Raw genomic sequence first — 71,882 nt, 5'->3', positions numbered from 1 at the left:
ATGAACACAGCCACAATTGAGTCATGCAGCCCAAGACTATCAGGTGTGTATGGGATCGCACTGTAGACCGTTAATTGAACCATTAAGTCCTAGAAAGATAACCTCCCAGTGATCGAGAAGTTGCAAAGTGTGAATAGTTGGGGCCGGCGTTTTGAGGATTGTTAAACGTAACTATGTAGTTTATTTATTTATTTATTTAGAATACCTTACAGGCCCCTTTACAGGGCATTGAGTAAGGGGGTTAAAAGGTGAGGTGTTACAGCTCATACAGAATTTTTTCACTCGTTACACAACAGTAGAACAACTGGCGGCCACAAGGTTTGCAACATAAGTTAAAGTCGGAAGACGATAAGAAAGAAAAAGAAAAGTCGACGCGGGTTCTAGTCTGCAAAAATAGCGAGTAACAGACAACACGTATAAAAGTGGGGAGGGAGGTGCTGTAAGTGTTGATAAAACAAAAATCACAGACCCTTCCATTAGTTTCTGCAGAAACAAATGGAAGGTCGCCGTAATAGAAACAATGGCACTAGTTGTGTAAAAGAGATGGTCGTGGTGTAGTAAGATCCTAGGATGAGTTTCGCAGAGTCCATCTGGTACGTGCATAATGTTGTATCGTTGCTCTTGTTTGCGGTGAAGTATTAATATACGGCACCAAAAGTTTGCAATGAACAGCCGTGAGTTGTTCTCCACTCCTTTCTCCGTGGTTGGTTGCACTCGCGGATGCACCATTTTTATGGATAACCTATTTCCAGTTATACTGCGCATCAAAATATTGCTGGATTAAGGTATTCTTGTACGGGCTACAATTATATACGTGAAACTGTCACATCTCTATTAACGTGTTGTGAAAGATCCGCTCTGCTTCGGTTTTTCGGACATCATATTTTGTGGGCATGTTGATTAACCACTACGCAAATCACATCATTGGTGTGACATCTTTTTTTCTTTAAAAGCGCAAGTGGGTCACACAGGCTGTTTTCGACGAATGTATCATGTCGTCACCGATAATGTCTCCAACTTAAATCCGGGTAACTTCGCGGTGGAGTTAAAACACCCGGCATGCGACTGTCACCTGGGCCTAGCTTCATCTTTGATGATAATGGTGCTCCGAAAAGGGCGCCTGTCACATCTTCTTTAAAAAAATCGCCTCAGCGGTGCGGCAAACTTATTGCTGTTACTTTTTTAATGGGACATCACGGGCTCACCATGAAGAGCAGTAAAGGCGCGCGGGTATCAGTTACAACACAAAAGTTGGCGACAGCAATAACGTCACTTGTTTCCAAATTTTATTTTTGGAACGCAGTGAATGCGCAACTATTTAAATGCTGATAATTAACTGTGAATCTCAAGGGAACAAATACATATTTTATTTGTTTCAAAATAACTGCGCCTCTTGCGACCGAGACACCATGCACGCTGATTGATGAACCAAGCGATGGTCTGCCTTCTGGAAAGTGTACGTGTCAGCAACAGGAAGTCAACACTGTACTAAGATTATCGGCTTTGGACACGGGAGGTAGAGTGAACCACTCTACGGGAGGAGTGTTACGTGGTCGTGTGTGATCCTCGGCGTAGTACATTTATTACAGCTTTGCTTTGTTTCTGCGCAACGATTTGCGCTGTTAAAAAAATTGCCTCCATTCCACGCTGTGAAGGTGGTTGGAAAGCGAGGCTGTGAACGACCCCACAACAATTCCACATGCGACTTTACTTGAATTCACACACGGTATTGGCGGTGAGATGTTTGAGTGGCGCCCACTGGCTCTGACGTCGCCTTAGGGACTCGCGCCGCTGTTGTCTGCTACACTCCGCTTGTGAGGGGCAGCAGTGCCTGTGCTAGAAATCGCACGCTTCGTTGCTGTAGTGCGTTAAAAAGCGTATTTCTAGTGACTCAGTTATTTTTTCAGCTTCTGACGCGTCTGAATAATTTGAAGCTGTATCCCCCACAAGTTTGCAACGCACGAGGAGATATAAAACAACTTTAGAGCATCGGTAAGAAGATCGTGTGTAACTCGTCCTTTCTTGCTTATTCGCGAGGATCAGCGATCAGCGCTTCTCGATAAGTATTCAAAATGCGTAGGCTTTCCTGCAGTATTTTTTAGATGCTCTTATGAAGACTCAACAGTCTAATGCTACGTACCAAGCAGCGGTCCCTACACGCGCATCGCACAGCAGGAAATAAAGCGGATTTTTTCTATTTCTTTCGTTGTTATCAGATGAATGTTTGTTGCTTTTTTTCTGCCCAACGCATGAATTTTTCTGTGCCGTCACAAACGTCTTATTACTAGATTTTGGGATGTTTGGGAGGCTCGCAAAGATCGTGTGGATATTTCCTTCATGTTGTATGGCATACATTCCCTTCTTCACAAATTGGCTTTCATTACTGCTGCGTGCAAGAAGGTGCATATCCGCAGCGTGCTTTGTTTATTCACATGCAAATACAATGAGAAGGTTTGTGCTACGCCACCGCGATCGCGCCCTAAACAACGTTGTCCACAGTACTCGAAGGTGGCTTTTGTGCTCCGAATCTCTATCGTAATCATATCGTTATCATAACGAACTGACTCTCAACCCGAACGATGATGACATTAATACGGTGTTGAAGGCATGATATACTCATTAACTAACGCAATAAATAGTATACCTGCGCAAATTACAAGAATCGAAACCGAGGAATAATTCCAAGTAGCAATTTATTGCTTTCCAACCCTTCCAGGCGCAAAGAACAAATCATATTCTACTCGGGATGGTGTTCTATGAATTGAAGAAAATTACTTTTACTCTCTTGTCCTGGACTGAGGACCCGACCCACTAACCAGCTCGATTTATTGTTAAATTAAGTTTTCTCCTCCTGCTCCTACTCTCCTCCACTTAAGTGCAGTTTTCCTATAACGCATATCCGAGTATCTGGAAGATATGGCTGTGGAAAATGTACCGTAATATCCCTCCATGTCTGAACAAACATAGTGTTACTGTATATTTAACGTATACGTGACTCGTTTTGCTCAATAAACCTCCATACTGGTTAGATGCCTGGTATAAAATAAGCACGTGCCTGTATACACAGTGGGTTATTTGGAACTCAACTTACAGTTTTTGCAGCCCATAGTGCATGTCGGCAAACTTTCATGCCTTGATAAAGTAAAGTGATGTGACGCAACACGTTCGAGCGTTCGGCAAGGTTGCAAAAACTTTTACCTTGCATATGATTACCGGGAATCGTAATGCCTTCTGCCAAATCCAACAGCCCTGAAGGCCTAGAATTTGTTTTGGTCTTCCATTTTCGCTGTTATCGGTTATTAGCAGCTGACTGTTCCCTTTGTTCGAAAGATAGCTTAATTGAGAAGCTGACGCCTAGCTCCGACTCTTCGCGCTCCGCCCAGGACCGGCTTCGCAAGGAATGGGGCAACGCCGGCAATGTTTCTTCCTTAGCGGTATCCAATACTATACTTTCAGTGACACCATCAGCTAGTGTATGCGATTTTAAGCCTATTATTATGATAAAAAGTTACGCATACGCCAATTCTGGTGCGGACAAGCATCAGACGTTGACCGAGCGCAAAGAAACAGCAGTGAGAGCGAGCCTGAGTGAAGCAGACGACAAATGCGAGAATCCCTAAGCCGACGTCACGGAGGCGCGCTTCGCAGCGCCGCCTGTGTTCGCGCTCACCGCCAATAGATAGAGTGAAACCAGACATTCTGCTAGCCGATCCCTGGCGCGGGGGCGCCGTCCGGAACGCAGCAGCGTCGGCCACGGCCGGGCTCGAACGGCGGGCGCCGCCACTGTAGCCCGGCCGTGCGTCGGAAGAAAGAAAACGGAGAGGAGCGTGTTTCGAAGGGTGAGTTAGCAGAACCTAGCCATCCTGATGTGCTAGCTCGGGGCTACACCACCTACACAAGCGCTGACACGGATACAATCCGGCATGTAAGCTTAGTGGCTCCCATTTATACAGATTTAAACTAAATAGTTTCGTAACTTCCAGAATTGCGAGAAAGCTTACTCAAGTTTTGTAATCGCTATCAGAACAAGTTGATCCATATTCGTCTTTTGTAATACCTTTTAAAGCACAACCAAATTGGTATTCGCTGTCCCATTCGTGACAAGCAGTGCGCAAAAGGTAGCGTTTCCCTAGCGGCCAGATGTCTGTAAGTGGTCTCTACATTTGTTTTCCCGCCCTGCAAGCCAATCCTTAACGTATCTTTGCGGTACGACCACTTCATTCCGTCGGGTCCGGGTTACCCAGGAGGTGCTGTCAAACAAGGCGTGGGAAGTAATTAAGCGCGCAGTGGACGCGTAGCTGCTCCAAAACAGGCCCAACACCGTCGCTAAAGCCGACGACAAAGTCGAGAGAGGGATCCCGCCGACGCGCCCACCGGGGTGAGCACAGGGAACGCTGGGTAATAGCGCCCTATCGCCGCGCCATCTACACTGTGCTCCGTGAGTGAAAAGCGCCCTCCGCCTCCCAGGCCGTGTTGGGAGTTTCTTGTCACACACGCCACGAAAGAACCGTTGGCTGGTAGAGGTAGAAAGCTTTGCTTTACAACCGCAGATGATTACCGTACTGCCTAATACGAAATTTGTGCACAGCGCGTACTGCAGTCTTCTTGGTCATGGCGCATAGCTTTTGCGTCTCATGAAGTGATCGCGTGATCAGCGAACGCACGGCGGCCCGCGCTACTCTGCCGTACACGCCACGCCATGCCGCTTTGCCGACGGCCGCCAGCGGCGTAGCGCCGCGCCCAACGTTACTAACGTTGGCCGCGCCTCCGGCAAGCGCCACCCCAACTCATCATGGGGCGGCAACGTGGCGTCGGCGCTGGCCGTGGTGTGGTGCAGGCACCTCCAGCGACCGCTTCTAACCGCTAGTTAAAATGCAGCACGCGGCGCTAACAAAGTTGCTCATGCAGGAAAGGAGCTTTTAATTTGTGCAAGAAGTGAGTAAAAAACATCATTCGCGTCACTTGTGAAAGCGCTTATCAAATACCTACCGCGGTGGTAAGCCTGAACTGCTCTGGCGGTGCCAGGCTGCTGCCCCGAGCGCTTCGAAGCTCCCGCCTTGAGGAGCGCGTCTCCCCATTGGCGGAAGTCGTCAGGCGCGAGACGTCACCACACGTCGTCACAACCTCCATCGCTCATTGGCCTTTGCGTCTAGGGTCCATTTGCTCTGCGGCAACGAACAGGTTTCCAGCATGTCGTTTAAAAACAGTGCGGAAGACGGGACTAAGGAAGGAACAGACGGCACAAGCGCTGTCGACGTCGGCTGCCGACCGCCAGCGGCTGCCGACGTCAGCAAGCGGCACGCGGCAGGGCACGGCGGCGCTGGTGTGCACGTACTTCTTTTTCGCAGCGCGTCCCCGCCGTCGAGAAAGTTGTCGTAAACGGGGAGCACGCGAAGCACATCCACTGGTTGATTCAGTCGTTTTTCAGCACTCACTCCTGGTCTCTGCAGTGCGGGGAGGAAGTAGTCACTCGTGGGGTCTCTCGACGGCAGCGATGGTAAACCTGTGCGTCCGCAGCGCGAACTGCGTCTCAGGAAGCGGATGCACATCGTCGTCGAGCGCACGATGGCACGCGCTGCTATGGCGTCGTCTCGCAGCGCGTCGCCAGGCCATGCGTCGCCGCCGCAGAACGTCTCGTGTGGGCTCACCATACTTTCCTCCCCCACACACGTTCGCCACGCTTTCGTCTGTCGCTTTCTTTCTGCCCTCGTTCGCTCGGTTACGACGCCGACAGTAGCGGCCGCCAAAGTGATGCGCACTACAGTCGAACACGGATATATAGAACTCCAAGGGGATCGCGAAAGAATTCGATATATCGATAATTAGATATATAAAATACGCTTATCTGAAGATTATCTGACAACCCCGCACATCACTGAGAGTTTTCAGAAGTCGTGGAAAACGGTAGTTTACCGTTTTGACCCTCAAAGCACGGAAAATCCGAACCGCAGGACGATGACCACCGCACTTTATTTATCATTGAAATGTCTTTGAGCTTCGCTTGTTTTTTCTTCTGCGTCGTAAAGTTCGGCAAATTGTCTTCAAGATTGCAAACACGCACAAATGAGAAAATCAACGCTGTGCACTGTGCCACAACAGAGGCGAATAACGCTGGCGTAACCTCAGCTGCAGTAGGCGGTTGGGAACGTTGTCAGGCACTGAGTGCCGTTATCTTCAGTATCCGAACCGAACACCTACCCCACCTCGACGCGTGCAACGAAGTCGCTTTGCACCCGACACGTTCCGGAATAGCCGGGGCGGGTTGTGCTGCATTCGCCTTTACGTCAACGTTGATGCGTGCACCGCCCTCAAAACTACTGCGAGGAATTCCGAACGCCTTTTCAACCAACATCTTTTCAGCAGCCTGCACCTGACGAATTCCCGCCTTCGTTTCTCCGAAATGAATGCCTTGGACAAAACAAACATACAACGCCGCATCGGTCCCCTGCACGAGCCACCAAACAGCTCAATCACAGAAAAAAAGTGCCTCCGGTCAATTTCTTTCGCTCCTTTATGTCCTTTCGCCCCAACCACTACCCGCGTTCTAGCTATCATGGAGCTGCCCCTTGTGCTAGCGTGAAAACAGCTGTTGAAGGCCATCGAAGCGACATAATGCCGCGGACGCCGCCTCTGTCTCACCAAGCCAGGCAGCTCCTGCGATGAGTCAACATTATCATTAACTCCACCCCATCAGAGGAAGCAAACTTTCAGGGGCACCTTCGACGCGGAATTCGATATATCGAATTTGCCCGTGATCAGGAGTTCGATACACGCGCACAACAGCCCTATACTTTTGCATGGAATTTTAAAGGGGATGTTTGCACTGTTCGATATAGACAATAATTCGATATATCCGTGTTCAACTGTATAAACTTTTTTTTTGGTTTATAGATACAGAATAAGTCAGCGACCTTCCACGTTGGGACGAAGGATGACTAATCAAGGATTATAAAACACGTTTGTTTCTAATTTCGCATTCAGCAGACTACTTCTTGCAGCCAATTATCCGAATGAAAGTTGGAAGGACTCCAGCTTTATTATTATCGTACGCACATGGGCCCGTCCGTTTCCCTTAAACAACGCAGGCGCGCGTTTCCGTCTGCGTAACCCAGCATCCCACGCCGCTGAATCAGGAAGGAGGGCAGGCAGATGGCATTGGGCAGTTACACGTCATGGCCCGTTTAAATCCCTCACCAGCTCAAGGGCCTTGTGATCGGTGGGCTCACGAAGACTGGTCGCACGTGCACGCCCCTCTCCACTCTCGCTCCCCCTCTAACCCGTGCTCGCATAACCGGCCACCAACGGTGTTCGCGTTCGTATATGTGAAACAAAATGACGGTGATGTTGCTGCCAAAGCCCTTCAACTTGGAAGGAAAAACACCGGCCAAAATGTCGAGCCAGGAGCCCTTCAAGAAAGAAGACACAAAACCGACGTGGCACTCCTATGCTTTCGCCTTTTTATTGACGGAGTACCACACCGGCAGAATGTACGGACCCATAGCCATATACAGCTGTTCTGATCTCTCCCCGCTGAAAAATTATAAATAACGGTTTTCAATGACATTAGCACTGTCTCAGTGTCAATGCAGCATGGCGAATAACGCGGAGTCAAGAAATATAAATATTTCGGAGTGAGGTTAAATGAAGGCCAAAACTACTTCGCAGCTCGCTGGGAACAATATAAAAAAAAGAAAGTGAAACGCCGCTATAATGAAGCAAAGTGATCTAAGGGTTATAACAAGTGCAAAGTAGTCAGAGGAATTCGAAAAACAGCAATGGTTCCGGGGCTCATATTTGCGAATGCAGCACCCTGCTTAAAATCAGACGCTTTATCGTGCCTTGAAGTAGACCAGCGGACAGCAGGATGTTTGGCCTTACCAGCGCAAGGTAAAACAACCAACGAAGCAGTACCGGGGAGATGTTTGCTTGGCCTCAGCTGAAATTTGAGAAGCAAAGAATAAAATATGTTTTGAGGGGAGGTGTAAAGCAGTGGATTCACGTAGGTGGACAGCTGAAGCTTTTAGTATCTGCATATGATACTCGTGGACACGCAATGGCTAAAGAAGACTAGAAGGCTGACAATGAAGTATGGAAAAAACAGTGGAGAATCAAACACATGAAAGCTAACCAAAAAACTGACGAAACTTGCACTCAGTCACGCAAGGCTTGAACCACAGCCAAGCTGGAGGAATTATTTCTACATGAGCACTGAAGGACAGATCACCACACATTATTACCAGTTTGAAATTGTTTATTAACATGCTCCGTCGTCACATTGGGCTGTGCCAGTACTACTCACCGTTATATGCATCGATATTGACAAGCATGACATGCGCGGTAGCGCTTGACGACAGCTGGGGCGCAGCGCGCCGGCGCGTACGTGTGCACGACGTGTGCGCGGCGTTCCTGGAGTCGCGTCGAGGTCCTGTGGAGCAGGACCCAGCTAAAGAACTTGGCCAGCTTAGGAACACAGTCACACAGAAGCAAAAGTACAGCAAGATGTAAACCGACTTCCGTCGTGCAGCCAAGAAACCAAACATAGCAGTTGGAGACATGGTTCGTGTCGAGAAACCGACAGTCTCTTTTCAAGGAGACCTCACGTTCAGTCGCCCTCGAAGAGTGGTGGAACAACGAGGGCCAGCCTCCATCTGTCTAGATGATGGACGAACATGGAACTCGTCCAAGCTGACCATGGTTCCTGCACAGGCCGCCCAGCCTCCCCCAGTCATTCAAACGCCGGGTGTTCACGCTGAGTCAGCACAGCCTTCAAGCCCGTCACCTGTGCATTGTGAGAGTGGGCAATCGGCCGTGCCACCCGGTACCCCCCTCAGTGCAGTGCTATAGTGTTCTGTGCAGCCGTTGTGTAGCATCGCAAAAGACACCCCAACAGGATGTCTCTTCTCCACTCTCTCCAGAGCCGCCTCCTCGTCGGGAGCCACCAGCGAGGACAAGAAAACCACCTAGAATATTTATGGATTATGTTTAGAGTGAACCCAGTGCCATGTACGCGTGTACTTGTTGTAATTGAGCGTATATTTTAAGTGCATACTTTGCATTTTTAGTGTATGAATTGATGTGCAAATATTTCAAGCCAATTGTATGTAGAGGAAATGCCTCTCCACTAACACGTACTAACATTACTAATCAATTAAAAAAAGAAGAGAGAAAAAATGTTGTATATTCCTATTGGTTCCGTGACACCATCAGAGATGGCGCTGTGATCTATTAACCTATCATGTCGTGTATATTTAAGTGCGCTGTCCAATAAACATTGGCAGCGTGCCAGTTTGTTCCTTCCGAGATAGCGGCCCACCGCGCCGCAACACCACACTCCGGTCACTGGGCTCCCTATTTATTTACCGGGCAGGGAACTTTGGGGCCTCTCAAGCTATCAGGGTAAAGCTTGAGAAGAAAGAACCGCTGTCCCCTGCTTATTTCAATCCCGTATGATTTTTTCACAATGATCCAAACCCCTTGATCGGCCCCCTAAAACGGGCCGCACCGAAGTTTTCTATTCACCTCTCCCGACCATCGCTTTCCCGAAGCTACTCAATCACCCCCAGTTTTTGGTTGTAGAATCAGCTTATGCAGCAGACCCTGTTATTTCGCTGTCTGCATAGTTTTCATTTTCCCAGGGGGGCTCGGCCCCCTTGACTTGAGCCCGTGATGTTGATGATGATAAAATGTACCCATCATGCATTTATGTGCATACATACATGCATACATGCTTCTAGTGCGCTTGTTCTCCTGTGGTAAGAATTAATTCGCAGGAATAAATGGAAAGTATGAAAGTAAGCCGTCTACGTCTGAGGCAGTAAGCTTTTAGCCCCAATAAAATTGTAAGTGAAAAGGTAGAGGCAACTTTAAGGAAGTGTCAACTGGTTATGGCACTAGTAATGGCATTTGGTGGAGTAGAGGGGGGAAGGGATCAGCATCGCCGGGGTGTTGGCCGAGGTGGCCGGGCAGCGCCCCCTCCGGGAAACACCGGAGGGTGCTCGGGCCACCGGGGCCCCCCGGCGCCGTAGTCTTCGCCTATGGCTGTTTGTATTTCTCGTTTCAAAATGTCTAGAAGCTTTGTAGGAAAGTCATACAATGCAAAGAAACTCAGGACTGGCGATGTCCTAGTAGAGGTCAAAGTCCAGCAGCAGGCCACTAAACTCCTCGCTCAAACATGCATGGTTGATCTAGAGATCAGGGTCACACCCCACCGGAGGCTTAACAGCTACCAGGGTATGGTGTCGACGCTTGATACCGCGGCGTTGTTTTAGGTGCCAGCGGTCCGGACATGGCACCAACTGTCATGGTAGAACAACATGTGCCAATTATGCGCCCACAGTGATCATCAAATCGAAAACTGTACTTCAACAAACTTCAGCTGCCCTTACAGCCAGGAACCTCACCCCGAATATTTACGAACCTGCGAAAAGTTCAGAAAACATAACCTTCCCAGAGGCGCGAAAGATGTTCGCCTCTTTCCCCCTGGGGAGGTGCGCCGACCAGTGTTGCGTAGTTACCACGGAATTGGAATGACTCCGGATTCATTCCAGCTTTTTGACATGCCAGAATGGAATGAAAATGGATTGAGGGCAACGCTCCGAGGAATGGAATGGGTATGAAAGCTGCCATTTCAAATAATGACAGCACACAGCTAGGCCGTCCAGAGGAGGCGTGTTGAGGCAAAAAAAAAAAAAAAAAGACAGCATTGCTAGCATAATTGGATGCGCTGAAGCCGATTTTGTTGCGGTTGCGGTGGGGTTTTAGTCGAATGCTTTCATACCCACCAGCGATGATGATGATGATGATTTAGAGCGAATTCTTTTTGTATCGGGGTCGTCGGTTGTCACCAACCGACTTGCCTGTGCTATTCTACTTATTTGCCCTACGCTTAATTAACCGAATGGGTTCGTCATCCCCCCCCCCCCCCCCCCCCAGTTTTAAACTCCCATCGCTTAACGGTCCCTTAGTTGCTGCTGTTGCACACGTGTTTACCGACCCCCCCCCTCCCCCCCTCCGGCTTCTGTTCTCAATTCCGATTCGGTATATTACTCTTCCTACTTCCAACTCTCTTCCCTGCTTTTCTTCCACCACCACTTGAGCCGCCTCTTCGTCACCTCTGTGGCCCTAAAGTTGAGGCTCCCTCTCACATCAAATCCCAAATCTTCCGTCAGCGTCGCTTCCCCATCGTCCCGTCGCGGTCGTATCTCTGTGCAGTCTATGACAATATGCTCTACGGTTTCCCGATCCCTGCAGCAGCATTCATTCAGTTGCCTGTAGTTATCCGTGTATGCCCGTGTTCTCAGACACCCCGCCCGTGCTTCAAAGAACAATGCACAGCTGCCTCTCGTATTGCCATAGAAAGCTCCCTTCCGTATTTCTATAGATAGTTTGTCTGATCTATAAGTCTCCGGGGTTTTTTTAACTTCCATTCTCTGTACCCAATTAATCGTCTCTGCTGCTTTAACCTACTAGCCTTGGCGAGCGCCGGCCTGGACGAACAGCTTCGTCTGGCTCACAGGGCTGTCGGTGATGCCCGCACTCAAGGCATCTTGGACTGAGGATTCCTCCTTCAAGCTTGACCACAATCCCCCCCTGTTGATTTAAATAAACGCTTATTCTCTCTCTCTCTCCCCAACCGAATTTCCGTACCGCTTGGTCTGCAGTCTGGTACATTGAGTCTGGTCCACTGACGATTGGAAGCTAGCGCCACTGCGCGGTAGTTGAGTCAAGCAGAAAAAGTGGAACAGGCATTAAAAGGTAAGAAAGGCACTGACTTAACCTACCTCAAATTTTCGCTGAGTTTGTTGTTACAACAGTTAAAAAAAGTAAAGACAAAAATATTTGGAGATATAGGGTAGATATAGCAAGTTTTGAAAAAAAAAAATTAAAGTTGTTTGGACACTTTTGGAGTCACGTGATGCCAAGTAAGCCTTCTAAAAATAAAACCGGTAAAAAGGCGCGGAGCCGCCAATGCGTGACGGACGAAAACATGTGCTCCTACCCTGCTCCAAGGCGGCTTAACGCTGCAAAAGTTCTACAATTTTCACTGTGACAGCCGTGGTGACTGGCCTTTGCGTGTTCTGCAAGTTCCTGCTGCTCCGTGGGATGCCGGCAAACGCGCACCTCCGCATGCGGATACCGGATGGCCGGAACTAGCCGGAACAAACAAAGCACTAGGAACTGCGTGCTGCTCCCCTACCGTGGGAGTACAGTGCTTGCAAAGACTCAAGTGCATCTGCCAGGGGACTATCGGTCTTTGCTAGCCACGTAATAGTGTAGGGCAGGTACGCGCAAGCAGCTACGACGCTGGACGGCACGATCACGTTCGGAGTTGGACGCCAAGCGTGAGTAGCGCTTATCATGATAAATTCGCAAATTTGAAATATAGTGGCAGATATCTCAAGTATGTGAAATAGCTGGGTGAAAGTGGTTGCGTGCGACTTCTGTGGAACGCCGTCTCGGGGCGGAGGGAGCTTTGGCCTCCTCGGCTGCCGGGCCATTGATTGATTGTAGAGTTTAACGCGCCGACGCAACGCAGGCGATGAGGCGCGCCGTAGTAGAGGGCTCTGGATTAATTTTGACCACCTGGGGATCTTTAATGTGCGCCGAAATCTCGGATACACGGGCGTTTTTGCTTTTCGCCTCCATTAGAAAAGCAGCCACTGCGGCTGGGAATCGAACCCACGACGTACGCGGGGCAAATAACACAGTCGTGCACTGGTTCACTGACCAATCATTCACAGTGGGACCTAGGTTGTCAGGCAATCGAGATAAAATACATTGACCATCTCGTCTCGCGTCGTGTGTCGTGTCGCTTCAGTCTTCGTTTCTTTTTTTTTTGCGCAAGGGAAGTACAGCATGGATTACCAACTCGCTGAAACCTACAGCGTACTGAGATAAAGAACTTTCTGATTTAGGAAATTGATGGACGCATGCTCGCACGACATTCCGCCTTCTGTGTTATGTAAGCCTCATGTATAAAAGACAACAGTGCTGTGTGTCGCTTTGAGTTGTTTAGTAGCGATGTTTTGAATTCCCGTGATCATGTACAGTGCTCGGCCATTGAAACGCGATACTCTGAGCGTGTGGCTGCTGGTGCTTGTTGCGCCACAGGTGGGCCGATGCATTGTGGTATACAATGAGGCTGAGAGCGTTCGTGACGCTTGGTGACTGCATCCGGTAGACAGCCCTTCAGTGTGTGATTCTTGGCAGCGACATAGGGGCGCTGCATGCCGTGGCTTCAAAACTCTGCGCTTCCGTGCCATGCCGCACCATAATAACACATCGCGATAAATGCGCATGCAAATTCTTCGTAACGTGTGCGGGGCCAGCTCCCACAGTTTCACGCGGCGCGGCATGGCATGCAAGCGCAGAGTTTTGAAGCCATGGCATGCAGCCCCCCTATGTTGCCTCCAAGAACCACACACGGAAGAGCTGTCTACCGGATGCAGTCACCAAGCGTCACGAATGCTCTCAGGCTCACCATATAATACCACAATACGTTGGCCCACCTGTGGCGCAAAGGCGCCGGCAGCCTCGCGTTCTGATTATCGTGTTGCAATCGCCGAGCACTCGGTGTACCAACTAGCCCGAACCACTACCTTAACTCAGTTTGCAATCACCCTTCCCTGCAACACTGTTCGTGTTTGCAGGTCGTGGGGATGTTGTAGAGGGGAATTTTATTAGCGCGTCAAATGTGACTATGGTCGAGGTGTCTTCCAAAACGCGCATGCTGCCTCGGTTGCAGGCTCACGAGCCCGCAGATTCAGTAATAATACGCCTTCGAAGCCAGGTTTTGCTTATGCAAATTGCAGACGTTGGGAATTTGGGGTCACAAGTGGGAATTGTTTGTTCCGCATCAAAGCTTGCACGACGTGGCGAGTTGGTAGGGGATAAAAAGTTTCTATAGTGCGAGGCAGGACACCCTAGTTTGTAGTAGTTAAGTTGAACACGTTTGTGTTCCTTTTGTTGTTGGTTTCTCTGGTATGCGCGGACTTCGAGTGATAGCACTTCAGCACAGATAGTGGCAACAATTCCGAGCGATTTTGGTGGGGCGGCAGTATTGTCGCCCACACACCTGCTTACCGCACCCATTGAGTTATGTTTTTCGCGTCACTCACCAAAATTGCTCCACACAAAGAGTTTTTGTTCGGTATGCCAAGCCTGCAAGCATTTTGCTCATCAGTGCCAGCGTTTGCTGGTGTTATTGGCTTTTAAAGGATTAGCAGAAGAAAAATTGTGAGTAATAATTGTTCATTTGCTTCGTCTAGTTCCTGATGCTGGAGTCCTGCATAAAAGCCAAGTGATGTCACCTTCTGCAGCCCTGGAGGCCTTCAAAGTGACACGTAAGGAGTGCGTTCAAGATGGGTAAGAATGAATAACCAACCTTCCTTGTGAAATGTGGCAGCATTCTCAAACACACAGAAACAGTGATGTGTGCTCTATTGGGTCATCCTACTCCAAAAAGGCATTTTGGTGGTTTCTATCACGTAGCTGCGCATACCTGCCAAGACTGTTGTGAATGTGTTTTTTCTCTTTCTTGCATGTTTTCCTTTCAAGGGTCTGGCCGTCCTGCAGTGGTAAGAGTGTGACGCTATATGTAGATGCTGTGCCTGTTGATTGAAGAGCGCAGAATGTCACTGATCCTAGTTTCAGATTGCCGCTGATTCTACATTGACTGGTGCTCGGTACAAATTTACACACAAAATCAGCTCTTGAAATTCATATTTTCATATCCTACTCTCCTAAACTTTACACTCTCCTAAACTTTACAGCTGTGTGCGGAGGGGCTGGCCACTTAGGGAAGAAACACAGAAAACGAGGAAAAACTTTATTTAACCCAAACAAAAACAAAAAAAATTAACCGAAAAGTGTCTTGTGCTGAAGATGGCAGTCACTGGCCGTTTTGTTTTTTCTCATTGCATTTTGTACATGGGGTGTGGTCTTAACCGAATCATTTTATGTGGCTTGTCTTTAGCATTGCAGTCACAGTAGGCTCCTGCCCGGCCCTATGCATATTGTGGCAGTGACGTGCTCCGCATTTATTTCTCGAGGCAAGGCGACTGTAAATCTGCTTTCCACTCTGACATCGTGAAAGTACTGATGTGCAGGCATCGGTAACGACTGCTGTTAAAGTAAGAAAAAAATTACTAAGAAGTGGGCGTGGCAGAATTGAGGCTGCGGAAACAAAGACGACAGAAATGACACCCCATGCTGTGCGTTAACGGACAACACTTTTGGTTTGCTTCATCCGGAAGTGTAAGCCAATGCTTACACTTTCTTTTTTGCATGTCTGCCGCATGTCTCAATTCACTAATAATGGGCAGGAGCTTGGAGTGGCTACTCCAAAGGAAAAGAGATCAAAGGAAAAGAGATCAAAGGCAAAATGGAAACTGAAGACGTTCCAACAAAACAAAGGCAAAAAAAAGTTTGTGCTTCACCTTAGCTCCTTTGATCATGGGCCACCAACATGTAAAATGACGAAGTTCTTCCCGGTTTGAATATTGCAGTTTAATTGTGCTTTGGACCTGGGTAAAAGCAGGGCAAAAGCAGGTTGTCAAGTAGCTATAGAAATGGTAGATGGGAGGGCGCTTTCTGGTTTTAAAATTTTGTTAGACTTCATACCGGCAAATTGGATGAGGTGCCATCGTTTCCTTACTGAAGCTTGTGTCGAATGACTTTACAAGCAGTTGTTAAGGCAGTCCTCTGTCCAGTGTCTTATGCTCAGTGCACTGTAGGTTGTCGAACAATTCAAAACGCAAAAAACAAAAAAAGAAATTAGTCGCAGTTGGCCACAACTTCTGAGGTTTGCATGAAGTGTTGTGTTCTGTGGCTATTGGTAGCATTCATTCAGATGAGCCGGATGGGTGGTTAGGCGTGTCTACACAACAGCCTCAAGCAACCACTGGTTCTAGGCAGCTGTGGTGAACATGGACAGAGTGAAGGTGTGGCCATCAGCTACATGGTACTTGTGGCTGGCACAACTCATAATCACTTGGCAGAGTGGAGGTCTTCGAAAAAATGAAGCCACATTTGCAGGCAAACAACTGAAACTTGGGCTTTGTTGCCCTGCTGTGATGGTAATAAAAGCGGCTGTCCAATTTCCATCGGAATAGTGGGCCCGAACCTCTCTAGGCACTGAGAATTGGCTGCTCTGGACGCTTGGAAACGGCTCTTGTACGCGCCCCTTCCCTCTATTGGCATGGGCAGTCAGGCCCTGCCCTCACAGCACACCCTGACTAGTTTGTCACTCCTGTTGTGGCATGCTGTTAGTGGGCCTGGTGCACGGAGCAACAACAATTTAGGAGGGGAAACGAGGCTTCGTAACACGGCCACTCGTCATACGTTCAGCTAGCGGCATCTGCCGCGGGTTAAGAAACTGCGGGGCGGCCGCTTTTGGCATTGCACTGCCCAGTTACGCAAAGAAGTGCGGCCGCTATCATTTTGTCCATCAGGGGCCGCTACCCTCTTCTTCACTGTTGCAGCTACGAAGCTTCGCAGTCAGCCTTGGTCTTCGTTGTGACATTATCTGGTTGCTCGCCCGCGTTTATCGCGATGGGCCGTTTCGCCTCCTATTCACCCCGAGCGCGAACACAGTCGGCCCCTGGCGGCGGTGGGACGAACCGCTCCTAGTGTGGATGGCGCTCTCGCGTCGTCTGCTTTTTCACGTTGCGTGCGGCGCAAGACGCGTGCTGAACACGACAAAACAACCAATATGTGTGCTCGTTTGGCAGTAAGCAATGACATAGTTGCCTCTGCTTGCGCATTTCCTCTAGAAATGCAACAATCAGCGGCCGTTGCGGGTTAATGCGCTGGTTTAATTCCACGAAACATCTTCGCACTGGTCACCGCTTGAGTGTGAAACGTGTTATGAACATTGCTTCCATACATTGCACTTTTCTTATTGTTGAGTGCAGTCGTCTGCCGTTTCGGGAACATCGAAGGGGGCTTTTTGAAGGTGGCGGGGTGATTATTTAAAGGATAAAAGTTTAGTGCGCCGCGAAACGGGTAAGAAGCGACAAGACCTGTGCATACGCGTGCGAATTCCACACCCTTGTAAAATTGCGCTGTGTCCTTGTAGAAAGAAGGAACAAACAAAAACATTTACACTGCACACGACCCGTGCGCCATCGCCCATACATTACCGGACACGTATTTTACACCCACAAGCACCTGTGTCATCGTGTCCTTCCCGTACCTTTTCTAAAATAAATACCATTTTTGGACAGTCGTGGTTCATACTGAGGAGGAAGAATAAACGTTTTTTCAACTGTATCGGGTTGCTAATTTTACGTATTATTTAAAATACGTTTCTATGGATGCGCAAGAGTATTTAGGGGGGATTTTTCGGTAAAATTATGCAGTTGTGAGTTTGCGTCTTTCATGTGGCATTTCGTGTGTCATTTTCATATGTATCATTTTCAAATCCGACATGAACACCTTGTCCAGAAACGTGTCTCTCTCAGCATAACCAAATGCCTAATATGGTAATGTCTTAACCTCTTAAGGTGGACCTAAGTTTAAAGAAAGAGGAGAAAACGCGTAATACAATGCACGTTGTTGCCCCCAAGTGTGAGGGGTGTGTGCCATGACTCGCTGTTTTTTTTTTTTAATTTTTTCCCACAATGCTTGCTTTCAATACAATTTTGAAAAAGGCGAGCCACATCCTTTGCAATCCCGGACCAAAGGGGGGTTAATCAGTTTTTAAAATACGTACTGCTTTTTCACCGCTACAGAACACGACGCCTAGTGTAGTTTCGATTGTAAGTAATACTGATAACCATAGTTTGGCTTTTCGCGTTACATGCGTTCTCTTCTCGCTGCTCTTGCAACGTTGGCTGGACGCCCCCCCTTCCCGAAAAAAAACTAAATGCACAGAATTTCATTTTTTAACCAATCCTCAAGAATTAAATGCCAAGACAAATGCGAGATTCAGTTTACAAAACAAAGTAGTTACCGGGAACCCGTTGCGCTGATTCGCTACGAGAAATAAAAAGGAAATGTTTTAGCACATCTGCAACAGCACAACTTCATTTATTGCCATCTTTAGGGTTCTCAAGCGACCTTATACGCAAGAACGCAAACACATCTCGCTGTTGCAGGCACCTGTTAGATTTTAAAAGGAACGCAAATGGTCAACAGAGCAGCCGTAACAGAAAATTTGTGCTCACTGTGAGGTTCTAGAAGCTTGGTTTGCACACTGTAAACTTGCTTGTCGCTTTGCGAAAACCTAGCTGAACATGAGATGTTGATTGTACTGCGTGCGCTGACAATTCAATTTGCAAGTTCACTTGCAACGAAAGCCGTAAATAAGTGATCCGAAACCGTTATTCATCAAACCTTCCTTCAGAGTCGTTAAAATTTCATTTAAAAGACCCGTATCTCTGCGCTGATCAAAATTCAGTAATTTTATGTTGCCTTTTGAACACACAAAAATATCGTAAGCTCTTAGAAAGAATTTCGGGGCACTTAAGTAGTATTACCATTTCAGGGCGCCCCACAAATGCAAGAATGCGTCATGCTACCAAGTGAAAGCGATTGAGATTGCCGTTGTAAACTGAATTTCAGAGATCGAGGCTTCCTGATTTGTTTCTATTTATGCATTTATTGAAGGTTCAAAGCCATGCTCGGGAAAGATCGAGCTTGCTACGAGCCACAGCGTACAAGTTCATTGTCTTGTTTGCACCTTTCGTGCGCACATGCGGCGGGAAAAAGACACGAAGCGCGCCCACAGTGTGCATTCTTACGGGCCGCTCAGTGGAGCATCCACACTAGCAGCGCGGCGCTGTCGCCCCCTACATGTCGAGCTCGCGGCGAATATATTCTTGCTTCGTGGCGTGGTGTCATTGTCAACAGTTCAGCTGCCAAGCCCTCATCATGTTGTGTGCAGGGTTCGCACATGTCCTTGAAAACCTTGAAAACCCTTGAATTTAGAAGTGCCTATTTCAAGGCCTTGAATTTTTAAATTGTCTTTGAAAACCCTCGATTTTCCTGGAGTGAATCAATGGCCCTGTCTTTTCACGAGAATTTAAAGTGTTTTGTCGTGGATTTGAGGTGTTAACAAATCTAAAGAAACATTGCAACAATCAAATTTCAGTGTATTGCGTGAAACTGCAACAAGTTTTGTGAATTTTCATTGCGAGGCAACATTGCGAGCAGGCACTTCTCAATCCAATCCATGTCAGGATACAATCCAGTGAAAGCCGGCTTGTGTTCTCTAACTTGCATCTTCCATCTAGTCTGTGGACGCTCGCTCATTGCATGTTTGCTGTGCCTCATATGCTCCATCTGCGTTTGCTTTTACGTGCAAATGGCAGACGTGCACATAGTTTGTCCTGCCTTGCAGCAACACTCGCCGATTTAATTTCATCTGATACCATTGCTGACAAAGCAAGAGATGCAGGCAGGATTAACGAAGTTTTGAAATAAGACAGCCTGAGCAAAACAGCAAGAAAAAAAACACCAATCATGAAATAAAAAAAGGTGGGGGAGCATTCATGAACCCGTTACCACCTATCTAAATGTGCACTAATGTGCTTAGGTATTGTGCAATAAAAAACTTTTGCATTGTGTTGAAAAAGTTATAAATAATCTCAGATAAAACATTAGATTGAGACCTTGAAAATGTGTTTTCTGGTCCTTGAAAGTCCTTGAAAACCCTTGAATTTTTGCTTTTGAAGCCTGTACGAACCCTGTGTCCTTATGTATAAACAAGCTCAGTTCAGGCTTTTTATGTCAAAAACCATAAAATTGATTTGAGATATGACGTACCTGTTAACTGCCTGTGAACAGGAGGCTATTCACATGGTTATGTCAGCCTATAAATTTTGTGGCAGTACCCTTTTAATGTTACTGGTATTCCTTCAAATCAAAATAATTTAATAATAAGTGATGCCTAAATACGACATTGGGCCTAAGTGCATCGCGTCTTGCAGAGGTAGGACTTTTAAGTGTGTAAAGCAAACTGGCTGCACAGGTTGCGCATGAAAGTAACAGGGATGTGTATACTTGCATACTGAGTTATAGCTCACTGTAGAGCTTATTATCTCGTAACATGCCTAGGGTTGCGTAAGCCTTTTTTGAATTATCTTTTATCCTGAACTGCACCTGTGTTTCTACCAGTGGATGTACCCAATCAAAATAAAAATAATTTTAGGAATATAAGTACTGCACAAACCTTTTTATTTCACCCCTTTTGTTATTTTGCTGGGTGTTTTGTTCACCCACCAGAGTTATGGTGAGGAAACAATTAGTTTCCAAGCTATCTCATTTTCAGGAAAAAAACAATGAGAGGAGGGGAGAGAGTGAACCGAGCTTATTGAGGTTCATTAAATTTGCACCGAACGCTTTTGCATGTCCTTCATGTGACATTCTGTTCCCCTCGTTGTAGTATGCTAGCATTGACAGCATGGAGTGAACCATCACTTTGTTTTTCCATGTTCCAGGATACATGTGTGGGGAGCCAGACAGTTGCCTACCTGCCACCCTGTGCTGCTGGTCTCTGGTTGGAGTGACTCGGGGGAGGTCTCCAGACTGGGCATCACGGGGAACACATCGAGTCGCACTGTCAGGCAAGGATTCTGCCCTGTTTGGGCGGTCGAGCGGTTTTTAACTGATCGCGTCGTCGAAGTGCGCGAGGAAAAAGTCAAGTTTGAGTACATAGGTTCGAAGGTGAAGGTGGTGCGGATTTTCCAGTACCCACTGGAAGAGCCAGACGAGGAGTTGAGGAAGGTACTGAGCGAGTACGGCCAGGTTCATGGGATGCAGAGAGAAACCATTCTGGGCTTCGCCGACTTCGTCTCTGGGACTCGGCGCATCCGGATGGACATGGTCCGGCCTGTCCCGAACCTCATCAAGGTTCTGGACAGGTACGTGGCCCGCTTCGTGTACGAAGGGGTCGTACATCAGTGAGTCCGCTGCGGTGGCACACGCCACTATGCAGTTGCATGTACCACCCCCAAGTGCTCGCGGTGCGAGCTGTACGGGCATGACATGTGCGAGGTACCATGCGCGCTGTGCCAAGGGGATCTTGTGCGATCGCAAGGTCCTTCGCGGCCGCGGTGGCGGGGCGGACACCCGCCAGCGTGACCGAGAACGCGCACCAGGAGAGTGTAGGGCGCGACGCCAGCGAGCCCGCCGCCGCGAGCGACGAGGCAAGCAACAGCGCAGAGGGCGCAGACAACGAGGCAGCTAGTAGCATAGAGGGTGCTCGCATTGAGGCGCAGAAAGGTGAAGAACTCGCCGCGCCAGCCGCTGATGCTCCCGAGCAGATGACGCCGGCCGAGCAGGTGCCCGCGGAGGCTCCAGCAGCCGCCGTGCTGGCGGCAGCGCCATCTCTTGCCACCGTGGATCCCGCCGCGGTGGAATGTGAGTCAGTGGCGCCGCGCGCCAGCATCCCAAAACAAAAAAGGTAAGGGCGCAGAGCAAAGGGCAAGCTTTTTGAAGAAAAAGCGCAGGGCTCAAAGAGGGGGTTGCGTAAGGCTTCCGATAGCGAGGTAGAGTCCGGGACCGCGAGCCCTGTCTGCCGCAAGCGCATAGTGGCCCCGGGCGCGGAACAAAACGAAACTGAGGACGCGGAATTTAGTAGCTTTAGCAGCTCAGACGAGGAAAGTTAAATGGAGGCTGAAGAGAAAGCGAAGTAAAGAAACCCGCGTGCATCTCCTGCCGAACCATGTTTTTAAACCGTCAGTCTGTATTTTTTCTCACTGCCGTTGTTTGGGCACTATTCAACTGTTAAGAGACTCCCCCAAACACATCGAACATGGGCTACTCCCTCACAATAGCAACTTTTAACTGCCGCAGAGTGACTCTGGGGAGGTCTCCAGACGGCATCACGGGGAGCACATCAAGTCGCACTGTCAGGCAAGGGCTCTGCTCTGTTTGGGAATGAATGAAAGCTTTCTTACTATATATCTTTTGCCGGTATAGGTCCCCTCTGTTCAGTGAACCTCTAGGTTGCTTATCGTGGCTTCCTAGGCGGCGTCGTGTAGACTAGGTTGAGTCCTTGTCGGGGGCTTGTTGACGTCCCTTGCAGTGGCGTTCCAGGTTTTACTTGATGAAAGCGGTGAGGGCGGTTTGGTCTTCACGTGACGAGAGTCCCACAATGGTTTCTTCGCCTGGTCCCTTGTTGCAGTTGCCGAATAGGTGATGCTGGTCCAGCACTCGCAGTCATTTCGAGCACTGTGCCGTCTTTTTGTCCCGCCTGCTTTCGAAAGGTGCGCGCCTTTGCTGTGGTCCTGTGGGTTCGGCGTGGCACTGGACGCTTTCGTGCTGGCTGGCGCGGCCTTCTTTCCCGATGACATCGTCGTCCTCATTGCTTCCCTCCTCCTCATTCTTCCTCTCCGCCGTGTTCGAGGCCCCTGAGGGGGGAGCCCCGTTTTCTTCGCGTCTCTCGTGACTGACGAGCCCCTCCCCTGCCTCTGTCGGCGTCTCCCCCGAAGCTGTCCCGTGAGCCCCGCCAACGCACAGTGGCGGAAGAGGAAGGGCACTTTGTGTCGGCGGGACCTGGTCGATTTCCGATGTGGCATCGGCGGTCGTAGGCGAGAGGAATTTCGTTGTCCGGCTCAACTCAATTGCTGGAGGGGAGGTGAGGGGGGCGGGCTCTTTGTTCGACTCGTTAGGGGGTAGTGATGATGGGAAGGGCGAGGCTTCTGCGTCGTCTGCGTCCATGTATTCCTCCAACTGGGGCCGCACGGACGCTCGCCGCTTTGTTCTGGCAGCGTAGGAGAGTGTGTGTGCAGTTTGCATGATCGTGGCCGAAGGAATGACACGAATGGCACCAGGGTGTCTGGCAGCTCCGGCGGTAGTGCCCCGTGTGATAGCATCGGAGGCGCAATGCTGGCCTACCCGCTACCTCTATTAGTATCGCGCATCCCTGCATGGTGGCCTGGTGTGGGATGTTCTCCAGTGACGTGGGGCCGGACGGGATCATGTGGTATACCCTGCTTGTTCCGGTCATGTGTGCAAGGCTGGGTTTTCTCCAACCGTCACGCACCACACGTTGAACACGGCCAAAACGTTCCAACTGCCGCACAATCAGTTCATCGGGAACCCTTGGTGGAAGCCAATGCACTTTTACCGCAACTTCACGTTGGCTCGGGTTGATGACCAGGTACCGTTTCCCCTTTACAACTATCTCGGTTCGTGTTGCCAAGGCTTCCATCTCGTTCTCGGAGCTGAAGGTGGTCATCCAGACGTGGTTGTATTGGAAGGGGCCGAGACATTCGACTGCCCTTAAGTCCGTGATATTCTCAAGGGCAGATGCGAAGTCATCGACCCCGTAAGGTCGCGCCGAAGGATCTCCGTGCAGGAACAACGCGTTCTCGCTGACCTTGCCGGTGGGGAGTGTGGGCAGACGGGTTCGGTTGGCCGACGGGCCGCACGGGCTTGACGTTGCGGGCGGGTCGCGGGAAAACCGGTCTGACGCGGCTGCGCCGGTCGCCTGTGGGGAGCTGTCGCTCGACATGACCTTCCCCGACGAAAGCTGGTGCGAGACTCTCTAGGAGGTGCACGTAATTGCAGCGGTTGCTGCGAGTTGTTGCGTCCCGACGGCTGTGTCCCATCTGGCACAACTAGGGGAATGGTGGCTATGCAGTGTGCGTAGTGCCCAATTCATACCTGGCTGTCATGGTGCTATGCCACCCTATGCTTGTATTGCAGGTGTAACATTTACAGTGTTATGTGTGCACATGATTGTGCTTTCAACTTTCCAGGTCATGGTGTTTGAGTACTGTTCATGTAAATTGTGTCTGCGAGCTCGTCATGTTAGGCAATGTTGTTCATCTCGTAAAAGAACTTTTTGATAGTATGTTCCGTAGGTGAATTAGGCTTCTGCTTTTATACCACTACATATTTACGAGTGTCTTTCCCCATCAGCTGTTTGCCAGGTAGAACGATGCCCCGAGCCTCCGCTTCGCGGCTGGAGAGTTATCTGGATGCACGCGGCCAACCTGAGTTGAAATAAACCTTTGATGCCCAAAACTATTATTTTTCTTAAACGTGTGAGACGTTTTTTATGATCTAAAAGGACTTCGGTTATCACACATATGGAGTCAGAAAAAAATTCGGTTCATTAGGATGAACACTAGGACACACTGGGCACTGGCTGCACATATATCACTTGAACGAGAGAGCTACCTCGATCACCATGATTTACGGTTCAAGTGACGACAATAACGTACAGTTTGTATTGCTATCATTTGTAATAACAACAATATTGCACAATTCGGTTACCTGTCACTAGCCCATTGAGCCACCCGGGCTCGATGCGAGTTGACACGCGTAAACAATATTTTTTTAGCACATGGAAGTACGTGCTGCTCTCTCTCCTTTAATTTTTGAAGGTCCAGGATCCTTGTTTGTCTGTAGATGGTGTTACATGTCGAAAAAACTACGAAGTGCAAAAGAAAAAAAGTAGTGTTTGAGTGGTTGCTCCTGAGCAACACTGGGCCTCAAAGGGTTAACCTCAGCCCTTTACCACATAATGCGTACGCAGCTCAGGTCGTTTTTGTCATCGGGCTCAGACCACCGCACAACTTGGCATTGAGAACATAAATTGATCACCAGTTCTACCGCCCCAGATGTCACGGGTTCCGCCACCAATGTGTAGAGGGCCTTGGTTTTGACGATGGCATTACCTGGCAAATGGCTTCTCTACACCCCAGCCATGAGGTGGCACAAGGCAGCCACTTTTCTGATGGAGGCGAAAAGCAAAAACGCCTGTTTGTACGAGATTTCGGCGCACGTGAAAGATGCCCCGGCGGTCAAATTTATTCCGGAGCCCTCCACTACGGTGCGCCTCATCACCTGCATTGCGTTGGCGTGTTAAACCCTACAATCAATCAATCAATCAAGGTTTCATCTTGCCTAGAGGATTCTCAATCTGCTTTCCAGGTCTGAAATTTTGTTATGAGAAGAATAAACCTCGTCATTTGGGCCGCCTCATCCATCAGGCCTGACTTAATCCACTGGTGTGTGGTGATCGGAAACTCGTGTGTTGCGGAGGGTACCGCACTTGCCACACATTGTACACTCGAGGCATTGGCAGTGTTGAAGGTGGCCCCCTACCCACTCGCTGATCTATAGACCGAAGGATGTTCCAGTTGAGTGAAATTGTACAATTGGCCAAGTAGTCTTGAGCCGTGCAGGCATGGTGGTTGGGATGCACTTGCTGAACTAGCCAGTGCCCAAGACATAATCCAGTCTCCTTATTGCCCCCTCTGCATCTGCCTCCCACATTGTCATCTTGGAGCACAGCAAAATGGGTGTCCAGGTCCCCTCCAATTGTTTCGGCGAGTCGCTGTTTCCTCGTATTAAAATAATTTTCCGGTGACCAAAATGCTCAACGAACGTCTTTATGCGAGTTCTTCATAAACGGAAAGGCACTCGAATAGCTGGGGATAAACACTTGGAAGTTATTCCTTTTTAGACATCTTGTGAGCAGCTTGCTCTAGATCACCCATTGCAGCTCTGGCAAGGAAACGTACATAACGCATCACACGAGGCACACAGGGTAACAAAGAAAAGCAAGCGCATATCTGCGAAGTTGATGGTCTTCGGCTTGGGCTCTGATGGTGATGGTGATGTGGCTGTGCCCTTTGTAGCGGGTCGCCGCTGCGTGAGATCGCGCGGCGTAGCCTAAGAAAAAAAAAACGAAAGGAAGAAAAAAGAGGAACGAAACTGTTCCTAACACACAAGAATTGACGAGCCTACACTACTCAGTCCTCAATGTCGCAACACGCTCCGTACTGCTCCGTGCTGCCACCCTTGTTCCAGCCGTCTCTCCGTCGCAACGCCGCATGTCGCCACCAGGCCTCAAGGCGTCATGCATTATCCACCCACGCAGCCCCCCCAGCCTCTTCAAAACCGAGAGCTGCTGACAGGGTTTGGCTCTCGGGGGCAGGTGTAACCGCAGGGCATTCGAGGACGACGTGGCTGGTGGTCTCTTCTGCAGCTCCACAGGGGGTGCAAGTTGTGTCAAGCGTGGCAGTAAACTTCGCCCACCACACATGTGTCCGCAGCACGCCGAGACGGGCCTCTGCCAGCCCAGGAGGTTATCAAAAAACTTCTCCCGGCCGATGGTCGTCTTGGTGGCGCTATACAGGTCCAGAGAGGGCTTCGCCTTTGCACCTTTGAGCCACTCCCTCGTCTCCACCTTTGTTACCTAAGCCCGGATCCTGTCCGCCCTCGTGCTCACGAGCTGTGCGGCAGCTGACGCGATAGACTCGGGCGATACCTCATAACGGCGCCGCATATTCGCCGTTCGTCGGGTCCACCATGTCGAGATCTCGGAATAGATGGTGTGGACCAGGGTCTGGTGGGCCAGGTTAGTGTCGGGCAACCGGAGAAGTCTGCCTTCGTAGCTCAATTTTGCCACTGCTTCCTGCGCCGTAAATGACGACCAACCCAGGTCCCCCTGGGTCCCCTCCACCGGAGTTTTCTTGTGGATGCCCTAAGCCATCCTTCCTGCATCTCTCTGTCTCCTCTCTAAGAATTCACGCGTTCCAGCAGAGAGGCACAGCGTGGCATTAGCGTAGGTCAGCCCTGGCACTGCCACCATCTTCCACAATGCACGTAGCACCTCGTAGCGGTTGAAAGCCCAAAGTGCATGCCGGCCCAGAAACCCTTTGTTTCTGGCAGCTTTGGTTTTGATGTGCCGCTCGTGTGTCGCCAAGTACCGTATTTACTCGAATCTAACGCACCCTCGATTGTAACGTGCACCCGTTTTTCGCGGTCCGAAAAAAAAAAGAAGCTACGTCCTTGATTGTAAATCGCACTATATTTTTATGATTTCATACAAAATGCAGCTTTTTCCTAGTTGGAACAAACAAGCTTTATTCTAAATGTGCCACTAAATGAACGGTGCTGGTTATCGCCAGCAACAGTCACCACAACGATGGTCCGGGGCAGCACCCATTGGGGGGCACATTATCACTCGTCGTCGCTGTGGGACGACTCCTTGTCGCTCTCGACGACCCAAAGCATGTCATCTTCTGTTCCATCCATTGCATTTGAAATGCCGCACTTCTTGAACGCCTTACTCACCATGGTAGGCGGGATCGTGCACCACGCATCTTTCGCCCATCCGGCGAAGTCTTGCAGAGAGGCGCGCTTGATCCTGTTTGTAGGCGTGAGTTCATGGCCGTCACCAACAAGCCACTCTGTGTACAGCGCCCGAATCCGGTCTTTCACTGGCTTGTTCAGCGAAACATCCAGTGGCTGCAGTTGCGATGTGCTCCTGGCAGGTAGGCCTCTCTCTTGTCCATTGATGGGGACTGGCACACAGACATCCTATCCCACCTCCTCGCCTTTCATTAGCCTGCCGGTTGCACCCCTCCCAATGCATGCCAGGATCTGCTGGGGGGACTTCCTCATCTCGAAGGTGTGTTTCAACGACTGCACACACTGCTAGCTGATGGATCCGCATTTCCTTCGTAAGCTCGGTCCATTTTGACTCTTTCCTTGCTCCCTGCATGTTGAGGAAACCTAGCTGCAGACCTCGGCCCTGTCGCTTTCGCTGTAGGCCTCTGCGTTTGCGCCGTCGGCTGACAAAATCTCGTGGCAGCATTCTTTCTACGGGGTTGGTCCCCAATTCCTCCAGCTGGGCTACTTCCTCGAGGAGCCCCACTGCCGTGGTCTGCCCTCCATTTGCAGGAAAGCTTGCTTCAGTGCCTCTACGATCGACACTTCTAGGTGTCTGGCCGGCCTCTGATCGTGCCGGAAACGTCTGGAGGGGCGCAGCCCTAAAAAAACACAGTCGCCGGCCGAGTCGCTGTCCGAGGACCTCTGCCTTGCTTGTACTATATCCTGTGTCCTGCGTCACCGATTCTGTCGCTCGGCCTGCGGTAATGAACTCCACATTCCCTCCCAGTTCTTTGCAGGCCGCCCTCGTCAAACTGTTCCATAGCTCGCAACGATTGGAAATGCTTTCATCTGGGCCTGACTGTTCAGGCAGAGCCTGGACCACGAAGTGGTACTGCGGTCCTTGCCTCATCCATTCCGTCAACTTGGAGCGGAAAGCCTGCACCAATGTGTTGAGTTCCATGTCGGTGCGCCTGATGTCCCTCAGACCGACCTGGATGACTACCATGGGTCCGGAACACTCCAGAGGTCTGTAACCCCATCTACCAGCTCTGCCACCTCTTGATGCAAGCCGATACAGTGTTGCCAGCATGGCCTTGCAAAATAACAAGACCATTGGACCAACGTTCATTTCTTTTGCGAATTTTCTGACATGAAACACGAAAAATCGTAAAAATGAGGGGTGTGCAAATACTCGAATACCTCAATACGAATCAACCTCTGCGAATACAGCTGCGTCCCGCTACAACGAAATTGACAGTGCGCGAGAAAAAATTCATTGAAGCGAAAACTTTGCTCATGTGAAATTCCGAAAAACACAGCTTATCTGAACTTTTAGACCAGAAAACATTTATTTCCAAAGCTCAAGTAGTGTAGTCTGCTTTGTTTTCCTTCCGAGGAATGCCATCACACTGTTCTCTACACTCCGTGAGCAATTGCATGGTGACGTCATCGTCATCCACAGCCACGCAGTTTCTCACCATGTCAAACGCATCGAGTACACGCGCTGTGGCCGGTGGAGGCGGCAGGTCTGGCACTTCATCTTCATCTGAATCCACCCCGTGGACACTCTTTATGATGTCCTCGTCGCTTAGTTCGTGTGCGATCACATCAGCATCAGCGTTGATGAAGTCGTTGAGCTGAACACCGCACGGCACATTTCCTGCATCCTGAAGGGCCGCCCGTAACGTAAGTGCCTCTGCCGGCCGACGCACTGTTTCATTGCAGTCGGCAGGATCCTCAGGAAAGTCGGCGTCCGCGTCTCCGAGCTTGAATCCAACGTGCGCAAAACAGTTGGCGACGATTTCACGCCCGGTTGCAGCCCGTGTGGCGGCCATCATCTCCAGAGCTACCGTATTTACTCGCATAATGATCGCAGTTAAATTTCGCCTCTCCATCTGCTTCGTGACTGGTGAAGACGAAATAATGACATTCTTTTGATGCTCGAGCCGAGAGGACGGTCTCGACTCGCACCGATGACCGACGTCCGATGCTTGAAGCAGGTGAGGGATGAGGACTGCCTTTCTTTCTGGGTATTAGGTTTATTTACACTATTTACATTACTCCAAGTATTTACATCAGGACAGAATGACGGTTACATTGTCACTCTGCCCGCAGCAGCCTGTTCGGCCAAGTTTTAGTACAGTCCAACTTTTTGTAACATTCGGATGCATGTCAGTGGCCTTAAAGGAGTCTGCATAATCGCACAATCACCAAGACAATGTCCTCTAAAGCGTGTGTCCAGCTCCACATGAAAGCGGTCTAAGCATTGGAGCATTGCCCTTCTTACTTCTTCTTGTGCAGTCAGACCTGCGTCTTTCCCTGTTTCTCCTGGCATTAATTTACAGAACCGGGCTCTCTTAACTACCTCAATTTTCAACATTCGCATTTTTCAGTTGCCTGTGCGACTGCCTCCTCCACAAGCTCTGCACGATCATCCTCAAGGAATATCTTGAGAGCCTGAGCTTCCTTGTGCAGTTTTCTAGACTCATTGCTTCTGTCTGCAAATACTTCCGAGTGTGATTAACTTCCTCTAAAACTTGCCTCCAGATGTAAAGAAAGCTCAAAAAAGAAAAACTGCACACAGCAGGCGCAAAGTTCAAAGCCCCCCTTCTTGTTTCGGCGTTGTACTTAGTGTCACAGAGATCCTCTAAGGTAGTGATAACGTCATCGGGCTTCTGTTCTGCAGCATGCACAGCATCGTAGTGCGCACTCTACCTCGTTTGAGTAAGCTTTTCTAAGGCAACACCGGCGTTTTTAAGGAACTGCCATCGCTGAGGTGCGGCCGAAAAAAACGAGTAAACAGCTTCTAATGTGCCAAAAAATGTCAAACATGCGTTGACACTCTCAAAAGAATGCACACCACATAAATTCAATGAGTGATTCGTGCATGGAACAAACAAAGCTTTCTTATTTACCCCTCTGATTTTAGCCTGAACACTGTCGTGAAGGCTTGCCATAGTTGCTGCGTTGTCGTAACCTTGACTGCGAGACAAAGGTTAATGTCTAAGCCATCTTCTTGGAGTTGCTTCAAGATCTGCTCTGTCAGCCCTGCAGCAGTTTTTCCCTCGATTTCAAAAAAATCCCAAGAAGGATTCCTTAACTGCTACCTCTCCATTTTGAATGTGTACGTACCTATCACTTCACACATTTGATCAGTGTGCGAGACATCTGGGGTACTGTCAAACATTATACCGAAGTATTTAGCTTCTCTTATGTCTAATTATTTCCTTCTTTAAGTGTTCTCCAAGAAGGTGGCTGAATTTGTTCTGAGTGGACGGCCATAAATATGACGTCACTCTCCCCTGAGAAGGAATACCAGTTCTAATTCAGGTAAAGTGTTCTTTCAATGTCAAGTCATAATTCGACAGGAACTCCACTAACTCGAAAATGTTCCCTTTATTGTCGGAGTCCACACTTTCTCTGTGCCCACAGAAAGGGAGGTTCATTCTAGAAAGAAAGAAAGAGAACAATGTCTAAAAGGCGATGTAGAATTTCTCTCCAACGTTTTTTCTCCACCTCTTTTTCCCATTGCAGAGCAGCATCAATAGTGCAGTTTTTTTTTTCAAGCTGATTTCCATAGCCTTCCATTGCTCATAGCAGGACATGTGCAACTCGGAGGATTCGTGGTCTGGTGCCTTTGGGAAGTTCAGCTTCCACCATGCGTTAAATCCAGTGATGAAAGCGGATGTCGTCGAGGACCTACAGCCTGCGAAAAGTTTGCAGCAAAAGCAGTACAGACAATTTCTTGATTTTGGGTATACTAGCCATGTTCTGAGTACTTCACTGCTGTCTGCTAAGCATTTGTAAAACCAGGACTTCATTAAATGTCTGCTGATGACTTTCCCTTCTCCTGCTGCCCTTTTGAGCGCGGGGAAGGGACCATCTTTGTTCTGCATCGGCGCGCTCCCTGTCTTTACCAGGCTGACTCTCAGGTCATCTAGTATGGGTGTCGGCCATGCTCCGACATCACAGAAAATGCCTTCATTGAAGCAGTCGTCCTGGTCCACTAAAGCACCAACAGTGAAGGGCTTCACAATGCTGTACAGTTCCTTCAACCTCTGTACCCGCTGACGTGCTGGCTTCTATAAGTTCATCTGCAGTGGTGCACCCGCTGTACTGCATGCTCTCATGCTGGGGCTCTTGTTGCTTCCTGTCTGAAGATGCTGGATCCTGAATTATGGAAGGCTGTTGCTCTCTTCGCTCCTCCAATGCGACTACGGACGTGCCGGCTGTCCGACATACAGGCTGTGGATCTCTCGGTCCCTCCCCAGTCACGGATGCGCTCGCTCTCTGAGGTTGAAAGTGCTCCCTTTGTTCTGGCTTTGAGAGGTTATGACCTCTTCCTCCTCATGATGCTCCTTAGACAAAGGAAGTTGATTCGTGGTATATTTCCGCATTGACATGCTCTGCTGCATCCTTTCTCTCTCTTTTTTGGCTTTTCTTTGTTGAGCGTCGTTGGGCCTCTGCCGCTTCATTTTGTTCCTGAGAAAGGCAAGGCTGGGAATTAATTTTTTAGTTCTAATACCCATGCCGCGTGAGGCTCAGACAATCTCTTTATGAAACGTTATGGTCAATATATTCAAAACAACTACTGCCAGGAATTGAAAAGGGGAAGATGGTAGCATTTTGTTGGTTTCTTCAGTAAAGTTGGTCGAGTCAGTCAGGAAGTTATTAGAGCGATAGATGTGATTTGCAAAGGTTAGTTTTTACCTGGAACTGAAGAGTGCGCTGATCAATATATATTTAAAAGCCCCGCATTTCTCAGTGAGATATCAGGCTAAGTATTGACCTAACCACACGTTTTTCATGAAATAACAGAGTGGTGCTGTACCTTTTTTTATGTGTTTCATGTCTCAGTGGCATTTGACGTTGCAATTGTACATTTTTGCCGTGTTAACAGAATATTATAGCCTGCATATAGAAGGATTCGCTTTAAAGATGAGTCTTTCTTAGTCTACTTAGGCGGGAAAATTTCTGTCTGTCTGTCTGTCTGTTATAAATATTTGCAAAAAAGGTAACTATTGTCATTACCATAAGACGAAACTCATATTAACAGTGTAGCAAAAATGCCTTAAGAATTCTTTTGACCACAAAATACAAAAAGGGCTCGCGCTCGAGCCTCAACCTCGTGGCGGCACTCTCCTAGCCCAGCAGTAACAAAAGGTGCCAACCGATGGCGCGCGAGCAGTGCCAAGGCAGAATCGAATTGATTTTAGCAAACCTCCATCACATTTATTATGGGACGAGCGAGACGGGAGGCGAAGAGCGTGCAGGGTGGGTGGGAGAAAAAGGAGAAGCGTTACGTTACAGGGGACGCAGAAGACTGTCATCTTTCGACGACATCTGCAGCGAAGTGAGTAGATACGCGGCCAATTTTTTTAAATGTTCGAATTACACATTTAAGGTAAAATGTAAGTACTTTACAAGTAGTACCCACGTTCTTATAGTTAAGAATACGTCGGGTCGGTTCTTAAGGTAGCAAGTGAAAAGAACAACACGTTCAGAATACGCCTCGAGCTTTGCGATTGCTGCGCTGCCTGCCGCCGCTTCTCCGCGGCGATGACGGGATTGGCGATGCGCATCTGATAGGGGCTCATGCAGTGTTTTGGTTCTCTTTTGCTTCTTTTTGCCCTTCCGCGCACTAAAAAACTTGTTATGGTGACATCTGTAAAAGTAAATACTAGTACGTTTAGGGGACTTCAAAAGCCGCTGCGTCTTGTTAGGGTGCTCAAACGTCAACAATAGCTATCCGGGAACGCGGTCCTTCGCCCTTCTTGGCCGCTGTTGCGGGCGTCGGCGACGGCCGCAGCATACCACCGCTGTCACCTCCGAATACGTGCGGTACAAGTGAATTTTATGGCAGCCTTGTTTGGACCTGATACTGACTGGCACAGTGAAAGGAATGTTTCGTTTTCAAGCGCGGACAATGAATGCTGCCTCGTTTCTAATATATACGTCGTAGAAAAATATATTTCGGCGATGTGATTACCCAATACCTGATAATAACTTGTGCCTTTTATAAGAATATAAGCCACGCGAAAATATTAAGTATATTCCAAGGCTGTGCGTCGTGAAAGATGTGCACTCTTGCATGCCTTATAACAAGAACCAAGAAAAGTTAATTAAACCACGGAAAAATAAATGGTCTGCAAGTCCGCAAGAAACAGGATAGCTTGTACGGAAATGAAAAAAACTCGGTGCAGCTTCTGAAATGCTAAAGACATTCGTTTAAACTGAAGCCGGGCAGGACTCACGAGACCAACTAGTGTGCGAAATGCACTGCTGTTTCGCGAGACATGGGGAGGGGGGGGAGGCGGACGCTTAACTATCGTTGTGTACCAATTAATGCGGAGCGAAATCAAGGAATGAACGTTTTAGTAATCACACACGCAAGCTACGCGTCCAACCTACTCTAGTTTTTAAACTTCGACGAACAGCTGATCACTCGGCGGACGCATTTTTTGATGTATACTAGTTCACAACTGATGAAAGGTGTCATCAGAAGAGCGGGATATCTGATAAGGCTCTCTGATTTCCGTTTGTGCTAAATTCTGCAGGCTCCCTGCTTCACAGGACTATGCTTCAGAGAAACGTTTAGTCGCAGATGTGCATTACTCTAGAAGCCCTTCTCTGCGCTGCTCGCGGAGGATATATATAGCATACAGTCGAAACCCGCAATAACGAAATCGCCGGGGAAACCGGAAAAATTCGTTTTTTCACTTCATGCTCCGATTACGCCTTGATCGAGCGGCTGCAGAACGGAAGTGCAGTTTGGTGGAAAAAAAACCAAGCGCACGTTCGTGAGCTCCGTCTCGTCCATGTGGTGGGCGCTGCAGTTGTCTAAAAAAAGGGCCGCCGACTTGCCCGCCTTGCGCATGTCGGCATCGAACGCCTCAACCCAGCTGGAGAAAAGAGCGCGAGACATCCACGCCTTGTTAGCGGCGTACTGAACGGGCAGCGAGCGGCGGTTTCCTTTGAAGCAGCGGGGCTTCTCGCTCCGGCCGATGACTAGAAGTGGCCGCTTGTCTGTGCCGTCCATATTGCAGCACAACAAAATGGTAACGCGTTGCTTGCTGTGCTTGCTCCCATGGCATTTCTGGCCTTTCAATTCCAGGGTCTTCGACCGGAGCATTTGAAAGAACAACCCCGTCTCGTCCGCGTTGTACACGTTGCAGGGCTGGTACTGGTCCAGTACTTCTCTGTTGGTCAGCAGCCATGACGACGTTGTTACAGGGTCCACGCTTGCTGCTTCTCCCGAAATCGCCTTGGCCACGATGTCGTGCCGGGCTTTAAAGCGGCCCAACCATCCAACGCTTGCTCGGAACTGGTCGTGCCCGAGGATGCAAAGTCCAGTGCCTTCTGCTGTAGTATTTTTCCCGACAGTGGCACTCTGTTGGCACGCTGTTCGCAAAACCACGTGAACACCGCCTTATCGATGTCCGGAAAGGCCGCCGCAGTCACCGTCTTGTTCTGCGCACGTGCGCCATTACCAAGCGCAGCGACAATGACATCTTTGCCCTTCAATATGGTCGAAAGCGAGCTGCACGCAATTTCATACTCGTCGGCGATGTCTTTCTTTTTTCTGCCCTTTTCAACTTCCGCAGTGATGGCAGCTTTATCGTGAAGCATCAGAAACTTCCGCTTTTTGGGTGGTGGAGGCATCTTAGCAAGATCCGATGGGCCGGTCGCCACACACACAACTTTCACGCAAACAGTGACACGTGACACTGGCCACACACAACGAACTCGCGTGTGCGAGGCTACCGAAGTGACGGAATGACGGAAGCAACGCAGGATAGGATTGTGTCGCCCCCTAATGGTGTCGCTCCAAGGCTGCTTAACATGATGATTATATTGTTGCCGTTCTTTTCTTTCTCCGCGATAACGGAGAATCCGCTTCCGCCGTCAAGCTTTTCTCAGGCACCATTGTAACTTCGTCTCGATTTTGCCACCAGTCCCAGTCTTCTCTTCGTCGTTTTGATTGATTCTAACTGTTGTTGCTGCTTTGGCCTGTTGAGCCCGTCTGATGGCGCCGTCTGGTGGCACCGCTGACTGTATCAGCATGATTGTTTGCCATCGCCTGCTGCAGTGTGGCCAGGCATATTGCTGGACACAGACCCCATTGCCTATTTATGTAAAAAAAAATGGTGGTACCCACGCTAGCACGCCAAAAGCTGACGTTCACGAATTTTGAGTGCGCACAACACGCGTACTAGCATATTTTTGGCAGTTAACCTTTGACGGGCGGTGAAAATAAGGCCCCCACCGTAGTAGAAAATTCGTTAATGCGGGATCGCTGTTCAAAAACATTTCGTTGCCGCGAGATATGAAATACATGGGCTTCTATGGACGTTCACCGGGGATCCGGAAATATTTCGTTGCCGCGGGGATTTCGTACTTGTGGGATTTCGTTATTGCGGGTTTCGACTGTATATGAATGTTGCGGCCGCTCAGCTCGGGACAAGACGCCCCAGAAATATTTTTTCGTTGTTGGGCGCTGATCCCGGGTATAATTTTAGATTAGATTTAGATTATATAAGAAAAAAATTTCATTTATTTCTTTGCTGATTTTCGCGTGAAGAAATCTGTGATGTTTTTCTGCCTTTTTTTAACTTCCATGGCGCCGAGCAGTCTTTTCTGGTGCGTGTAAAATTTGGCGCTCGTCTCCTCACTCATGGTGCGCAAGCTCACTGCACGCCGCAACACGTCAAGGGCATGCAGGGTTTCGATCGTCGACGGTGCTTCTTCACTTCCGCCACAGTCCTCGCGGTCACTGTCCGACTAAAAAATCGCCCTGCCTCATCTGCGTTAAATACGTCCCGTGCTTCGTACTCTGATAGAAGCGCCGGCAGATTGTCGGCCATCCAGTCGCTCACCACTGAGTCGTCCACCTTCGTTCCTTCGCCACGCACTGTTTTGTACACAAGGCCGTGCCGCGGCTTGAACCCACCCGCCGGAGGGCTGACAGTTCTCAATTCCAAGCGAAAGGGCGACTTCGTCGGCTTTCTCCCGGAGCACTTTTCCGTCGATGTTTACTCCAGCCACAGTTATTTCCTTGACCACGTCAGGAGGATGTCTTGAGCTTGACATGCTAGGCTGTTTTGGCCTGCTTGACGTTCATGCTGAAGTGCTGTACGTTTTTCAAAAACTGGTCCCGTTGCCCAACAGTGGTGCACAACGTCGACGGCGGCTGGCCGAGCTCTTTTGCCAAGTCACTGCGCTTCCTTTTCGGTTCACTGTCTTCTCTATTCAAAATCTCCAGCTTTCTGAAGGAAAGGGCTTTCCTTTTGCGCGACATAGCTGACAGCTTGGTTGATTTCGTTGGGAGAAGTCCGTTCGCAGAGAAAACCTTGAACACGTGTCTCAGCAACAGAACATTCACCGGTCCGTGAACATACGCGGCAATCACGAGGAGCAGGTCCCTGCATTCCGGAGGCTCGGCCTCACACCCAAACAAGACCAATGAGACGGCAGCAACTGAGTGACGTCGAGCCGCCCAAGGCCATCAAGCCGTTGTTTCCCCGGCGGCTTGGCCGCGCTGGGGTACCACCACAACAGCCCGCCCATTCCTGGAGAAAGAGTGACAAAGAGGAAGGAGGGGCGACGCGTACCGCGTGAAATGAATTGCCCGGACGCTCACGCACGAAAGGGAGAAAAGGAGGAGTGCGAGTGGAAAAGGCGAAGGGCACTTGGCTTTTCCACCATTGTGCACACTCCCTGCGCTCTGGGACTGGACTGGCTGCGCTGTGGATGTGGATGGAATGCTTAATTCTTCACATTCTGACGCAGTTACGAGTGCTTCAACCGTGCCTTGTGTTAGATATTTCGCGTTCTCTGAGGTGTTGCCTGCCGCTTTCGCACTTACGTGAAGCGGCAAGTGTTTGGATACGCAGCGGGTGCTCTACTATATCCTCTCCCCGTGCTCTTACGTGAGTGCATCGCCCCGCCGCTGTAGGTTTCGACATGTCTCAACCATAGAGTTTCTTACTGAGAAACTCTATGGCCTTAACACCTCAACTGTTCGCAAGTCGCCGCGTAGTTGGAAGGGCTATTTCTCAAACGTGCATCTACCGTTCACCGTACATGTGATCGGCTGAAACCTTTGACCCGAAAATTTCATTTTCTGCAAGGGATAGTTTTTTCTGTGATAACGCAAACGACCGTGTTGTTTTCGTTCCTTGCTTTTTTTTTTTTCACTAGCGTTCCGTGCTGACGACGAAATGGCACTTGTAACTCGCTGAAGTTTCATGCTTGTCTGGCGCAATGATTGACTATTGATTCCTAATGACCAGTTTCCCAAATATATACGCTTCCACAAGTGAGCATTTCTAAGCAGTTCTGCTCTCACTGTGTGAATTGCATGACGGGTGAAACAATATACTACGGTGGCTGTATTTGGCTTGAGTGAAGTGTACATGCATGTGTTGCTGCGGACCAGCTTACAGTGCTGAACCAGCTGTAAAAGTTGGCATGCCAGAAAAACCACAATTTTTCAAAGTCTTTCCTTTTATTCATCGAACTGGCTTTTTCGCTTTTGCTTTTTGGCAACATAGCAGGGCACGTCACGAAGTGCCAAGAGCAAGCGAAGCCTGACTGTGTTCAGCTTTTACCGTCCTTAAAAACTTTTCTGATTGCCCTCCACCTTTGGTACATTCTGTTAGAAGCGCTCTACCTAATGCTACCCTTGGTGTGGCGGTGTACAGCAAAATAGGCCACGAAGCCCTATCCTTTGCTGGCAGGGAATTGTGACATTGGCAAAGCTTCCCCACGAACGCCCGCAGTGGCACCTTGGAAAAGCTGCTGAACATGCATGCACCATTGGTCAAAGCATTTGACAGCCGTCTGGTTTCCCGCTGATTGTGCTAATAATCCTCTGCTGCCACTGGCTGTTTCTGCATGCGCTAATGGTTACCAGGTACAGTAGAGTCTCTGGTGCAACCCGCCGCGGTGGCTCAGTGGCTAAGGCGTTGCGCTGCTGAGCACAAGGTCGCGGGTTCGATTCCCGGCCGCGGCGGCCGCTTTTCTGATGGAGGCGAAAAGCAAAAACGCCCGTGTGTACGAGATTTCGGCGCACGATAAAGATCCCCAGGTGGTCAAAATTAATCCGGAGCCCTCCACTACGGCGCGCCTCATCGCCTGCGTTGCGTCGGCGCGTTAACCCCCACAATCAATCAATCAATCAGAGTCTCTGGTGCACCCGCATGCATGCATTTTTCTGGGTGTGCTTGTAGGCGAGGCAATACATTACGACAAACAAAGCCTGGGATGAGGCATCATATTTTATGTTTGCTAGCTGAGGTTTGTGTCTTTTAAAAAGCACATCACCAGGAAAAGTTCCCACACACATTCATTTTACACTTGCATATCCCTGCATCAGTGTTTGCTTCAGAAAAACGGTTCCACTAGCTCCACTAGTCTTGTCTTGCCATTAGCAATTGGTGTTGTCACAAGTTGTCATGCAGAAAAATGTACAAGGCGACCGTGCCTGTTTTCATGCCGCTTTGGGAATTTTGGTGCACTAATGAAGTACTGCTGCTGTGAGTGGCATATTATTTGTATTTTCAACACTGTAATTACCGATGCTGGGCCAACTTGCTATTGCACTTTAGCGTCACTTTAGGAGTCTATATTGTACCTTACGCCCTCCTGGGCAGCTGAACTATGCTCCTGTGCTATGTCGCTTTTGCATCCCAATAGATTTGCTTCCTCTTTCTCTCTTTTTAAGCATAGCAACCTTTGAGGTACAAAGAGTGTTGTAAGATGAAAAGTTCAGTGTAGTTGAGCGAGACCCATTCTGCTCATTATACACCTGGTGGCATTTAAGCTGCCCACAGGCCTTAAAGGACACAACAAGTGCTTGAGTTGCAACACAGTTTATTTGTTTGCACCACAAAGATATGCAAGTACAAAACATCGAAAGCAAGAATCACAAGCAGGAACCCGCATCCTAGCATCAAAAAGGTGACATGCAAACCATAAAAACACAACTTCAGTCATATGCATACTCCTAGCACTCAGTACATTAACATTAACAACTGCAGCAGTTGCAGCAGCACTCACACAAACAAAGCACAGCAACATCTCTCACTGAGCAAAAAAATGCACCTACACAGTCCATACAGATGATTAACCAGCAACGCTGTCACATACAGTTGCTGTTTTATGTATGATGCGTGGCCTACCGTTTGAGCTGTGCTTCACGCAGTAGCTTGCTGCATGTGCGCTCTGCTGCAAGACTTTTTTTTCATTTCCTTTGATGGGGCATTCCCAAGTTGCACTGTCGGGAGTTGTGAGAGTGTAGCTGCATCGTCTATACACCTTGCCAATCTCTTGTCTTTTTAATACCCACCCCTCTCTAACCCGGTTTTTCCGTGCATGTGCATGGGGTTGTGCCAGAGGAGTTTTCTGCATACCTGGGACCACTGGGATTTTCCTTTCGCCTAGCCATATAAAGTTTCGCTTTAAAAATGCTTTGCACAAAAAAAAATCAAAGACCTGTACTGCTACTGAGATACACAGACATATAAGCTGAAGGCCACCACAATTGCAGAGAGCTAAACTGCACCAATCTGTCATTTAAAAACTTGTGCTTCCATGGGCTCATATGGCAGCTCGTCCATGCCACAACCTGCAATTTGTGCCCCCAGTTTAGCCCGCTACATCATATGGTATGGGAGTGCTCAGAGACCCTTTAGCCTCTACTCAAACATCGGCCCCATCTGTGAGCAGTGGGGGATCCAGCTGACCAACTCAGACTTATTCAACCACCGTGACCTGGTACGACAGCAAAAGCACCCAGCGATTATGTAAGTTTTCCTGACTAAAGAAGTGCCCCTAACATCAGAAGCTTGTCTTTGACTAAATTTATTCAATCAGATCAGGTGGAGCCGTTTCCTCCATAGAAACAATACTAACTGAACAAAAACAGTAAATGAGCATTCCTCCTTATATTGGGACACTGAACTATACTCACACTTATAGATATATGTAAACTGCCTACCGTATTTTCTCGCATATAACCTGCACCCCTAACTTTGAACTCCCCGAAAAAAGAAAAAAAATCCTCGCATATAACCCGCATGCTTACCTGAAAAAAAAACTCGTTTAGGAAGTCACAATTGCAGTCACAATCTCGTTTACAGGAGAACTTTATTTCGAAACAATCGCCGCAACGTTGTCAGCGCCGATTCAATCATCGCCAGACTCGCCACTGTCGCTGCTGCCATCCGAGGCTTCGTCGCCGCTCTCAAAAACGCAATCGTCTTCGGTGCCATCTAAGCAATTGCTGATGGCGCACTTCTTGAAACTTTTGCGCACCATGTTGGCTGGAATCGCCCCCCCACGCATCCACGATCCACTGGCACAGCAGCGCAATGTCTGGCCTCCGCACGCGTCCCGTCGGTGTGAGGGCGTAAAGGCCGTTGGCCATCCACTCGGCATACAGCCGCTGTTATATTTTTGCGGTGGACGTAGGGCAATTACCCTAATGAAGAAGAGGACGTCTGATCGTGCAGCGTTCGGTGAAAGGAGGAAGACGAGGGTGATCGGAAAGAAACGATGGGCATTCATAGAGATGTAGTGTAAATAGAGTTATTGTTTCTTTTACAGCGGCTTTGGACTCCTTTCTTCCACAGCCGCTTCACGTGGGCCTTGAACGGCTTATTTAGGCACACGTCCAGTGGCTGGAGCATGGAAGTCATGCAACCTGGTATGATCACGAGGTCCGTGCGGTTGTCAGCGAGGCGCGCTTTCACTGTGTCAGTGCAGTGGCCTCGGAACGAGTCCAGCACCAGCATGGACCGCCGTGCCAACATGGCGCCTGGCCTTTTTTCCCAGATCGTGCGAAGCCAGTCACCGACGAGGTCACTGTTCATCCACGCATTGTCTTCCGCCCGTACAACAATCTCTGGTGGCAGTGGAGTACTGGGTAGCGTTTTAAGATTGCATACGGGCGCAGTTTGGTGCCGTCCTCCAAAGCGCACAACATTACTGTACAGCGTAGCTTGGTGTTTCCGCCCGTCAGCACGCTTACAGATTTCGAGCCCTTTTTCTGCAGAGTGGTGTCCATGCGCATCTCGAAGTACACGGGCGTTTGATCGACATTTCCCACCTGGGACAGCAAGTAGTTGTGCTCCTTCCTGAGCCCGATGACGTAACGCTGATAGTTCAACAGCTCCTCCTCGTAGGCGTTGGGAAGCCGCTAGCACATGGTCGTTCGCCCCCGCATCGAAAATCCGTGCCTGGCCATGAATCGCTGAAGCCATCCACGGCTCGCACGAAACTCGCGTGGGATGTTCATCTCCCGGGCCAACCTCAGAGCTTCCATCTGCGCCATCTCCGTCGACACAGCGTGGCCACGACTCCTCCGCTCATCAATGAATTTGACAAGCTGCGTCTCAAGAAGGGGGTACGCGCCAGTCTTCGGGCCGTGAAATGCTCACTTCTCCTTTCGATAGAGGCCTTTTTCTTCCGCCAGCCGCGAATGCAGGACTCGTTGACGTCGTGCTTTCTCGCAGCAGCTCTGTTGCCGATTTCCTCCGCAGCAGCTATGATCTTCAGTTTCTCCTTCGCGGTGAAAGATTGCTGCCGAGACCCACTCATGGTACCTCACCAGACAAGGCTGACCAACGGTGCAAACTGGCCACACCTGACTTGGGGGCCCAACAACTTTGCAACAAAGCGCACGCAAATCACAGCAACAGGCGCTGTTGACCAAACCAAACAAAGCATGCGAAAAGTCCAAATAAACGCTATGGAGGGGATCTGTCTATGGCCTGTGTTGGCTTCTTATTGGCTTTGCACCAGACGATAACGATGGGGATGCGGACTGCATGGCAGGCCGTGCATTGCCGTGAAGCCGACCTCTGCTCCCAGAATATTCGCAGATAACCCGCACCCCCACTTTTCGAACGAATTTTTTCAATTTTTGGTGCGGGTTATATGCGAGAAAATACGGTATATACATGCTCAAGAAGAGCACAAGTTTGTCATTAAGTGCATTGACACCCACACAGCGACTTCCACATCATGCAGGGAAAGACGAAACGCATAGTTCTCGCGTGCCTCGTAGACCTCGACACTACCAACTTCCTTCCCCACAATCACACCTCCCCATATGTCTACTTAAGACCCCTTCCTCCCTCTTCAGCAAACTTTCTTTCAGTCCTCAAGACATCTAGTTCATGCATGCTCTCATGACGGTGGGACGGTGGACGTACAAAAGGCCCTTTGATACCCTCCTTCACTACACTATCTTCTCCCCCCTCCAAGACACTCACTGTGGCTCCTGTCTCTACTCTTATGTTCAATTGTTACTCCCCTCCTGACAAGCTCAGTTACAACTTGGAACCACTCTATCCCCTCCCATTACCCTTACCCACAGTACACCTCAAGGTGCTGTACTGTCACCTACCCTCTTCAACCTCAGGCTTTCCCCTCTTGCCAGAGGGGCAACCAGTTTCGTCATCTTCGAACGTACACCAACTTCGACAGTCATACAACAAGGCCCAGTGGCACTTACAAAGTCTGAAGGTAGTGCCATGCCACATGGTGTTGGAGTTTCATAAACGCTTCAACCCACCGAAAAACAATTCACCACGACTGAAGGCATAGGTGCCCCACAGAACCAGCCAACACAGCCTGAACAAGAACTCCACCAGCTTCTCGACTTCATTGACCATCAACTCCAGTTTCGAAAAGTCGTGGAGCAAGCACCATACCGGAGCAAGAACCTCAGACGTTACTGTGACACTGGAAGAGCTGCCTAAACCATGACATCGTAATGCGCACAGCGTGTCAGCTTTGCAAATTTCAGCAAACACCCTCAATGCTTGTTCTGCCAAACCACAAAGAATCGATCACACACCTGCGACTGCAAAGAGCAGAACACATCAAGAAACAGCTTCTCACCAAGGAAGGTCGATGCTTACGATGTGTAAAGAAAGGCCGCCTGTCAAAGTAATGCTGAGGTATATTGCGGTGCGATAAGTTTTCACGAAAGCGTGTAACCACCATGTACACGTCAGACATTCCTAAAGCAAAAATGTGACCTCCACTCCCGGGAGCCTGTTTTAACAACCTGGCCCCACGGTTTTACTCCAGGCTTTGACTGCAGCAGTCGCAAGTTCTGCATTGTCGGGACGCTGTGGAATTCTCTTCGACGGCAGAAGACAATGCAGTTTTATTACTGCAGATGCGTCGAAGATATTAGGCTTCGAAGTCACGAAAGAGGAGACTTTGACCATTGGTGCTTTTGGAGGGCAAAAGTTGAGAAAAACCCCTAGAAAAGCATGCCTGCTCATCAGTTCCAAAAATAATTAGAAGGCCATGCAAATTGAAGCACTTAAAATTGAGGAAATATGTAATGAACATATTCCAACACCATACAACCAAGTCATCAAGACTATACAAGGAACGCACTGGGATGCACAGGGAGTATGAGCACAACAGTACGGTGAAACCAAAATAGCTATTATGATTGGATCGCATGTAACAGGCAATGTTAAGGCAGTGACCCTGACGCATAAAGCAGTGGAAGCGGTGGGCTGGACTTTCCAAGGCGCACTGCCAACAATGGCAGTGCGCCTGGCAATGCCGTCGGTTGCACCTTGATGGTGTGGCCGCGCCTCCGCGCACTGGCGCAGGCTGCATTCATGGCCAGGTATGAGGTGACCACTTGGGACTCCTTCCCAATCTTGCGCATCTTCTCTAGCATCTTCCGAAGGGCTGTGGCCTAATATGGGTTGCCAGCAGCCAGGGAGTGCTGGCGCCACTGCTCCTCCTGGGTCTGCTTTAGCAGCTCCGCAGCAACCTACGTACAATTTGTTCAGGACATCCCATAGATGAACTCGAAATTCGTTGCATCTCACATCTTTACTGTTGCCAAATTAATAAAGGTATTGCCTAACGTAGGTTTTCAACCATGAAGCCTACCAGCAAATCCTTTAAGGGCCCTACTCTCGACAGCATAAATCGGTTGCACCTTGATGGTGCGGCCGCGCCTCCGGGCGCTGGCGCAGGCTGCATTCATGGCCAGGTATGAGGTGACCACCTGGGACTCCTTCCCGATCTATGCGCATCTTCCGAAGGGCTGTGGCGTAATATGGGTTGCCAGCAGCCAGGGAGTGCTGGCGCCACTGCTCCTCCTGGGTCTGCTTCAGCAGCTCCGCAGCATCCTGCGTAAAATTTGTTCAGGACATCCCACAGATGAACTCGAAATTCGTTGCATCTCACATCTTTACTGTTGCCAAATTAATAAAGGTATTGCCTAACGTAGGTTTTCAACCATGAAGCCTACCAGCAAATCCATTAAGGGCCCTACTCTCGGCAGCATAAATCGGTTGCACCTTGATGGTGCGGCCGCGCCTCCGGGCGCTGGCGCAGGCTGCATTCATGGCCAGGTATGAGGTGACCACCTGGGACTCCTTCCCGATCTTGCGCATCTGCTCTAGCATCTTCCGAAGGGCTGTGGCATAATATGGGTTGCCAGCAGCCAGGGAGTGCTGGCGCCACTGCTCCTCCTGGATCTGCTTCAGGAGCTCCGCAGCATCCTATGTAAACTTTGTTCAGGACATCCCACAGATGAACTCCAAATTTGTTTCATCTCACATCTTTACTGTGTCGTGTTCCGTGCGGTGAGAGCTGCATGCAGGCGCGCGGCGTGACGAGCAAGTGGACAGCAGCCAGCTCACGAACAAGTTTATTTTCACAGTGCGCGCTGCTTATACGCGCTGGCGGTTGCTTATCCGCGAGATAACGAAACTTGCAGACGACGCCTGTCGGCGCTATCACATTCCTTCCCCCACAGTTTAAGTTCCGTTGCGAAAGTCCTCGGACTGGTAACGATCGGGTGGTTGCCGACGGCGTGAACTTCTACGTAGAGAGGGAGGGTCCTCTGATGGCGTGCTTACACCAGCACCTTGCTGTTTAATGGAAAGTTTATTCCTCCTTCGTTTAGCACCCTTATGTCACATAAGGCCTCAGAAGAGGCACGACGGTCAGCATACGTAATTCTACACTAGCTGTGACATATGATCATATGATTACTTCATTCTCACTCCCCTCTACGTGTATTGAAAAAGCTTGTTCATCATGCTTGCTGTGATGCTACATAGTCAAGTGTGGCTGTCTTCATTTTTAGGGTGCCTTTTTCGGCATCTTGTACCCTTCTTCTACTTAGTTTCAGGAATTGTCCCTCCATAAAAATAAATTTAACTACAAGGGACCCGTGAAACAATACATGTGCGCTGTTGTAAAATAACTAGCTCTTTGCAAGAGTGGAGTGTGTTTGTTCTGGAGAACTGTGTCTTGCTTAGGTGCCAGGTTGCTACCTAAGTGTCTAATTACTTAGCAAGGGTGGCAATTATTAAGCCTTAGCAAATGCATGAGAATAAGCCACGCCTCATGTTGGTGACAGCTCCCAGTTGAGCCCTGGGCCTCCAGCTGTGGCTCGGTATCCATGGGCCGCTGCGGTTCTAGCTGAGCTGGTTGGCCTTGCCCGGTAGGTCTGCTGGTGCTGGCTTCTTGCCGGAAGTTGTCGCGGAAGTCCCAGAAGAAATCTCCGTCAGTGCAGTTATCCTCCGAGGGCCAACAATCCCAGCTGGTGCCTGTCCTTGGCGGTGACCACCGGCACGCTGGGGAAATTTCCTCCATGCCGGTGATGCACCAGCACTTGGTGCTTGCAAAAAGCACCTTGCTGGCCGGACTGGCAAGTGCACATCCCCAGGTCCATACACACTTGGTACACTGTGTCCTCGTCCAGCTTACCACTGGGCACCTCGAACTTGCTGTCCCCAAGGGGCCGGATCATCTCTGCTGCACCGGAGGGCATCCTTTCCAGGAGCTTGTGGTAGAGCAGCTGATGGGCAGGCACACGGTGGTACGCATGGTCCAGCAGCCGAAGTCCGAAATAGCTCTCCCAGATGTCTACCACAAGGTCCACAAGGGCCGCAGCATTGTACGCTTTCCTCCTATGCAGCCCCACGTCCTTCAGAATGCGGATCGGTGCCTCGGCAAAATTGTTAGTGTTGGGGCCCTGGTGAGGAGGTTGGAATGGAAAAGAAGCACCCACTCAAGGTGGGGACTCACTGCACATACTCCTTGTGGCTCATCTCATGCAGCTGCTCGATGGCCGCTTCAAGATCTGCTGCTGATGCAGCGTACATGATCTGCAAAAGATGCCAAACGAATAAGTGAACTTCGTGCAGTGAATCATATAGAGTGATGGTGTGCAAATATTTAATTCGGGACTGCGAATCATTTATCATCATCAACCTATTGCGTCCACTGCAGGACGAATACCTATCTCATCAACCTCCTACCGTTCCAGTCCTGCACTGCTCAAATCCATTCGTTGCCCCCTGATTTTCTCGTTTCATCCCTTCATCGTGCTATTCGCCTTCCCCTTCTTCTAGTCCCGTCTCCCAATATCCACTGTGTTTCTCTAGTGGTCCACCGGTTGCTGTTTACTTCACTACATCGCCACTCCAAATATATACTTTTTCTTTCTTAATTTGGACTATGATATCCTCTACCCGAGTTTGTTCTCAAATCTAAAAAGCTAATTTCCTCTTAATGTTACTCATATAATTCTTCTTTCCATTTGCCATTGCTCCGACCTAAGTTTGCTTTCAAGTTTTTGATAAGGCCTTAAGTTTCTGCTCCATATCTTATATCTTATCTCCAGCAGGACACATTGGTTATATTCTTTTCAGTAATAACTGTAGCTTACTTTTCATTAATTGGGGGTGTTTGCGAAGTGCACCCCAGCCTATAACTATTCTGTGCTGGATTTCCTTGTTGTGGTCAGCACAGGCAACCTGTCCGAGAAAGTTATATCTTCTGCTTGCAAGTTTGGTTAATTTGAAGTGCTTTGCACTCCCCATAAACTTCGTATTAACGAGAGTCGATTGAACAGTGTTGAGGTTGCACTGCACTGATACAAGAACAGCTATGCTTAACAATTTTTACAGACTCCTTGTAAAAAATGCAAAAACATTCACTGTACGTTTTGAAAAAAAAAAAATCGCGTAGTCACAACAGGCCATCTGTATGCAATGCAGTTAATAAATGTGCCTTCTGAAATGCCTTCGCGAGTTCTCGCCTCTCATCTTGGCTGACTTTGTTGCAAGATGCCTGGAGCCATCGCCACTCTACCTGGGCCACATGCAAGTGGCAAAGGAGCCAGACGACTTCAGGCCATGTAGCTTGCAGTGCGGCCCTCTCTGCTGCAGAGTTGTCCGTCATGAAACATCCATCACTTGTGTAGAGAATATTTGCTCTGCCTGAAGGACATTCATCTTACCAAAGTTCGTACGGTAGACATGCGTCTTGGTTAAATTTCTTGACAGTTTGACTGTCATGTCCTTCTGGTGCTCGTAAAGCTTCTGGACAAGTATGCCAGAGATGTCCTCTACGCCTTCTGTCAGGTCTCGTTCAAGAAATTGGTTACAAACGTTTTTTAGTGTGTGGCATGGGTCAAGGCTTAGGAAGATCACCCGGTTGGGATCATGTGGATGCGATAGGCAGCCACTTCATATCAGCCTCAATAAACACTGTAGTATTGGCAGATTAATTGTCTGCCACAATGCGCACAATCAAAAATCTGCACGACTCAACAGCTCTGATCACTTCCTTTGTCCATGTGAACAGGTCTCTGCCGCTGAGTTTCTTGGTGAAATAGTATGAGCAGGGAATTCTGTAAGCGCTAGCGATTCCGTGAAGCACAAGCCACAGAAGCCTGTATGCAAGGGTTCAAGGGTTTCCTTCGAGCCACCTGGTGCGTCACTGCTAGTCTTGTCTCTCCAGCCAATCAGCCAACGACTGCGTCCAATTTCCTCTCATAAATACATTTCGGCTTGATGCTAGTTTTGTCAGTGAATAACGTTGCCATGTGCTGTAAGGTTAGTAAGGGAGCTCCAAAAAGTCGTATTTGTCTTATAGCAGCACTAATCACTGTGGTCGTCGGGCTAGGTCCTGTGTACCGTTGCGGTGTACACTTTGCTGGAAGCGTCAGCAGCTGGGACGTCTGAGCGTCATCTACTTTTGGGTGTATTGAAGCCGATTGGCAGAAATACGTTCCTCACATTCTTTGACAAGTAGGGAAAGTAAGAAAAAAAGTGAAGGGCCCTGGTGTCGTTCACCGGGTGACGGCACTTCGACGTGATGCTCTAACAGACCCTGTGTTTCCAAAAGGGGATGGAGATGATATGATCACAAAAGTGTTTCAGCTGTATTGCACTCTACCCATTGTTCAAATAAGTCCCACACATGATGCAGCTTGATTATGAGTATTGGGATATATATGCATAAAAATGAAGTTGCTTAGCCTTTTATGATGAAGATATTCCACATGCTGCGGTTCCAAGTTGCTCCGTTACATGTGACACGACCAACATGAAGCCCCGCTTGTTTACACAGTAACGTGGCTTCGAGCACAATCTTTGAGAGTACGTCTGCCATTGCGTTACTTTCGGAGGCGAAGACACCTGTGATCTGCATCCAACTTCCTGGAACGAAAATACAAACCAATGAGTACAAATCCTCAGCTGGCATAAAATGTAGTTCTCAAGTACTTTCTCCAGCTACATGAAAAGCCTATGTTATGGCAGGAAGATTTGTTGACGGGCTAGTTGGTCTGATACTTGAACAGCCATGAGTATTGCGCTCGTCCTGTTGTCTCCTCTTTGTGTCGTCGTTCCGCGCAATCCTCATGGCTGGTCAAGTTATGGCAGGAAATTTTAAATAGAATTGATGCTGAAGCTGTAATTCTACAAGCTGTACCTGTAAATGGTTAGAACACAATCACCAGGCCATGGTCAGCAAGTTTTTTGCCAGATTTCTTGTCCTCAATATTGCCAAGGTTGACGAAGCCATCAATGCAGCCTGCGTCTGAGAAACAGTGAAACAAAATAATACATTGTGGACATTTAAAAGGTGAACTACGAACTACGCGAAAAGAAATTGTGCCACTTCAGCACATGCTACTATTGCTGAGACTGCAGGCAGTATTAGTTTATGTACAATTCGATGAATCATTGTCGATACATTAATTACCAGCAGATTTAACCAGAATGTTTTACGTCAATGTGCTTCGACAGCTTTATTTCATAGAAGACGACAACCCCGTGCTGATTGAAATCTAGTTCTTTGACCTTTTCTTTCAAGGTGATGAAAACATTTGGGCTGAACCAAAATTCACTCTTAAAATGCTGCACTGCTTTGTTGAGGCAGGTGTGACCAGGCAAAGTTCAGATGTTTTGGTGCCTTAATTGTTCATAGAGCTTGGGGCTCCGCACACACATCAATATGCATTCGAAGAGCCATTCCTCGTCATACTTCATTTCTTTTTCGATTTCCGCAAGCTGCTTCGAAGCAAGTCTTCACGGAAACTTGTTGCTTCTGTGGAAGACCCTGAATTTTTCCAAACTGCATTTCCTTAGGTACTCGTGCATTGTTCGCCTTCATTTGACTCAGGGTCATCCTCACTTCAGTGAACTTAGCCTTCATTCTTCGACGACTGCGACGAATATTCGTCTTGGCCATGGTCACCTTGGGGAGCCTTTTCCTGGACAGTTGGTTCAGGATTAGCTTCCTTTGATACTTACAGTGGATGCAGGCAGTGACCAGGCCTTCTTGTGTTATGACTGTGGAGTTCTTTGAAAGTAACTTTCATTGTGTGATGACGAAGGTTCGAGGCCAGCACCACAACAGAGACTTAACTTCTCTACATGGTCCAGCAATGCTTCCGCTTTCTCATGCATTGTAACCTGATGCTGTTGCCATTTTCTCCTTTGCAAATGCACTTCAACGGTGACATCGTTTTCTTCACTTGTGCATCAAGTTTTACCAGCTTCTTCAAGGCGGGTGCGCTCTTAATATCTTTCTCATGCTCCTCACACTGTGTGTACAGAAAAGAATCTCTTGAGGAAGGCAGGAGATTCTGTAATAACTGTAATATATGTATGCATGTAACATGTAACATACTACCTGACGGACAGCACTTTCAGGAGCAGGTTCATCAAGTGAATCATTAATGAAAACTGTGTCTTCAGGGGCTCCATAATTAGTTACAGTGATCCAGTGGCCAGGACTTGGAACATGTAATATGTGAATAAACTTCTTCATCTTAAATTTTAGCCCTTGACCATGGAGAACATCCTGAAAGCCACACTTGTGTGGAAATTGAGTAGAAATAATTGATTGTGCTGCATTTATAACAGTCAGACAGCCACTCACTTCCTTGTAATGCCTTTAGTTCCGGAGGACTAATTCGATGATTTGTGCACATTTCTGAAAACATCCTGCCATCAAGAAAACCTTGTAGTGCCGCATGTACCACAGGAGGGGACTGTGGCTGAATTCTGATGTAGCTGATAGAGGTGCTCAAAGTTTTTTTTTTCTTTTACTTGGTCTGCTAATGCTTACAGTGCTCTTTCTTTTGCGTGGCCTACCACGTTCTGATTTTACAAGTGGTATGTTTAGCACAGATTGTTTCTGTAGGGCAGGAGTGGTATTTACATCTACAAGAGCTGCAGCATTTGACAATTTGCTTTTATCGTTTGTAGTTTCGGTGCAATCTATACCTGCTACATCTATTATTTTACAGTAATCATGTTCGAGAATATGAGGATGTACAGGCTGCAGTAGTAGCGTGCTATTTTCGCACACTGAATCGACAAAACTATTTAAAGCATTTGAGGGCCGTTGCGCTTCACAGATTTTCGGGCTGTCGTTAACTGGCGTTGCACTTTTACTCACAAGGGGTACTTTATTTCTAGGGTAAGTTACCACCTTATGAAAGAAATTGTCGAACTCTTTAAGCTTTTCATGAAACTCTCCTTGGCTACATTCTGCAATGGTATTTGCTACCGCTTTTGATAGCTGAAGTAGGTGTGCTAATGCATATTTATATCTAGCACCTACAGTATTTAAAGATGCTTTTACCTTTGCAGTTTTACTAACTGTCACTTTTTTCACCACATTCTGTGGCTTTTTTGCAGAAGTTTGTAAAAAGCCAGATTTTAGCCACCGCTCTTGCACACAACTGATGTCAAAAAAGCTTTTTTTTTTAAGTTTAAACCTAACAGCGAATATATGCCTGCAAGGAAGTCCGTACTGGTTGTGAAATATGCAAGTACAAGTGGTGGTACTAAGAGAAACAGTATGCAAGTTCTTTAGCCCACTAACAACATGTTGGCCCCCAGACATGCTACATTTTTCAGGATTTTTCTGATACATCTCAAACTCCATATAAATTACCTTCCCTGCATACTCTGTACAAATTGCTGATACCTCCAAATGGAAGCTATCTATCTTGGCAGTATCAATGCTAACTTTCCTTTCTAGAAATTGGGAGTAGCTAAAGGAGAGCATGTCATCGTTTACATACTTGATTAGAGCTTTTACTGCATTAAGAAGGTGCATCTGGCGATGCATGAATTGCTTGAGTTTTGGGTTGTGGCTCTCCATTCTATTATTAGTAGTATTGTTGCCAAAGCTGAACAAATCAGCACGGCAGGCGTGCACCCACATGTTTCTGCAGCCGTGCCAATTCTTGAGATAATATTGCACAAGTCCATCGTCATGCTGCAACTCTTTTTTAAGATCCACCATTTTCTTATCATAATCAGCAATATCATGTGCAAAGACTAAAGATTTAATGATCTTGTTTACTTTATCCTTATCCAAGGTATTGGAACAAGACTGCCTGACTTTCATCTGCAAATACTTGAGAACATGCCAAGTGCACAAAAGGATTTTACAACTGGGCAGCAACTCAGAGAGTATATTCATTTCATTAAAATCTTTGTCCATTACAGCAACTTTACACTTTTTTTCTACGATAGGATTTAATTCAAAAAATTTTTCCAAGGCTGATTTTAATACTTCATAAGTTTCTCGCTGAACAAATGCATAGCACACAGGCCGGCCATGACCAGTCGGGTCCTGACAAAGAACTGAGTGCAGAACGTATCCCTCCAGGTTAATTTTACAAGTTCCATAAAAAACAGGACCTCAGGGTATTTCTCTGTCAGCTGTCTCATGTGCTCTGACTGAAGCAATAAAAACGACAGGTTGTCACGTGTCTTTTTCAACATGAAACCTCCAACCATCTATTCCTTCCAAATGCTCTAAAAGAAGTGATCTGTGATTCTGGCTGTCCTTAATTTTCTATGTGCCTGTACATTTATGCCTTCTATTTTTTATATCCTGCGATGTAATATGCAGCTGTTTTTTTATAAATGGCTTCTTTGATGTCTTTTGGCTTGGCATTTAAAAGAACTACATTATCTAATCCGCCACTCTTTGGCAAGGCCCTGTTTCGTGGGTACCACATGAAGAGCTTAGGACTTGTTTCATGATTATGAGCCTCCACCAAATCAACAACCTCATAACATGACTGTGGAGGGCCACGGAAAAGAAGAGTGAGCTTGACACTGCAGCATTGTGCATTGTAGCAGTGCTTCGGGCGAATATTGTTTCCTTTTACCACAGGTTTTCCTGCATGACAGCAAGTAAAATGAACCCGAAAATATGGAAATGGCTCACCGGGAATGCCAGCGCAGAATGGATTCTTTTCCGACCTAGCAATATGCAAAGGATGAGACCCGTCCTTTTGCCACTTTGCAAAACTGACCTAAAATTCTTGGTAGGTATTGAAAAAACAGCCCTTGCTAATATGCCCTCCCCCTGTTGCAACAGACCTAAATGAAGACACTGCAGTTTACAGTGCCATTTAAGTGCATAGCTCGCTCATGGATGTTCTGTGAAAGGCACACCTCAGCTGCTGTTAGGCCAGAGCTGCTAGCACAGGGCTTGCAGCAGGACTCTCTCACGTCCTCACTGTTTTGTGGGGGGTTTTGCTGAGTCAGAGCTTCTGGAGATTTCACTTTGCCTATGTTGGCTGCCCCAAGTCTAGGTGCCCACTCCAGCTTGTTTTCAGCCTGCGTATCTGCTGGTGGAGTGGCAGTTTGTTTCTTGTGTTGCACCCAAACACCACTTAAAAGTGGTGTTTTGCTGCTGTCCCGTGGTGCATTGCTGCTCATTTTGCAGCACATCTGGGACCCGGCCAGGCACTTTGACATCAGAACTTTTGCGCTCTTTGCTTTTCTGCGCCTGCTTGGCTGCAAACGCCTTCTGCTTCTTGTGGCAGACTGAAAGGCCCCCAACGAGAGCAGGTGCATGTGCAACATGCTTTTTTCTCAGCGGCCCTGTGAAAACAAAGTTGGCTGAAGCATCTGCTTCGACACTTTCTAGGCCAGCAGCAGAGACCTGAGATGGTCCCCTGGGCTTTTGACTTACAGCTGTGCTGCCTAAGCCCTGTGCCTCCTGCAACTGCAATGTTCTGGGGCACGAATCTTGTCTTGGCAAAGGGCTAGCACATGTCTGAGAGAGGGCATGAACAGCATGCTCCTCTGTGGGCAGCTGAGGGCAGTGTCGCCTGCGGTGCATTGGTGCTCATTTTGCAGCACAGCTGGGGCCTGACCAGGCACTTTGGCAACATGGTTTTTAGCAGCCCCTTTTGGCTTTGCTTTGCCATGACTGCTTGGCTGCAAAAGCCTCCTTGTGGCAGAAGGAAAGGCCCCCAACCAGGGCAGGCGCACGCACAGCACGCTTTCCAACTGACCCCACGGCAAGAACAGCAGTGCTGTCTCCATTGCAAGGTCTTTCACATGTCTCCATCCTTGTCATGTCTGCCCGTCTCTCTGGCATTCCCGGAGTGCAGGACAGCGCAGCATCCCGCCTTGCAACCATCGCCCATGTGGTTGTACCACTAGCCTGTGTAAGTGACCCACTGCTCACCTGACTCTAAAGACGAGGAAAATTGGTCTCACCAAGCCAATGTTCGGACATGAGATTCGTCTGGTCACCATACTGGCGAAGCAGCTCTTCGTGCTCCGCCTGCACGATGTGGTCCCTCCACACCTGCTCTTCGCGGCACCCGTGAACCTGCAGCACCGCCTGGCGAATGCCCCGCCACAGCATTTGCCCAAGAACCTGCACGATGCAGGCCACACACCATGACATTCATATCCACAATGAAACCAGCACCAGGGCAGTCACCCCAACGCCACAACCCCAGTGTTATCACTTCCTAATGGAGGCACCTGAGTTGTCAGCATAGCTCCATGCTACTGCAACATAGCCAGCGGTAACACAGTGCCAGTGGTAGCCGTAAAGCAAAGCAGCACAGGTATCTCCAGCTACAGCGCATTGTTGCTTACAGGAATGCAACTCTGGGCAAAAGTAAGGTTACCCCTGCACGAAAAGGGGCAATAATCATGTTGTGAACATTGATCCTTAATGCAAATACAAGTAGCCAACGAATAGCTGCCATAGTGGTAAGCCTCAACCCCTCCATGCATCAAACTGGCTCCTGCTAATACCTCAAAACTGTTGCCACAGGCGTGCCTCTTTCAGCTGACCGGTGTGGTGAGGATCTAGACGCGAATGCAACCTGTCTTGAACCGATAAGCCCTTACACATCATGCGGCTGTGTATTTCAAAAGGGGTGTTTCCGACTCGTGCGTGGTGATTAAGATGATTTAAAATAGAGCTTATGAAGTGGTTAAAACTTTATAAACTTCCTGGGACATGTTGCAATGGCCCAAGTATTGCATTGGAAAAAAAAATCAATTATATGTCTGAATGAACAAGCAACTGACACAAAGCAGCTACAAGAACACCAAATGAGGCATTTGGCATGAGCTCCAATAGCATCTGGAAAGAAGACTGCAATATCAGGAATGGGGATCAAAAGAATCAAAAATTTTTCCAGTAGTACAGTGTGGCAACAAAGCTAGCTCCCAGGTTCCCTTAAATCTCAGTTACTTCACTGCCACGCTTGTTGGGGTGGACACCACCCAACTTCACCAGCCGCGGCCATGGCTCCCCGGAGCCATCCAGGTAGAGATGCCCTTCCTTGCGGCACAGTTCCTGCAACAAGAGATTCGTCTCCACAGCCTCACTGTTGCAAGATTCCAAGTCCTCTGGAGTCAGTGCCCATTTGTCATTTTTGCGGAGGCTCATCTGCCGCGGCAAGGTGGCAGAGAGCACAAGCCTGACTGTCGGGTTGACATCTAGCAACTTGGATGTTAATGTGCGGAATCTGCAAAAGCGTGTTGCCGCACACTCTCCAACATTGTTTGTTCCAACATGCAGCACTAAGATGTCAACACCTTGAAGCTTCTGAGAAACCAACGGGAAAACCTTCTCTATCCTTATGCCAGGAAATGCAATGACCTCAACACTCGCTGCAGAACGCAATGTAAAGAACCCCACATGGTCCTTCAACATTGAATCACTCACAACCAAAACTCTCGTCATGGCGTCGAGAGACGTCAGTGAAGCGAAAGAAGGAAAGGAGGTGTATACTTCACAAAAATCACCTGCGGTAGGTTTCAATGGCACGCTGGAGATCTGCAACCAAAGCAGGGCGAACAATTCTGACAATTAAAAGAAGGTGCATCTGAGATGCGATGCGATCGAGTGAAAAGATGTGGTGACATTTTCTTTTCCGGACCATCCGCGGACGATGCCCACCAAGGAGCGGAGTCCAAAACTGGTCACGTGAGCAGGCTCCACAGGCCAGAAAGACTGGACTTCTCCGTCATGTGAATCCTGTTTTACAGAGGCCTAACAAGACGAACAGTTATGCAACCAATATCCCACTGGCAAATTTTCTACATAAGACACCCCTGCACATCGCCGCCCATATTTTTTCAAAGCCAAACCAAGCCCTTCTACTCCTGCCGCTCCCCCCAATTGCTAGCATTCCCACTGCTTTCCCACCTGTGCTGCACAGCCATTTCAACAGTCTTCAAACCAATTGTCTATTGAGTGCCCCATTGCAAATACATAAAACGAACTTTTAACTAAGCGTTCAACTGTTTATAGATGGCTCAGTGACGTCAGCGTAGCTGCCATGTTTGTGAACCACAATCACGGCAAAAGGCTCCTCACTTATCTGGTAAGCTTACCTTTTGGAGCACTGAGAAAGCTGGAAGTGGGTCACAAAAAAGGGTTGTGATGATGTCATTACAAGCTATGTTGATTAGTCAAGTGAGCGGTTAATCTTGGGGCGACGCCCGGTGGAAAGTGGCAATGTACGAATAATATGCTTGACAGTGGTGCATTTTTTTATATCGCTGGCCAGAGCGCCGCTACTTGAGCGGTCTGGTTGCCAAGGCAAACATCGGTTGCCTTGGCAACCAGGCACAAGCCGCTCTGGAATTTCCGGAAGTGGCGGGTGAGGGCGGGTTCCTGGTGTAATTAAGCTTGGGGCTTTACCTTACGGCATGTGGCTGAACAGGTGTCCCATTCACTCCCATTATGAAGCGGGTGATGCATTTGGCATTGAAAATACAAGAGGCGCTACCCTGCATTACGGGAATCTCGTCCGGGGTAACTTGCATGAGATCACACAGGAGGCTATTCTTGCATATCACCGGATTTGCATTTTCACAGAGAACCACATAGCAGAACACCTGCGAGTGCGTCCGAGGGGCCTGCACTGTCATTCACTGGCTAAGTCTGCTGTACCTTTCTTAAGCCTTTCGGTATTGGGTACTATAGTGATAAATTGAAAGACGAACTACGGAACGCCTGGCTTTCAGTGCATGCTGTGCATCGTGGCGACGGGCTGCGTATGCGCAGTGCGAACAAGTTACGAGAGTTCGTGAACTACCTTGATATGGAAAGACAATCGTATTTCCACCATCCGTTGGGCGCTCAGCACCAAATAAAAAATAAAGAAATTTAGCTGCGTTTACCATTTTTAGTCATTGCAGCAGCAAACTAGATAACACTTGCGTGAGCGGGCACAGAACACGGTGGGAAGACAAACCAAAACACGCCGAATGACGGTTTCCATATCAACGTTGGACACAAACTCTCGCAACTTGTTCGCACTGCGCATACGCGGCCCAGGATGCGCGGCATGTACTGAAAGCCAGGCGTTCCGTAGTTCGTGTTTCAATTTAGCACGACAGTACTTGGGTCGTAAAGTTCCTTCATCGGAGAAAGGACTTTTGTCCGACCTACCGTACCAAGGTCGGCGTACGTCCAACGTATCTTTAGCCTTTCATTATAGCGGTACGTCCGACGTACACCCACGGCAAAATAAGCCAGGGCACACGAATGCGTGGCACAATGCATCGCCGCGCCATCTGAGGTTGCACTTTTGTTGTCAAGACATCGATGTACGCGTGCGCGTCCAACCAAGCTCGTTATCCTGCTTTTTTCTTCACTTCAAGCAGCAACGCGGATCACATTCAGCGTTTGGAGATAGGGGTCACGGTCTGCTAACATGCCTCGCGCGCACTCGCTTCGACGGCGAAAGTTGAGGGTGAAATGTGCGTTGCTCGCTTGGCCCCAATACGACAGATAACTTATCTTGCCCGTCTCGGTGACAAACTTGTGCCACAGATGTTCCATCGCGACGTTGTAATTTTTGCCTAAAGCATGCAGAGGTTGGTGACTAAAAATAAGCACACCAAAATGGGAAGGAATAGAAGTGACAAATAGTTTATTGGAATAAAGTGTAATGAAAGGTCACCTTGCACACGTACTAGAGCAGTTACTGACGGGGAAAAAAAAAAACGCAAGAAATCTACATGGTCGTGGGTTGACGAAAAAGGACAAAAATAAAGATGTTTCCGTGTGTGTTGACACAGACCGAAATTTCCCTCTTACACCGTCAAACAACCGATATCGCTTTTAAAACTAAGATATAATTTTGTTGCAATGTCTTTTGTCACAGCCGGGCAGATAGAGCAAAGCCCACTTCACCATCACCGCCCGCGGCCAAAGCGTGTTACAGCGAGATGTGCTGAGCACAAGAACTTGCCCCTAGCGCGAAGTGCTCAATGCTAACAGCTTTGTCGTATGGAGCCTAGGAAAAGACAGGGCAGCATATGGGGCTTGGCCATGCACGCACACAGCGGTGTCTCGACACCATAAGTGCAACGTTATTTGGCGCGGCGATGCATTTTGCCGCTGGCTGTACTGTTATGAGCAATATGAAAGGGAACACGGGAACGCGCGGCAAATAGCCTCGAACCAGACTTGAACCGATACGTCGATGGTGCTGCGAAAACAAAGGGGGAAAGGAGGGCGCTGTTCCACTAACTGTTGGCACTCCCAACACGCTGGCATTTCTACAAAGCAGCAGCTTTCGTCATTTCACCGATAATACAGTATCATTTGACAGCCGATAAGACGGTAATCGTCGAGTGGCATGCACCGATTCATTTTATTTTTTTTCATTCATTCTTTTTTTTTTCTTCGCGCAACCCCTTGATAGCACCCTTAGACCAAGCCCCGTAAAAGTTCGATCACTGTCCCGACGCCAATGTGGGACGTGTGTCCGCGGGTTATCCATGAACCGTCATAGGAAACGACGTTGTTTCCCGGGTTGTCGATGTCGAGCTCGCGGTAAAGTTCACAAACGGACCGCGCGGACTCGGTCGTGACACTGTCGGCTGCACGAGTAGCAGCAGGGGTCAGCTTTGTTTTTACGTAGTGCTGCCACGTCTTCGTATGCAGCCCACGATGAGAAATGTTCATCTCGGCAAAGACGTCATTTAGCGCCATACGACGATTTCTGCTCGACTGCATCGCGCGTGCAGCCAGTACGTTCACTATAAAGGGGTTCACTTTCTGTTCCCCTTCAACACGCGGAAAACTCCACGACGACGACACGACTCCGCAGTTCGCGCATTAAAGGCACAATTTCACAGCAAGGCCGTATTCGCGTTCACCAGTGGAGACGCTAACGTTCCCTCCGCACGTTTTGCACCTTACACCATTCATCAAGCCGTTCAACGAGTCAAGGCTCGCAATGACGAAGTTCGTATCGTCAACGTCGGGGCTTTCAGAAGCAAAGCAATCCATCTTCCTCTTCATTGCCGGTTTTGATTCAAGGTCATGTAGCATTTATCAGCTTTCGCTTTTTTCTCGCGCACTTCAGGCGGCTGCAGCATCGCTGTATCCAGTCGAACACGCTGGCTCAGTCCCGGCCGACCTGTCGGGGCTGCTAGGCAGGGCTGCCAACACGGAAAGCCAGAATTTCCCTAGCGCAGGCCTGAAAATCCCCTTTTTTGGCCGAAATTTCCCTCCCTTTCCGAAATAAATTTGTAATGCTAAATATATCGTTGTTTTCTAACTTACTTTGATTTTTACGATTAGATATATTATACAGCCTTTACGCCACGCGTAGGTTTCGTAAAAAAGAATTTATGGGGCCATGGGGGGAAAACCATGGCCACAGCAAATTTGAAGTATTACCGCGAGATTTGAAGTGACAACACCCTAAAAAGCCTTATATGGTATCCACATCATGAGAACGTGTACGGCTTTTATAACTTTATTCGCATTGTTTTACAATAATCAGTCCAAAACAAAAGGTGTAACACAACTCGATCACACGGAACACGACACACAGTACGAAACATTTCGTGCACGATAGTTCATGAAATATTATTCAAGGTAAGGCTGTATCTTCCACAAAGTTCGTAACTTGCAAAGGCTGCTACATGTACATTGATGTGTTAAAAAGGTCCATATGGGACTTCTTAACAGGCAGCCTGTAGCATGCCGACCTACTGATTTGCCATTTGGCATGCAACAACCCCACGGGGCTCTTCGTGTTTAGACTGCTGCGTTCCTTGGTCTTCATGTTGTTGATACGAGAGAAAACCCTCTCCGCTGCTGCACTCGAATGGGGAAGGCAAAGAAGCTTCTGGATGAGCGTCGTCGAGGTCGGGAATATCTGTGTTTCGTCACCCTTTTTCAAGTTTCCCACATGAAGCCAAAAGTCACGCAGATCTTCTGGAGCACCCGTAAGGTCCGTGTTATGAAGCAGTCGCCACTCCCTGTCTAGATCATTCATCTCAGCCTCATCGACCAGGTTTGGGAACTTGCAAGCGAGAGGGCCCAATGATCCAACTTGCTTGCTGATCACGCTCTTGGGTGCTATGTCGCTCAGTTGTTCGATTGCGCCGCACTTCTGAAAAGGAAACCTTTTGTAGATCTGGTGGGCGCTTCCGATCAAGAAGTTCGGACATCGGGTTCGAATGCTTTGATTTCGTCTGGATTTAGCTTGTTCTCTTCTCTTGCGTGCCATGGAGACTCTACCTCCTAGGTAAATCTCTTGCAAAGGCATGAAATTGTTCGGGTCTCTGTACTGTACCGAAGAAATGTCAGTCTTTTGGAGGTACTCTGCTTTCATGTAGAGGTCAAGAATCGACCGGTAGCACGTCTCAATCCGCGTGTAGAGCACGTGGAGTTTGGCCTTCTCAGATTGCATCTCCATGTTTAGGTCTACAAAAAAATGGCAATACGTAGTCTAGAAACTAAGTACAGGATTGTTCAAGGATCTGAGAGCTGCTTGTTTATCCAGTCCGCAGCTCCCTTGTCCTTAAGAGCAGCTTTGCTGAAAAACAGCTTCAGTGCAGGTATTTGTTCAAAGAGACGCCTTATAACAGCCAGCAACGACAGCCATCGCGTCTGTGAGGGATGGAGGAGCTTGGGTGGCTTCACGTCAACGAAGTGTTGAAACTCCTTGAGAAGTAAGGATTAATTTAGCAAACAAAACTTCTGCAAACAAATGAAAAGAAGCGGCCGCCAGGAGCGCTGCTTACAACAGGAGTTCCCCAGCAGAAATTTTCGTCGCAAAAGGGGCCCCCCTAATAGACCTCGAACGACACACCTCTCTCTCTAGTACACTGTATGGTTATGCTCAACAGCTGCGCAGTGTAACCAGATTGTCGCACAACAAAGGGCAAAACGTCTGGAAGATATAACCGCAAGGTAGCCAATGGCTTTGAAATTCGATTATGTTTAAAAAAAAAGGCCATAACTGAAATATAAAATTCTATATGTATACAGAACCCAAAATTTCCCTCCAAGTATCAAGATTTCCCTTATTCCCACACCAACCTGAAAATTACCTTAATCTTGGAAATTTCCCTCCAGTTGGCAGCCCTGCTGCTAGGCCTATCTGGCTGTCAGGCACATCGGCGGTTCCGTCAGCTCCAGCATTACGCTCAGGGTCGCGTGCAATCTCTTCAGTTTCCACTGATGCGGAACGCTTCTTGAAGTTGTTCACTTGGGACTTCTTTCTTTTCTTGCCATACTTCTTCCTCGTATGGTTTTTTCGTCGAACCAGATATCGCTTTGCATTTCCTGGTTCTCCAAGGATATAGCCATTCATGCACTTGGTCACAGCCTCTTGGAAAAATGTGCTTTCGTGAAGAATTCTCGTGTCGTGCGCATACCCGGGGAATACAGTGAAGACGTCCAGAAATTTGCTTCTGTCATTGGCAATCCCTTACGAAAATGCCATATATGGCCTTATATAAAAAATGCCATATATGGCCACGTCAGGAATTGGGCATATAAGGCCATATGTGGCTGACCCATATATGCCCTTATATGCCCAATTCCTGACGTGGCCATATATGGCTGAAGCCCATATATGGATGTGCCATATGTGGCCCTATATGCCCAATTCCTGTCGTGGCCATATATGGATGAGACCCATATATGGACACAAGCCATATAAGGCTTTATATGCCCAATTTTATGTATGGATCTAGCATATACATAATGTGCATGCATGGGGGCAGCATGAATCATGACTGAGCAAATCACATGCTTTACAGCTATAATTACTGCAGCCCTGAATGCTGACAAACACTTCACGTACATTTCACATTTTATTTTGCAAACATTAATGCAAGCCATTATGTGGCATGCATTCGTGCACATGCATGCATGCATTTTACACTTTTGCACAAACATGCAAGCAGCTTTTTAACTGCCCGGAAGAACTTGTGGCGAGTTGTCGGCAGTGGTTTTCTTTCCTTCCGCCCTCATCTCCGCAAGCTTTGTCCCCATGGATGGCACCACAAGCTTGTCATTAAATTGCCATCCCTTGGTTGTTGATGCTGCTTTTGTAAATCCTGTAAATAAAACGAGAACAATTAAATCAACATTCATGCCTATGGTATTCAAATGTTAAACCTTGTTATAACGGGATGGGCTAGCTATTACGAAATGATGGATATAATGAGCAAATCATCATTCCCCTTAAAAGTTCCCATTGAAGCCACCTCAATGTACCTATTTAAAACCTCGTTTTAACGATGTAAAATTTTCCCGTTGTGAGATATGACGAACAAATTTCGTTAGGAAATAAAATTATGAGCCAATTTCACGACAGAGCGCTACATGGATTTGATACATTGCGCTAAACGACAACTGTATTTACCAGTTCGAAACTCCCACCATTAATCCTCCAGCAATGTGCACAAAGCTGAATGGTGCACCACGAGTTCGTTGTGCCCGCAAAGCCCAGCTTTCTCTCGCTGTGTACAGCAAGCAGCCAATTGCTCACGGCATGGATGACCGCAGTAGAGTTGACTAGAACTTTTGCTCTAGCCACGGCGCACTCAACTCCTCGCCTGCAACTGTTCCCACTCGCCGACGTACGCTGCGGGAACCGCATTCCTGAAGTTGTGTGCAAGTTTTTTAACGCTTCAGCCTTATCTTTTATATTCTGCACGTGTGTTTCAAGCCGCATAAATACACCAGGTGGAAGCAAAAGTGCAAGACTATAAGGCTAGCCAGAAGGCGACTATAATAAAAGCTGTCACATCGGGCACGAAGCTGAGCAAGACATTGTTTTGCAGCAGTCTCATTGAAATACCAATTATGTATTTTGAACTGCACCAAATTAGGTGCGTGACCCTTCCTTTTTATCTTTGGATTGCGGATGTACCGCCAAGTGGGGAGATTTAGTTTTGCCCGCTATTTGTTTAGGGAAAGTACAGTGCACAATATTTGCAGTAAAATGCCCGCTACAGCTATAACGAAAAATTGGTTATAAGTACAAATCGCGACACCCCTTCAATTTCATTATGACCAGGTTTATTTTATCTGCACTATTTTGTTTTACTTACCCTGCAAATCGACTAGTTAAAGTTAGTCATTTCCTCAAATAAATAGACAACCTGAACAATTTTTTTTAATACCTCTAACCCACCCATTTTCTTTCCTGTAGGTTACGGAGCAAATGCGTGGCCTGCATACCTTTATCATTCTGAAAAAAAAAGTTCAGCTGCTGAAAGCCTGTAACAAATTTATTATCATAGTCCCTTTGCCCAAACCTTGGTGCAACCTTTATGGAAGGGGTGCACACTAAAGAAAAAATTACCCAAAATTGCATCAATTGCTGCAGCATGGAGTGGTTGTCTCTGTAGGGCAAGTTTATGAAGCCCTTTCGCCTTCTGTCCTCTTATGGAACATGTCAGGAGGGCCTGGCAAGTAAATACCGCCGTCAGGAGCCCCCGGGCCATTGCTGTGGGGGTTTTGGGCCCTGCTTCAATACTGCGCAGCGCCTGGTTGTCAACATAGATGCTCGAACCAGTCTGTAGTTCTACCACCTGTAGACGCAAAATGCAGAAAGTACAAAAAACATTAGGCCAAGAACATAATAAAGATGTGCATAAAATTAGAACATCCTTGTAAATTTGTGCAACAGCAAGCGTGCACACCTAAAATTGAAAAAAATGTTCTCTAAAAGACAAAAACACAATGTAGGCAGTTGACAGCCAGTGGTCTTCACAAGCAAAATACTTCACCTGTAATTGAAATACAGGCCCCATAGGCAAATAAAGGTGCCTCAAGGACCCCCATCAAACAGCTGTGCAGCACACCAAGAATAATGAGCTAAAATGACCGAAAATTTCTTAATAAAAGAATCTGGCAAGAGTGCATGCTTGTGCATAAGACCTGCATAGTTTCGACATACTCAAAATGGAGGTGGTGCTGCTGGGCTTTTATTAGCATAGAATTGATTTTTAAGACTTACTGAAACATTTTATTGAATGCAAGTAGGACCTAATTTTGTTGAGCTCAATTTTCACCAATGATGATTCTCATGAAGGCAGCAAACAGACGAATATTTTCATGTTTGTTTTTGGAAGATAACCAAAACTGCCTTTGTAAAGAGCACAACCATATGGTTTCAAGTTGAGCAAAGTTAAACACTATTTTCATCATTTTTCGGACAGCTACTGCCGCAATAGTTTACACCTGATGAGAAGGACAGTGCTATTGAAGACTGCTGGACTAAAGACCAGACCCACTTAGTCAATGATCTAGAAAAAAGTTAACTTAAAATTAGCTCTAGCCCACTGGTAAGGTACCTGCGTTACCTACATAAAGGGAGCATTGGAATCTAGTTGTAGTTCAAGGTCCTACACCTGGGCTATGCATTCCATAGTGAAGAGCAATCGATTAATTACACCACCTGAGGACCTGCAGCAGCCACCGAAATCCTGACACAAGCGTTTTCAGTTTTCGCTACCATCAGAAAAATGGCAGCAGTGACTGGGACCCAACCCCCCTCTTTGAAGTCCCAGTTTTATTTCTGCACTATGAAATAAATAGTTAGTGCTACTGCAAAGTTCCAAAAATGTGAGCGAAACCGTAGCACCTTTGTTGTACTTTTCCTTGAAAAAGTATGTCCCTCGTAATTTTACCACCAGCTGCCTCTTGAAAAAACACCAATCCATCAGATATTTTTATTAAGGAAAGCATTTCAAATAGGTCCGTAAAGCTCCCAGCTGTTCGCTGACTAGTTTTATTCTCGTGTGTGTATTTCTAAAGGTCCAGTGGTAATTCCAAGTGTTCTGAAATTTTAAACAGTATCGGCATCACCCTCCTTCTTTTTTTAAGAGTTTACATTGCACTGCAAGGCAGGATGTTAATTTTTTGCTGAACCATTTTTGTTGTGTGCAACCTCCTGGGTGAAAGCAGTCTCGATTGCAACATGTTGCACCTCAATACTGCAACTAGGGCTCCAACTGAGAGTCAGAATGAAAGTTCTGAGAGATGAACCATTATAAATGGACAGTTAACATCATTAAGCATTTGCCTCAGTGGAGTTTTACACTACAGCAGGCAAATTTTTGACCACACGTCAGAAAAATCTGTACTGACTCTAAGCACCCAGAAGGAAATTTACAAGAGTTCTTCACTACTTGGGGAGGATCTGTTTCCCCCACAAGGTAAAAACTGCCAAGTGTCTGCAAGAGGACCGCCTAATATCGTGCTGCCAGGAATCGATGATCTGCTTCAATGCATGGCACCGGCACTATGAGTGCTAACAATGTTTTCACTAGTAGGTGTTCTTAAAATTTTACATGCCAAATTTATGCACTGACTTTTGTTTACAAACCTTTTGTTTACAGACTGCATTTCTATAAATGTCAAAGAAGTTTTGTCAGCAAATTCTTTTCAAAAAAGTAATTGATAGAAACACATTAAAGGAGCCATGAAGACAAAATACAAGTTGGGTTTATTAGAAAGACTGCTTAGTCCCGATAGCAATGATACCAATATCATCGCAATCTTCGAACAAATAACGGAGATACTGAAGAAAACGTGTGAAGCCGTCGTGACCCCTTAGCCAATTTCCCGCAACTTTTCTATGACGTCACTAAACCTTGTTTGTGCGATTGGCGGCCGCCTAACTGACCTGTCGCGACGACACATGACTGGACGTCGGTGATGGGGCCTCTAGTTCCATTTGACCGCACCACTTGAATGCTAATGTGCAGTTAACGCACTGAAAATTATGTTTCATTGTTGGCCCGTATGACGTCATTCTTGCTCATAACACGTCACTGTGGCGCGAAATTTGAACGTTTTTAAATACTTCTTGCCTTTTCTTCGTTAAAAAACATCTTTTGTGGCTGTAATGGAGCTGAGTGAGATACTGAATCCTAGTTCTTTCAAATTAAGCGAAGTTGTATTTTCTCTTCAGGTCATTGAAAAATACTTTCAATATCTGCAAAGTACCTTCAATGTAAAACAAAGGGTCAATGTACAAGCCCAAGGCTTCACTAAGCCAGCAAGAGGGGGGTGAACGAAGGTGGAGGGGGAAGAAATACAAAAAGGCCTCAACAAAATGGTGACTGGGGAAAAGCATGATGCCAAAACAATCGCCTTTACCCTGTATAATTGTTTGACTAACTTCGTTCATCTTAGAGCTGTGCACAGGCTTCTTTATTTATCAAATAAGGGCTCCACCCCTTGTAATTTACAATTTTTCATCCTACATCCTTGAAAATTCATCTCAACATGTCCTCCGCCACTCAGAAAACCTTGAACGAAAGAGCTTACATTTGGGTCGCTCCAAGTGTATTGTAACTGGGTGGCTGACCCGGTAGACAGAGAGGCCGGTTCGCCGCTGGGCCCAGAACTTGAGGAACATGGCCCCGGCTGCTCGCTGGGCTGGACTGGTTGCTGGACTGCTGGTTGCTGGATTGGGCTGGACTGGCTGGGCTGGTTGCCTCGTCTCGATACAGACGTTCCAGGCCCCCCGTTCAAAAGAGGCTGTTGAGAGCCATGGCCGCCTGCGCTGTCATCCTCATTAATGCCGTCTTGGTTGCTGACGGGCTGTGGCAGAGCTGATGCTGAGCTGTGTGCCTGTGCTGTGACATGTGCAGCACTTGATGCAGGCACCACCCTCCTTGCAGCAGAAGTAGGCTTGTCACACAATTCTGCCTTTGGTTTGGCCCGTTCTTTTCCCGCGACAGCCTTCGCACAGCTTGTGCAAGTCAGCCCTTGCACAATAGCCTCCGCGCTCTATAAAAGGCCAAAAGGCCATCAAGTCCTGAATAAAACAAGAAACAGACAGTAAACATGTTAATAAAGACTATCATTGGACAACATGGTAAGCTCATTAATATAGACACATAAACTCAAGCTAATGGAATATTAAACTAGACCTAACCAAATAATTCTGACTGGTGTAGAAGCTCCTGGTTCCAAATAAAATACAAAAATTTTGCATCTTCATGCGCCAGACGAGATGAATTAAAGCAGCTTGAGCATTAAAAAATGCCTACATGCTTTGGTTTCCAGTAAGTACAGGTTGGCGAATTTTTGTGCCTATTCGCCCCGAGATCGAACACAGTCGGCCCCTGGCGGCGGCGCGATGAACCGCTCCTATTGTGGATGGCACTCTCGCGTCGTCTGCTTGTTCACGTTGCACGTGCTGCACACGATAAAACAACCAATATGTGTACTTGCCTGGCAGTAAGCAATGTGCTTGCGAATTTCCTCTAGAAACGCAATAATCAGCAGCCGTTGCGGGTTAACGCGCTGATTTAATTCCACGAAACATCTTCACCGTGGTGAAACCTGTTATACACGTGAAACGTGTTATAAACATTGCTTCGACACATTGCACTTTTCTTATTGATGAGCGCAATCGTCTGCCGTTTCGGGAGCGTCAAAGGGTGCTTTTTGAAGGGGGCGTTGAAATTATTTAAAGGATAAAAGTTTAGTACACGAAACGGGTAAGAAGCGACAAGACCTGCGCATACCCGTGCTCGCATTTGCCCCACCTTTGCAAAATTGCGCTTTGTCCTCATAGAAAGAAGAAACGAACAATAACAATTACACTGCACACGACCAGTGCGCTATCGCCCAAACATTACCGGAAACGTTTTTTACACCCGCAATCGCCTGTGCGATCGAATTCTTCCCGTACCTTTTCGCAAGTAAATAATATTTTTTGATAGTCGTTGCAAATTTTACTCATTATTTAGAATACGGTTCTGTGGATGCGCAAGAGTATTTCGCCGAGGATTCTTCGGTAAAATTAAGCAGTTGTGAGTTTGCTCCTGCCATGTGGCATTACGTGCATCCTTTTTATATACCCCATTTTCAAATCCCGACATGAATCACCTTGTCTAGAAATGTGTTTCACTCAGCATAACCAAATGCCTAATATGGTCACGTCTTAACACCTTAAGGTGGACCTAAGTTTGAAAAAAGAGGAGAATTTGCGTAATATAATGCCCGTTTCCCGTGTGGAGGGTGTGTGCCATGACTCGCTGGATTTTTATCCCCACAATGCTTGCTTTCAATACAATTTCGAAAAATGGTGACCCAAAATTTCTGGACAATCTCGGACCAAAAGGGGGGAAATCAGTTTTGAAAATACTGGCTTTTACTTGTTGAAGAACTGCGTTTTCACCGCTACGGAACACGACGCCTAGCGCACTTGCAACTGAAAATAATACTGATAACCAACGTTTCGCTTTTCCCGTTACACGTGTTCTGTTCCCGCTGCCCTTGGAATGCTGGCAGGACCACCCCCCCCCCTCCCTTCCGAAAAAAAAAATAAACGCACAGAAAACTTTCATCATTGCCCTTTTTAAAAGTAGCTACTGGGAACCCGTTGCGCTGTTTCGTAACGAGAAATAAAAAAGGAACATTTTACTACATCTGCAACAGGGCAACTTCATTTCCAATCTTTATGGTTAGTAAGCGACATTACGTAAGAATGCAAACACATCTCGCTGTTCTAGGCCCCTGTTAGATTTTAAAAGGAACGCAAATGGTCAACAGCGCAGCCGTAACAGAAGATCTTTGCTCACTGATCTTTGCTCAGCATTGTTTTTAGGGGATGACCCCATGATTCCTGTACAGCGCACCTTTAAGTTTCTTAGTGACATCAAGTTTTTACACCTCGTTTCCTATCACGCGTAGTTGCTTTTAAACCCGATTTCATGCCACGCACCACCACAACCTGGCCTTTTACACCAGCCATCATTGTCTTTTACTGAATTGACTTTTTTTTTTGAACGGTTTTAGCGTTTACGGTTACATTCTTCATACCTAACCACCGTTTTGGCACTCTTTGCCCTCGTTGGCCTTGCGCCATAAAACACCAACCATCATCATCATCATCATTGCTCACTGTGAGGTCCCAGAACCTTGGCTTACACACTGTAAACCTACTTGTTACATTGAAAGTGTAGATAAACATGAGATGTTGATTATACTGCGCGCGTTAGCAATTTAATTCGCAAGTTCACTTGCAATGGAAGCCGTAAATAAGTGATCCGACACCGTTATTAATCACACCTGCCTTCAGACTCGGTAAAATTTCATTTAACTAAAGCTGCGCGCAAAAGACCCGTTAGAACGGTTGCATTTATATCTTTGCGCTGGTTAAAATTCAGTGATTTTATGTTGCCTTTCGAACACGCAAAGAATATCGTAAGCTCTTTATGTCGGGGCAGTTAAGTGGAGTTACCATTTAAGGGCATCCCACATATGCATGAATGCGTCATGCTACCAGTGAAAGCAATTGAAATTGCTGTTGAAAACTGAATTCCAGAGATCGAGGCTTTCTGATTTGTTTCTATTTATGCTTTTATTGAAGGCTGAAAGCCTCTGTCTGGAAAGATCGAGCTTGCCGCTACGAGCCATTGTTCATTGTCATTATTGCGGCCGTTCTGAGATACCCGATGGGTCGCCGCTTTTTGTTGTAATGAAAACTTACTGCCGCTTCCATGCTATGCATTGAACGTTGAAGAACCGAACTACAGTATACTACTTTTGTTTGCACCTTTCGTGCGCACATACGGCGCGAAAAAGGCACGAAACGCGCCCACAGTGTGCATTCTTCCGGGCCGCTCTGCGGAGCATCCACACTAGCAGCGCGACGCTGTCGCCACCTACATGTCGATCTCGCGGCGAATAGTCTGGTGAGCAGTTATTGGACTCGAAGACGACTTGACTTTTTACAAATATGACTAGTGCTAATAGTGCACTAGTGGTCATATCTTTTCCACATGGTTGGCAGATGCACCTCCCACCCTCTCCCCAAACGAAATACATACAGCTCTCCCGAGCTCTGGAGGCACACCCTGTCCAGCTCATACCTGTACAACCAGCTTCGACTGGTGGAGCGGGCTGTAGCGGCTGGCAAAGCATGTGGGGTCCTATACTGAGACTCCACCTCCTGAAGACGCCATACAAATTTGCTACACAATGAAGATGTTTATCATCGTCCTCCTCAGACCGTCCTAGCCTTGTCTTCAAAAAAGAAATAACACGCCGGTGCGCTTGTTTTCGTCATGCGGCCTGCTTCGCGTCTGCGGTTGTAGGAGGCTGAATAGTGGAGTTCGGGATTTCCAAGCGAAAACAATGCTAGCTACTCCTCACGACAAGGCATTTGCAAACCCACGAATCACGCAGAAAAAACACCGTCCACACGAACGTTCTTGCCTACACCACGCCGCAAACCCCGCTCGCGTCGGGAAACGCGCTGCCCACACGGCAGAGTGCATCCACGCATATGCGTCGGCGCCGCCGCGCAGGTAGCGCCACGGCTTAGTCGAAAGCCCAAGGCATACACTCTACTGGCATGAGATTCCTGCCAAAGTCCACTTTTGGAGCGCTCTGCGGTTTGGTCTGGCCCTTAGTAGGAGTCTTATGTAAAATCAGAATGTTGGGGTCAAGCAGACTTTGGTACCCTGTGACGTACCTTCCTGTAGAAGTAAACCCCTACAGATTGTTTAAAGGCCAACAGCACTCAAATTTTACCTCGACCAAATTCATTTTTAATGCGTAGTAAGTACCCCCAAATCAGCTGGGACACGAGTGGTAGCCCCGTGAAACGCCTTGTTAATCAACCAGAAGTGTTTAAAAATGCTCCGCCGCAGACGACGCTGCACCTGCTGGCGGATCGCGTAAACAGCCATAACGCGCCTGCGACGTTCCAGCCGACGGGGGCTTCTTCCTCTGGCCAGCCACGCAGCTGGCGAACCAGTTGAGCTCTGCTGCGCACGCTTCACCCATTCGCTGCCCCGTGAACGCGTAGAGCTTGCGCACAGGCTTTTCTCCCGAGCTGGTGAACGTCCGGCCACTCGCTGGACGGCTGCAACGTCACTACAATGGCCGCGCTCTCCTCGGTTTCGGTTTCAAAATCGCCGATTTTTGCTGGCCGCTTGTTGCATCCACGCGCGTATTTCAGCTGTTGTATTTGGCATGCTGCTTTCTTTTTAGGCAGACTATATAAAAATAGGGTTTTCAAGAGGTCGAAATTTTGAGTGCAGTTGGCCTTTAATCGATGGGTTTAGGGAAAATCTCCACGGTGAAAGAAGTTTCTCCGAAAAAACAAATTTGACATTCACCTAAAATGCATTAAAGCTACAAAAGAAACCGATACAGATTTGTTGAACTTTGGAGTTGCAGAAAAATTCATCCTGGTTCATCATCTTGGACCACAACAAATTTTTCTGCCGTCGCAAAGCTTCTGACAAACCTGTAGTTTTCCTCTCCAACTGCATGGCTGCATTCCTGGTAAATGTCAAATATTCCCCTCGCGCAAACTTTTTCAGACTTGGACATTTCCTGTACACTGGTCAATTTAGCAATAGGAAACGGTAAGAAATTTACTCATACTTGAGTATTTCTCGCACAACAACTGATATTGTCACTGCCATTGCAGCCAAAGACACTAATTCGTCTTTCAGCTCTACGAAGCCAAAGTGTACTTCGCAAAGTTTCAAGTCCATTCAGGGTTGGTGCATTTAAATTTGCATCTTTAACAGAGATATAAAAGGTAGAACTGCCTCTGAAATGCCTACATTGGTATTTCTAGAGCTCTTGACGGAGCCTCTCATTTTCCTTTCGTAGGGACTTGTCCTTCCGCAGGCACTCATTCTCCGTGTGGAGGTCGCTGTCATCTGCGTCCTGAATTTTGTCGAGCAACTGTTCGTCCTGGGTTTTCTTCAATTTCTCTCTCTAGAAACAAAAACGAGGCTAATTAATCGGTCATCACCTCAAAATCATGGCCCCACAGGTATTGCTTGGTGGAACTTGGTGGTTCCAGATATTATGGCCAAGGCTTCTTTGTCAAGTTGGCTGTATTACTGCTCTGCTGGCACAAGGCTACGCGATGCGAAAGCAACTGGGTGTTCTCCAGTTTC

General features: G+C 48.0%; 1 protein-coding gene, 1 long non-coding RNA gene and 1 pseudogene across 2 annotated transcripts; 1 reads left to right on the top strand and 2 right to left on the bottom strand.

The window, feature by feature from the left end:
- Window positions 1–11,910: 11,910 nt before the first annotated feature.
- LOC144169018 (uncharacterized) lies at window positions 11,911–51,893 on the top strand. Its single transcript, XR_013322341.1, has 4 exons — window positions 11,911–12,341; window positions 14,268–14,364; window positions 20,442–20,567; window positions 51,767–51,893. It is a non-coding gene; the product is annotated as an uncharacterized LOC144169018 (long non-coding RNA).
- On the bottom strand, window positions 51,793–53,735 carry LOC144168096 (uncharacterized; annotated as a pseudogene).
- Window positions 53,108–55,552, bottom strand: LOC144168095 (uncharacterized). The gene is made up of 2 exons (XM_077697166.1): window positions 54,910–55,552; window positions 53,108–54,096 (listed from the first exon to the last, which is right to left on the bottom strand). The coding sequence occupies exons 1-2, from the start codon at window positions 55,402–55,404 to the stop codon at window positions 53,887–53,889; spliced, it is 705 nt and encodes a 234-aa protein (XP_077553292.1). The 5' UTR covers window positions 55,405–55,552; the 3' UTR covers window positions 53,108–53,886.
- Between the last annotated feature and the right edge of the window lie 16,330 nt (window positions 55,553–71,882).

This window comes from Haemaphysalis longicornis, unplaced genomic scaffold (assembly GCF_048455015.1).
Source record: "Haemaphysalis longicornis isolate Haplotype H1 unplaced genomic scaffold, Haemaphysalis longicornis Haplotype H1 scaffold_2, whole genome shotgun sequence".
NCBI lineage: Eukaryota > Metazoa > Arthropoda > Arachnida > Ixodida > Ixodidae > Haemaphysalis > Haemaphysalis longicornis.
Note: the sequence above shows the minus strand (reverse complement) of the source record. Positions and strands in the feature narration are given on the sequence as shown.

What these genes read in the sequence shown, in the direction of transcription:
- LOC144168095 (XM_077697166.1), bottom strand. Translation starts at nt 55,404, where the DNA reads ATGACGAGAGTTTTGGTTGTGAGTGATTCAATGTTGAAGGACCATGTG. An exon ending in CCAACAAGCGTGGCAGTGAA is followed by an intron (nt 54,097 to 54,909) that starts GTAACTGAGATT and finishes TGAATGTCATGG; the next exon opens with TGTGTGGCCTGCATCGTGCA.